The sequence below is a fragment of the Choristoneura fumiferana genome, chromosome 7, assembly GCF_025370935.1.
Source record: "Choristoneura fumiferana chromosome 7, NRCan_CFum_1, whole genome shotgun sequence".
NCBI lineage: Eukaryota > Metazoa > Arthropoda > Insecta > Lepidoptera > Tortricidae > Choristoneura > Choristoneura fumiferana.
The window spans coordinates 140,471-200,522 of record NC_133478.1 but is presented as its reverse complement, the minus strand read 5'-3'; the positions used below and the strand labels follow the sequence as shown (position 1 = coordinate 200,522).

The window sequence follows — 60,052 nt, the reverse complement described above, 5'->3', positions numbered from 1 at the left end:
TGTAGGATCGACCAATCATATTAGTGATGACGAGATGAGACGAGATGTAATATGATTGGTCGATCCCTTCACGTCTCCTCTCCGCTCCGCTCGTCTCCACCTCAGTGGAGCCGCAGCCTTACGTTGAACACCCCTGTCATTGTTTATCTAATTTTTTTGTTGTGGTTAACAAATGTTTCCTTAAATTGATCGATGCAGACAGTACCGCGTGAAGCGCGTAAATACGTAAGTCCAAAATTCTCATTAAAAACCTTTGCAGAGGCCCGACAAACATTCAGAAAATTTAATACAACAGTTAAAAAGATAACGTAACGCAACATAGCGTAACGTAACGGTAACGTTTCGTGTGATCTGCCTACCCCATTTGGGAATACAGGCGTGATGTTTGTGTGTGCGTGTTAAAAAGATATATTAGTAATTATTAAATCGCGTTTACTGATAATTTGTGACCTGCACTCATCTAGCAAGCGGCCAGACTTTGGTTCAAGGGATATTTACATTGAATACAATAATAATTATTTGTTTATACAAACACAAGCGTAGTCCGTTTCATACAACAAGTTTGTTCACGGCAAAATTTTCACATGGGATAATCCGAGTTTATACAATTCCCAATGAAATATATTTTTATTACAATAAACTACACGATCGAGTCGATCAATGAGCATTATATCTATTTCCCGCGTAAATAGTTATTCAGAAGCTCCAGATTAAAAATTCACAACAACATTCATTTTCTATTTAATAGATATAGATTAAAATATTAATTTATTTAAATAAATAATTTACTCCGGCGGAGATAATTCGAGTTATTTGTGTAACAGGAACCCTGTCGCGTTCTTAACATATTTACAACTATGTAACTGGCTTTAACAATAATTCATATCATAGGTTCAATAGATATCGACGTTTACAACTACGTCAAAGTAAATGTTGAGCAACATAAATTTTATTAGTTCACTCACTCAGCCATCCTAGCGCTTGGCTCGTGCTTCTCCGTGAGCGTTTCTTGAGCCTTACTTAGGTATAATAGAAGTGCATATTGCAATGCGGAATAGAAACCATACGGTTACATTGGCTTAAGAAAATCAACAAGTGGCTCAAAATCATGTAAACAAATAATCGTTAAAGGACAATAATAAACATAAAATATACATCATAACGATAGTACTTTGGAGGGGCTTTAAATGGATTTTTAAATCACATCACTAGATAATGCCGTTCGTAAGTAGTAAAACAGTTTTGACTTTGATATACGTGTATGATCCAGCCATATACATCTAATTGTGGCGTTATGCGACTAAGTTAGTAGAGTAGTAAAAAATAACAGCTCTAATTAGTCGTAAATTATATTTAGGCTGTAGTTTAATAGCTCTTACACATATTTTTATGGTATTTTTGAGTTGAATGATTTCAAAAATTAATCCGTCTGCATCATCATTAAATTTTGTTAAATGTACATTCAATATTACATACATTAAATGTCACTGTATGTCGAGCGAATAAACAAGAGCATTAACACATCTGTCGTAATTTATTGTTTACAATAAGAACATTATTCTGTTATTGCAATATTCAATAGTTAATCAAGTTGTACAATCAATGTTTTGTTGTTTTTGTGAAATGAAATGAAATGAAATGATTTATTTTGCTGGAATTGTGCAGATATCTACTCCCATTTCCATAAATATGACAGGTGACAGAATCAGTGGACACTGACGATTCGGTTTTTATCATCATATTTTTTTAAGATATTGAAAAACTCTTTCCTAACTCGGTTTGTCAAGCTATACCTATATTAGAGCAAATAAAAAAAATGCTTTCATTAATATTTTATTTTTAGTCTTTTTGTATTTTTTACTTCAACTCCAAATTTTGTTACTTTTACGCTCATCACGTAAAATCTATAGCGAAAATACAAACTGAAACATACATGCACAGAAAAACCAGAAAAAGAGACCAGCGCTAGGAATCGAACTCAAGTCCTCAGCAATCCGCGCTGCGTGCTATAACCCCTACACCACCGCTGGACAGGAGTACAGAAACGTATTTCTTCTTTGCACCACATATCTCAGCTTGTTTGTTTCTTATTTAGTCAGTTAAGCAGCAACACTAGCGACATCTATGCTTTTAGCCCTCATCGAGAAACTTTCAGCACTCCATTGGAATGGAACTAACCGCTCACCCGGACAAGAGATCGCTGAGAGATCGGAGAGAGCGCTGGTCTCTTTTTCTGGTTTTTCTGTGCATCTATGTTTCAGTATGTACTTTAGAAAATGCTTTCATATTCCCTAAGGTTTAAAGTAAATTAATTCATTTCAATTTTTGAGCCACTCCTATACTTCATATAGTTTAACATTAAAAAATTTAACTATCTATGCATGTTTGTTTTATAATCCAATGTCGGATGTCTACATTTTAAAAATTGGCTGTGACGCAATTTTTTGTAATATCTTCGTTTTATTAAAACATTGATGCATATACTGTTAAATTTTTAATTTTATATGAAACATAACAAACTATAGATGACACTTAACAATGGGAACAATTTAAAACATAAACAATAATTTAATATTTTTTAAACGTTGACACTAATTTATGAGCATAATAAGACGTAGTGTAGTCACTACAAACCACGTCGCGTGAGATACGATATAATACTGGAAAGTTTAGACTATGTACACCATTTGTTAATTAACACATAGCTACCTAAATTACTCGAGATCATTTTTACACATTATTGTTGATATGGTCATTGGCGAGTAATACCTACCTTATCAAATCTCGCAGTGCATTTTCGCTTGAGGACATCAAACTACAATCTAAATCTATCTTACGTATAAATATACAGGCAAATAAACGAAAAGAAAGATGGACGGAGAAAGGCAAAACATGGATCCTATCAGCTATCATTAGATACCAGCGTCAAAATGAAAAAATACTTTTGAAGACTGGTGTTATCGCAAGGATCAAATATTTCTTTATTATGCTTCATCCACCAGAAAAATATTTTAGATATTTTTACATTGGAAAAGGTTTCACCTTAAGACGACTTTAATTCAAATTAAAATAATCACAACCTTAAAAAAACTAAATCTTACTAATATTGCTATTATATAATTTGGCATGTACATAACTGTAACAATATCGTAACGATACTGAAGACTAGAGCTACAGACCGCCGCAAGCGCCCAAGCTGCGCGGTCAGCGTAAGTCACTAAAGTACTCACATATTTTGTCCATACGTTCACTTTACACGTTCATATTTATTTACAAAATGATATGCTAGAATTCTACTATAAACATACAATATAATAAATTGAGGTATCACTTAATTTCAAATCTATAATGTCTTTAGTACAAAAGTCTCTTTATATTTGGTCGTCGAGTAGGTCTCGGGAAGGGAAGGAGAACTCTTACGAAATAGTAAAATTGCTTCTAGTTTCGGATGAGCAATCGGTATCGAAACCAATATCGCGATAAGTTTCGTTGTTAATTCCATAACAATGGGTTGTTTTGACTGTATCTGGGCGGCGTCCTCGAGCGAGGCTCAACTCGAGTGTTCTCAGCTTCTCGAGCAATTAAACGCCCCGTATTTCATTAAATATACGTTTGGTTTAATTTTGATACCATTTAAAACTGCTTCTGAATTTAATTCCAAAAGTTTAAAACAACGAGAGTTGGCGTGTGTTTGATTCTATACGCGTTTGCTACATTTATTTAATGCACTCACTGCTACCAAAATGGATGATAGTCTTACCTTAGTCTGTTTTTCTGGATAAATACAATTTAGACCTATTTAAGGCAAGAGTGATTGTTCTAGTGAGCTACAGGTTTGGCCTCATCTGCACTTACTATTATCCGGTGGAAGCATAATCGCGTCAGTTAAAAAAAAACCATGGTTGAAATGGACGTTCAGACTTCAGAGAGACCTACTGGGTGAAGACGACCAAATAGTCTATGGGCTAGGTGCCGCAGTGGAGGATCTTGCGGAAGGCCTTCCTGAACTCAGGATTGAAGATGGTGTAGATGACGGGGTTGAGGAAGGAGTTGATGTAGCCGAGCCACGTGGTCAGGATGAACACGGTGACGCCCGGGCTGTAGGGAAGGCCGAGCTTGCCGCACACGGCGTCCAGCACCGAACACGTGAAGAAAGGACCCCAGCACACCAGGAACACACCTGTTGGAAGCTTCGTGTCAATCCATCGTATAGTCAAGTCATAAACAACGGATAAACTACAACACACAATTCAATTCCAATTGTCAAGGTCATTTTCTGCTTGACTCAAATTTTGATGCTTGATGGATAACGTAAACGGTCAACATTCTTGTCATATCAAATGGTCCAGTTGTTGATACGCAGATGTAGAGATTGCGCCCGAACTTTTAGCTTCATATCATGACGAAGGCAAACAACATAGCCTAAGGGGGCTTTTAGACCATACCCTGAGATTAAGAAAAAACTTAATAGAGTGCACGGGTCATTCGCGTTGATGTCTCCGAAGTCCGTACTTAGTAAACGGGCTCAAGGGACGCTGGCGCAGTTTTACTTAGATTTAAAGGGATTAATTTCAGTTTTAACTATTCCTGTTTCAAAGGGTGAGAAAAAGAAAAGCGCCAAACAGATCTCACCTAAAACAATAGCAAGCGTCTTGGTGGCTTTCCTCTCCTTCTTCGCGGAGGACTTCTCCCGCTTCTTCTTGCTGGCCTTGTTGGCCTTGTAGATGGTAAACCGAGCTGTGGCCGCGCTTGCCTTACGCTCCTTTTTGCAGTCCCCGAGCTGGCTCGTCGCGTCCTGCTCGTCTTCTGACCGCAGCGCCAGAGATGCGTTTCTAAAGACAAAGAAAATTAAATATGGCCATACACGTCTGGTGTACGTACGGTGTCACTTGAAAGAATTTATTTTTGGCTTTGCTTCATCGCCTGCACAGATGAAAATACTGCACAGATCAGTTCCCATACACGTTCCGGTTGACCAGCGCAGATAGGTATACCTGCACAGGGAGACTTCTTCGGCAAACCGTAACGTGTTTAGCCAGCTTTAGTACCCAAGGCGCGCAAGCACTCGCGATCGTAATTGCTATCTCTCTCTCCTCATTCTATACAGTTTGACGGAATGAAGTGGTAAAATCGCTTATGATTACAAGTGTATTAAACAATAATGATTATCTCTGATACTCATTAGGTAAGGTAGGCTATACAATACAAATAATACAATACAATGACTCTTTATTGTGCACTAGAAATAGTAAGCGATACAGAAAATATGTACACAGAGACACGGAGAGAAAATTACGTGGTAAGCAATCAGCAATAATACTTAAGTATTTCTCAAAATGAGTCCCTCTTCTTTACCTAATTGCAAAAATATGGAACTTCTATAGATACAAAAGTTAAGTTTTTTAGGTGAGATAATATGTGCAAACTAGGCGTTCATGAGTCGGTTGAGAGTTTTATGTTAAACATATTTATGTTAAATTAAATTAAGGCTTCCAATCGAATTTGCTGGTCTTTTCTTTTATGCCCGTAAAATGCACATTATGCGTTTTAAATATAATTCAATTTGACTATTATAATTATTTATTTATTTATTTTCTTAATTGAGGAAAAAACATCAATATAATCCCACTATAATAATAAATGCGAAAGTTTGTAAGTATGTTTGTTTGTTACCTCGATCACGTCTACACCGCTGAACCGCTTTAGATAAAATTCAGTATACAGATAGTGCGAGTCCCGGGGAAGGACACATGTATACTGTAGTTTTTATCCCGGAATATTGCACTTCCCGCGGGATAGCGATAACCAAATTCTAAGGAGACAGAGTCGCGTTTAACGGCTAGTCATACATTAAAGTTGGTATAATAGTAGTTTTTATTTGTTTATTATACAATTACTACCTACTCGTTGTAACCCCAGAAAGCACGCAGTTGTTATGTATTTCGTTTATATTGCGAAGTGAAAATTAGGAAACTAGCCCGTTACAACCGTTGGGCTGTATCGATATGAAGTCACACAATGTGTCACATCGATGTGCGGGTCGACTGAGCTCCGCGCTGCCACCTTATCGGGCTATTGAGATAGTGTTGTCGCGTAAAATGACTGGCGTTAGGGTTCATTGGCTCGAAGCAATCTCTAAGAAACTTCGCAGTCTTCGTCCCCGATATGCTTGCTATTCCTATCCAAATACAACGTAGTACAAGCTCAAAGACACCAGGATAAGCCAGTGTATTTTTACTTTCAGTAATATGAAAATTTTCTATTCCTTTAAAACGTTATGTACCAGGCGATAACGTAATTTGGTACCGTGTTCGTGACACCGCAACAACTCTTGATATTTTGCACATGAAGTTACCGTGCGACTCACTCATATTAAATATATTGACCAAGAATAACTCACGTCTTAAATCGAGTTTAGCCCGACATATTTCGGGCTAATCCGTAGCGCCCTCTTAGGAGCAACACGACTCGGCGCGGCTGTTGCAACACGCGCACTGCCGCAAACTACTACTGCAATGTCGGGCTAAACTCGATTTAAGACGTGGATTATCCGGGTCAATATATTTAATATTATTATGAACTCTTCATATGCCTAATATTCCTAAAAAAATAATAATATTCCTAAAAACCTACATTTTCGCACGGAAAGAGTTTAAAAGATTGAATAGATTTTTAAGTTCAAGCCCACATGACGAATTGCAAAAGGTTCGTGCGGCCGACTCGCCAGTTTAGTCCACGGTTTGCACGCCTACGAGATTAATAGCGGGAAAACGCTGCTACGCGCTACGAACTACCCGCTACGAGCTACTGCTGTATTATTTCGTTGCAACATTAGTGTAAAATTAGGGCTTATAGATTTAGAGCTGCGGGCTAGAAACTTGGCTCTACGAGAGATCTGATTACTTTTTGACAGTGCGAGCTACATGGTCTCGTCTTGGCAACATTTAACATGAAATGTTCTTCATCATCATCATCAGTTCAGCCGAAAGACGTCCACTGCTGGACATAGGCCTCCCCCAAGGCTCTCCACTCAGACCGGTCTTGTGCTTTCCGCATCCACCGCGATCCCGCGATCTTAACCAGGTCGTCGCTCCATCTTGTTGGAGGCCTACCGACAGCTCGTCTCCCGGTCCGCGGACGCCATTCGAGAACCTTCTGACTCCATCGGCCATCAGTCCTGCGAGCAATGTGCCCCGCCCACTGCCACTTTAGTTTCGCAATTCTTCGGGCTATGTCAGTAACCTTAGTTCTACTGCGGATATCATCATTTCTAATTCTATCCCGCAGAGAAACCCCGAGCAAATGCTCCCCGTGTGTGTGGCCCGAAATGTTCTTGTGGGATTATTATTATAGTCACCTGGAGTCAATGTCGAGCCTGGTAGTGTTCCCATTCTTCCTCCAGGCGGCGTGCGGCGCGTGCGGCGCGGGCGAGGCGGGCGGCGTGTGCGGCGCGTGCTCGTCCAGCTGAGACGTCGCGTAGCCGCTGTCGTTGTTGCCGTTGCGATCCGGCCCACAAGGACCACACTTTAGGTTCGTTTTCGGCTTTCTGTGCGAGAGGAATACGATTAAAGCCACTTGCACGATGTGCGATTTAAATTTTTCATCGTTTCTCCTGGATTGGAGCGGACAGTTCCAAACACTTTGATGGGTCTACACACAAGCATCACGCCGGTATTCCCATATGGGGTAGGCAGAGCACACGAAATGTTACCGCTTCGGAGCCACTTTTAGCAATTTTAGGTTTTAAGTTTGACAAAAACGGTACAATAGTGACAGGTTGCTAGCCTTTCGCCTACGGTATATCTTAACCTATATCCTTACCTTATATCCTTTACCTTTTGATGGGTCTAACTCTGGGTTATCCAGTTAACCTCGTTCACCACAAAAGTTACAAGTGCTACAATCCATACTTAATATTATAAATGCGAAAGTGTGTGTGTGTTTGTATGTTTGTCCGTCTTTCACGTCGAAAGGGAGCGACGGATCGACGTGATTGTTGGCATAGAGATAGTTTATGGGCCAGAGAGTGACATAGGCTACTTTTTATCCCGGAAAATGCACAGTTCCCGAGAGAACAGCGCGCGATAACCGATTTCCACGCGGGCGGAGCCGCGGGCAAAAGCTAGTTCTACATAATTGTGAACTTTTTACATACTAATTATTATGATATTGACACGTAGTTCTGATGACAATGCAATGACATGATACCATCAAGCTGATCTAATAATGAAGCTGGAATTAGGCACTGAATCTACACTACCCAAGCCGTCAACTTGCGAGATATGACCCGAACATACCTACTTTACTATTGTTTATATTAATATTATTATCAAGCCTACGTTAGTGTCCCACTGATGGACAAAAGCCTCCCCAAATCTTCCATTCCTAGTCCTTATCCAAAGTAAGGCCATTCGTCGAGAAATACCCACATCCAGTGCCCTTAGTGTAAGTTTTCGGTTACAAAATACGTCTCGATCGAGTTCGCGTTAAAATCTCAATTTGTATGCAAACATGAACAGCGCCTCTAGCGGAACGTTTGCGATGTTCGTGTTTCCATACAAATTGAGATTTTAACGCGAACGCGATCGAGACGTATTTTGTAACCGAAAACTTACACTAAGGGGTACAGGTGTCCCGCAATTTTCGTCTGGGCTTATCCCGCCGTCGCCATCCTTCCTGTGGCACCACCCTGTGGCATTTTTAACCCCCGACGCAAAAAGAGGAGCGTTATAAGTTTGACGGCTGTGTCTGTCTGTCTGTTTGTGGCACCATATATATATAGCTCTTAAACGGGTGGACCCATTTCAATGCAGTTTTTATTATTTGAAAGCAGGGTTTTTAGCGATGGTTTTTGGACATGTATATCATTAAAATCGGTTTAGCCGTTTTTGAGATATCGAGCTTTGAAGTGACAGTCGGGGTTTTCCTACCTTTTTTGTTGGTCAGGTTTTTATTCACAGCACTGCTGTGATACAATCGGGCTGACATGACCGGCCCGATCCCACTTCAACTTGACTTGGCGTGTTCTAAGTATATGTATATAAATATGAGTTGAAAGTGGTAGTTACTTGGGCGGCTGGTCGGCGACGGTCGCGAGCATGAACTCCGTAGACTTGTCGTTGGGGATGACGTGGCAGTCCTCCGCATCAGCCTCCAGCTCCACAGAGTGCTTGTCGAAACTGCAACACAAACTTTAAGTGAAATCAGCTTTATCCCACAGTTTTACAACAAAAGTAGAATTGCTTCTAGGAATATGTTTGCTAACTTTGAGGCCTACCTTTTTAATGGTTTAGGATTTCCCTTTACCTATACTCATAGGTATCCTCGTCTCGTTTAGTTTTCTATTTAAAATGTATAAAATATGTTACATGTTGTAACAGCTCAAGAAAATTTACTCTCATCGACAAAGAAGATAAAGCCATATACATAGTTTTTTTTATAAAATACATTGAAGGACTGGACATATTAATTTAACCTAATTCGAAACATAATAAAACTGAAAATTTGCTAGCGCGGACGTCTTCTAAGGAACAGCGGGGCTACAACGAAATTCGAAAATCGAAGTCGTGTCGTTCCGTCCCTCTGAAGCTTATACTATTTAATACGAGAGTGAAGGGACGGTACGATACGAACTTCGATTTTCGAATTTCGGAGTAGGCCCTCAGATTATTAGATTACTCCAGGGAAATTATGAAAGACGTAACGAAATTAAAGTGATTTCCGTCCGCCATGTAATAGATCCCATTAATTATCCAAGCCCGGTAATTGCCCGTAAAGTTTTACTTAGATCTGAGAACCCCGCCGCGTAGCCAGATCGGATTTTTTTTCTCTGTAAGTCCGAACTGTCACTATCCACCAATATCTGAAACAACAAGCGTGCATAAATATCTGATACGATTCTATTTCTAGGGTCGGTAGGTCGTGTTTGATATTTTAGCATGCTCCGCTGTGGCAGATATTAGGTATATTAATGCAGTTGACTGTATCAAGTTTTACTTCAATGGCGTTAAGCGTTGAAATTGTTACCGAACTTATAAGTACTTATTTCAAGTTACAGCTCAATTGGATAGCACGAATTTGTTTTTTTTTTTTTTATACTACTAGATGGCAAACGAGCAAGTGGGTCTCCTGATGGTAAGAGATCACCACCGCCATAAACATCTGCAACACCAGGGTATTGCAGACGCGTTGCCAACCTAGAGGCCTAAGATGGGATACCTCACGTGCCAGTAATTTCACCGGCTGTCTTACTCTCTAAGCCGAAACACAACAGTGCAAGCACTGCTGCTTCACGGCAGGATTAGCGAGCAAGATGGTGGTAGCAATCCGGGCGGACCTTGCACAAGGTCCTACTACCTGCATTTGTCGAAAATTCACATACAACAAACCTCACAAGTTAATGGAACTTGTAAAAAACAACAACATGGGATAGGTTTAGAACCTTAGGTATCCTGTCTCTTTGAAGGTGATTTAAAACTAACTACAAAATTATCGTCATTTACAGTTTTACTCAGAAGTTCGGAGAACTAGATGAAAAGAAATAGAATTCTTTTGTGTAATTCACAACTTTCTGAACAGACTATTGGTGTACCAAGTGACAACAAACTCCGAGAAAACTTTTATTCACTTTGATTGCTCGAACGTCTATAATAGGTTTTATTCGTTTAGAGACGTATTTCCAACAATATTTGATGAGGTTTTAATACTATTTGTCGATAGAAATGGAAAGGATCATTATTAACTAAAAAAATAGTTCTAACAAAATGTTTGTTTGGATTGACACGTATTATTATTGAATCAGGCGTAACTTTGCAGTAATGCTAGTGGTACATCCCGAAATTCAGTAAAAAGCTGCAAATGGTGTTAAAAGCATGAAAATCGGAAGGATTGATCTCTAGGCCATACGAATCAGAATTAAACCGTATCATATTATTTGGAGGATAATGGTATGTTTTGAAAATGATTTTTATTTTAATTTAAAACAAGTGACTGAAATATAATGATGTGATATATTTTTAGAATCGGCTTAGTAAGCCCTTTTATAAGATACCACACATGATAGATAGATTTCAGAACAAAACTATTTTCCCATACAAAAAAAGATGACGTCATAACTCCTCTCCTTTTTAGGGTTCCGTAGCCAAAATGGCAATAACGGAACCCTTATAGTTTCGCCATGTCTCTGTCTGTCTGTCCGTCCACGGCTTTGCTCAGGGACTATCAACGCTAGAACGCTGCAATTTTGCATGAATATAATGTAGACTATGCCGACAAAATAGCACAATGAAAAGTTCAAAATTAATTCTTTTTAGAGTACCTCCCATAAACGTAAAGTGGGGTGATTTTTTTTCCTCATCCAACCTTGTAGTGTTGGGTATCGTTGAATAGGTATTTTAAAATCATTAGGGGTTGCTTAAAAGATTTTCGAGTAAGTGATTTGTTTGCAAATATTTAACTTTAAAGTGATTTTTTTTCATTAAAATCGAGCGTCCCACTCTAAAATCTAAACCAGAGGTGGAAAATTTAAAAAAAAATCAGGATGGTTGTAAGTATAACAAACTTACAAGGAAAACTATAACGGTTAACTTTCTTGAGAATTATTAGTAGTTTAAGAGTAAATAGCAGCCTAAGGTATAAAATATTACCTAAAATTGGAATATTGCCTAAGTACAAAATCCTTAAAATATTACTTAATTTTTTCGTTATGTCTACGGAACCCTATTTCGGCGTGTCCAACACGCTCTTGGCTGGTTTTTTTTCGTGCTACGGATCAAATTATTTTTATGGCCAAAGATCAATCGTTCCCATTATCATGCTTTTAACACCATTTGCAGCTTTTTTTGGCGTACCGCTAGCACTACAGGGGTCCACATCAATCAACTATAAATACTACAAAGAATTACTTTGCGCACTATTCACGACCTTACGATAGAGGTATCAGTTGCATAAGCAACAAACTGTCGTTCATGCAGCTCTCTCCTTCCAAACTGGAAGAATGTTGCGGTAGTTGCGGGCAACAGGCTTTTGGCTGTAGATGACAATAATGATGATGATGATTAACTTTAAAAAACGTGTTTGTCGTGGTCGTCCTCGTCGCTGCCGCTGCTGGTGTACACAACGTGTATTACAATATGGATTCGAGTTCCAAGCTCGTTTCTAGCTACAATTACCGCAGTGGGCGGGACAATGAGGGCTATCGCGTATGAATTCGCCACTAGAGGCGCTAGTGTAGCGTGAGGTCTCCGAAATGTCAAATCTCATAGTTTTTGGGTGAGCTACGCGGGTTTATTTATAATTAGAATAACTTTGTGAATATTTTGCAATATCTGAAATTAATTATGGCAAATATGCGTTCCGGGGCAATGAATGTCTGTGTTTTGAGACAGTTTTGTCTTTCGGAAACCTATGTCCTCCCTTTTTTCCGAACAAAACGGGGACTATGCAACACTGTGGCATGCTCGATATTTTTATGGTACGGTTTTAAGGTGTACTAAATATGATTTTAATCTAAACTTTGTTTTCACGCCCGTAATAACATACTTTGAAAGCCATACTTAAAAACCTCACGGAACAGTGCGCCATCTAGTGAGACAAAAACGATAGCCCTCATTACCGAAGTGGGCGGGACAATTGCCTTGCTCCTAGAGAATGACTCACAAGGTGTTGGCGGCACCCGTCGTGATCGTCCTCGTTCCTGCCGCTGCCGGTATACTACCAAGTACATTCAATTTTCTAGCTCCATTCGCGTCAGTGGTGGAACAACTGCCTTGCTCGTTGCGCGCCACGAGAGACCTTGATAGCAGGGTAGGGTAGGGTAGGGACCTGTCGTCGTGGTCGTCCTCGTTGCTGCCGCTGCCGGTGTTGGTGGCGGCGTCGGGTGCGTCGGCGAGGCGGCGCGTCTGCGCCACGTTCTCGATGACCACGGCCTGGCTGCCCTCCGGCATCGGAGGCTTCTTTGCCGCGCGCTGCTTCCGTGCCCTTATCCTTAAAGCCTGAGACAGACACATACCAAGCGAACCGTTAAAATTTTAGTGATACACTTTATTAGAAAAAAGTTAGCAATTTGTACTATTAGCACGTTAAGGAGATGAGTCATGATCATGAAGCAATTGCCCTAACTGTCACAGCTCTCAACTTTTAGTGGATTTGTACCCAATAAAATCATACTTTTAATACCTAATAATTTCCTCTTACATTACAACGTGATGTTAAAATACGATTCACAACTAAACTTAACACTGCGCACTATTAATCATCCCTGTCTATATACGTCCCACTGCTGGGCACAGGCCTCCTCTCAGAACAAGAGGGCTTGGGCCATAGTTCCCACGCGGGCCCAGTGCGGATTGGGAACTTCGCACGCACCATTGAATAGCTTCGCAGGTTGTGCAGGTTTCCTCACGTTGTTTTCCTTCACCGCAAATCTCGTGGTAAATTTCAAATGTTATTCCGCACATGAATTTCGAAAAACTCAGAGGTGCGAGCCGGGATTCGAACCCACGACCCTCTGCTTGAGAGGCGATAGCTCAAACCACTAGGCCACCACGGCTTCACTGCGCACTATTAAGCTTCATAAATAAATAAAAACCCATTTCAGATTTAAATGGAAAGATAACTACGAAAGCGGCTTAAGCTGCGCGAATAATCCGCGTCTGCATTGGAGCCCGAACTTTAAACGCTTGAACATTTTTAAAATTAAATTTATCAAAGTAATAATAAGTTTAAAGTCAAAGTTATTAAACCCTTTCATTCTTAGAGGAGTCCTGTGCCCAGCACATAGAAATATAGGCTAGGATGATGATGATGATTATGAGTCAAAGTTACTGTCAAAATATCTTTATTCAATTAAGGCTATACAGGGTGGCACATTTGATCTGACTGTATGAGAAAGTCTGAAACTATAAGATGTCATCGATTTTAATAACAAGAAATACTGCATTCATACGTTTAAAAAAAACATTTACTCAGTTCCGGGATCGATGCCGGTCGTCTTGAAAAATAAAACATAGATTATTGCATTTGATATCGGTAGTGTGTAGGCCATAAGCAATCAATGTTACTACGAAACATGGTATCTAGAAGAAATAAAATGCGTATTTCATATTCTTAAATAATGTATGTTTTATTTTTCAAAAACGTCCGAGTTCGATTCCGAGCTGAAATGCAGTTTTTTCTTGCTACTAAAATCGATGACGTGGTTCCTAAGACAGAAGAAACGGAAGTTAGGATGTGTTATAGTTTCAGACTTTCCCACACTGACCGATCTAAATGAGCCACCCTGTAACTAGTTATAGCACTTATTATGTATATGAATTGGTTAAAAAACCTCTTTTGAAAGAACTTGGCAAAGAAACTCAATGAAAGGTATTTTTTTTTGCCGTAAAGCTACTACTACTAGAAACTTAACCAGCCCTAATCCTTCAAATCCAACACCATCCAAACAAATCCAAATCAACATGCGAGAAGGGTTGATTATAACATTACGACATCATCAATTAAAGGAGATGCATCGAATACGAAACGTGGAGAGTTGTGTGCTTGTGTAACATACACTGCGTGTCTTTATCCACTCCTAAAGACAAGGATCGATACTAAGTGGATATATTCACTAATAAATAAATAAAATAAATAAATAAATAAAAATAACGGGACAATTAACACCAATTAACCTATTCCCGAAGTAAGCTTGGCAAAGCTGTGTTCTGGGTACTAAGCAACGGATAAATATAATTATTTAGATAGATACATACTTAATACATATTAAACACCAAGACCGAGAACAAACATTCGTATTTTTCATACAAATATCTGCCCGACACGGGAATCGACCCGGACTCAAGCTTCGTAGTCAGGTTCTCTAACCACTAGGCCATCTGGTCGTCAAAACTAATGAAACGGAACTACTAATTTTGGCACTTAAATTCCAAGCACGGTTCCGATGCTGTAACATATAAAATTTTCCCGGCTGGGAAATTAAGGTCGTGGCTCTTTTGCCTGTGTGAATGAGCCTCACAAAATTTATAAAACAGTGGCTTGGGATTTATCTACTAATGAGAATGCTAACAGTAAAAGAAAGTACTTGAGTTTAAAACTCTAATGACACAAATTAGAATGCCTGCAAATCCACACAGTTTATACTTATAACCTTAAATTATCAAAAATATAAATCAGCTTTTCACCCGCGTGGATTTCAGTTATCGCGCGCTTCCCTCGGTAACTATGCATTTTTTTCAGGATAAAAAGTAGCCTATCTCACTCTCTGGCCCATAAACTATCTCTATGCCAAAAACCACGTCGATCCGTGGCTCCGTTTCGACGTGAAAGACGGACAAACATACACACAAACACACACACTTTCGCATTTATAATATTAGTATAGTATAGTATGGATACGGTCGGTGTTAAAAAGGTTAAGATAAAATTGTAATCAGTGCGACTCCTCGACCAAAAAAGTATTTTCTTTTTAAATGTCATTAATCATCAAAGTCATCCTGACGTCTCTCGATCCACCCGCAGTATCAGTGGGAACTGAACACAGATCACTCATGACAGCTGTCATCTCTTGATGTTTCGATTAAGCAATAACAAATGAAGTTAGATTTAAAAGAACGTGATTGAACGATATTTACAAGATCGTTAGCGATTCAAAAAACATCAATCAGATAAGAATTACGTCAAGAGGCAATGCACGTCCTTCTTTGTTGGGACGTTATGACAGTTTTAACAAGTTGCGTATTATTTAGATAATTTAACACGGGCCGTTTTCCAGTAAGTTTCATTATGGGTGAAGCTAGACGAGCGTAATTTTTGAATTGTGAATCACCTATTTTCGGCCGTGTGATTTTGGTTTCATTTATAAGTCCTATTTGTGTACAACTCATTGTAGAAAACTGGACTTTTGCAAGACCGAATTTGTTACGTATATTGTAACCGAATGCAGCAGAAATTTACGGGAGCGAAAATACGCGACTCACAACTCAAAAAGTTACGCTTCATTCACCCTTTAGACTGCGTTACCACCAGATATGTGCGAGTATGTGTAGCGAGTTTTTCATAATATAAATAAATAAATATATCACGGGACAATTCACACCAATTGACTTAGTCCCAAAGTAAGCTTAGCAAAGCTTGTGTTATGGGTACTAAGCAACGGATAAATATAATTATATAGATAGATACATACTTAAATACATATTAAACACCCAAGACCCGAGAACAAACATTCGTATTTTTCATACAAATATTTGCCCCGACACGGGAATCAATAAAACTCATTTATCATTCTCACACAGCACATCTCTAGTGGAAACACTTCAGCGGAGCGAGGCGAGGTAAATGAAGCGTCTCTGTTGGTTCATGAAAAACACATTCCTCCAAATACATCCGCGCACATCTCTGGTGGAAACAGAGCCTTAAGGGGTGAAAATCGCGAAAACGCCGCTTGTTCTAGACGTCCGTTATTTTCACTGGACAGCGGGCCGTTTTCTTGGTGTTGTATGGTTAAGTAAATCGCCGGACAAGTGCCCGGTGCATGTACCATCAGCCAATTACGTGGTCTAGCACCCTAAAGTTGATAATCGTTTGCATGTCATAAAACAATAATGCCAATAGACGTGGCTGTCAACTTGAAAGTTCGACTTCAATGACATATTCATTTGATAAGAACTTGTTTAAAATTGAGTGACCACTTGTTTGGCTGATGGTACCATCATCTAATTATGTGGTCTACCACCCTAAAGCTGATAATCGTTTGCATGTTATAAAAGAATAATGCCAACAGACGTGTTTGTCAACTTGAAAGTTCGACTTTAGCGACATATTCATTGATAGGATCGACCTTAGCGACATATTCATTTGATAGGAACTTTTTAAAAATTGATAGACCATTTATTTGGGTGATAACACATTCATTGTAAGCCACACAACCCCCCAGGTCCGGCAAAATAAAACGGCCTATTGTCCGGTGACAACAACGGACGTCTACAAGCGGCCTAAAACAGTGACGTCAGTGACTTACCTTAAAACAGTGACGTCAGTGACTTACCTTAAAAATACTATAATACAGGAACATCATCATAATGCAGGGTATGTAGAAGGAGCCCAGCGAGGAGTAGATGACGTAGTTCTGGCTATTGAACAGGCACTCGTCGTAGTTCCGTTGCGGTGAGTCGTTGAGGCCGAGCACCACCGGCGCGCCGATGGCCGCGGACACCAGCCACACCAGCACTATGGTCAGCCACACGCGACGGTTGTTTTTGTGCTTGGCGTACTTTATTGGTTGCGTTACTGCTATGTACCTGGGGGCAGGAATGTACAGCCAAATAAGTGGTCTATCAATTTTTAACAAGTTCCTATCAATAAAATAATAAATATCACGGGACAACTCACACAATTGACCTAGTCCAAGTAAGCTTAGCAAAGCTTGTATTATGGGTACAAGCAACGGATAAATATAATTATATAGATAGATACATACTTAAATACATATTAAACACCCAAGATCCGAGAACAAACATTCGTATTTCATACAATAATCTGCCCCGACACGGGAATCGAACCCAGGACCTCAAGCTCGTAGTCAGGTTCTCTAACACTAGGCCATCTGGTCGTCAAAATATGTCGCTAAAGTAGAACTTTCAAGTTGACAGACACGTCTAGGCATTATTGTTTTATGACGTGCAAACGATTATCAACTTTAGGGGGTAGACCACATATTGGCTGAAGGTACGTTGCAGAGCATTCTCAAAAATGTAGGGCTACTACGGAATTCTAAAATTGAAGTTCGTATCATACCGCGAAATGCCGTCCCTCTCACTCTGGTATTAAATAATATAAGCGTCAGCGTTTGTAATACAGGGCCAGGATTGTTAGGCAATTTTCGGAAATTGACGAGGAGCAAAGAATTTCCATTCCGTAAGAGTCTTTGCGCACGGCGATTTATTACCCTGTGTATAAAAATAGCACAACATATATTTCAAACTACTACATTTCTATTTATACCATTATACCAGATGTCCAAAATAAGATATTCCACCACAAAAATTCTTCCTTGAGTTAATCTTCGATTTGTAACAATGTAGTTTAATGAGAATCTGGTAATCTAGAAATGTGGTAAATAGGTAATGTAGTGTGTGTGGTATTTTGGAAACGTTGTGTTTAAGCACTCTCTCTTTCCATAGAGCAGTCAATTAGCACGTCGATAAACGTGTCGCACCAGCGTGTAAAAAAAGTGACGTACAGAGGCCGTAAGTTTTGTTCTGACTCAGCCAACGTGAAACACGAGCGAAAGCGTCAGTGTTTCAGTCTGCACGTCGTTCCTCCTCTACAGTGCCCTTAGTGTAAGTTTTCGGTTACAAAATACTACGTCTCGATCGCGTTCGCGTCAAAATCTCAATTTATACGGAAACACGAACAGCGCCTCTAGTGGAACGTTTGCGATGTTCGTGTTTCCATACAAATTGATATTTTAGCGCGAACGCGATTGAGACGTATTTTGTAACCGAAAACTTACACTAAGGGCACAGGTCGCATTTTCACAACCGACCGTCGTGAAAATTTGTGAGCAGGTTTACATGATAATATGGATTTTTGGATTCTGTTTTTGGTTTTATTTCCATGTTTTTATTTTGGAGTTGAACTGAACGTGTTATAATATTTATCAGATTTTAATGCCGCTGCCGCTGCCGCTGGAAGCCGTGGTGGCCTAGTGGTTTGACCTATCGCCTCTCAAGCAGAGATCGTGGGTTCGAACCCCGGCTCGCACCTCTGAGTTTTTCGAAATTCATGTGCGGCATTACATTTGAAATTTACCACGAGCTTTGCGGTGAAGGAAAACATCGTGAGGAAACCTGCACAAACCTGCGAAGCGATTCAATGGTGCGTGCGAAGTTCCCAATCCGCACTGGGCCCGCGTGGCAACTATGGTCCAAGCCCTCTTGTTCTGAGAGGAGACCTGTGCCAAGCAGTGGGACGTGTAGCTGGGATGATGAATGCCGCTTAACTTAACCTCAAATGAAAAGTGAAAATAAGGGCGTCCTCAGCATGGTGCTGCGAAAAATCCAACGCTGGTTTTCAGTGTTACCTTTTTACTGACAACTTTTACTATAAACTAGATCTGCCGTAGAGTGTTTAAACAACGCGTCCCTCAACTAAATCAGTTGATTATCCTACTTATATATATCCTACTGTCCTACTTATATTATAAATGCGAAAGTTTGTGACTGAGTGAGTGAGTGAGTATGTTTGTTACTCCTTCACACTGAAACGGCTGGTTAGATTTGGATGAAATTTGGTACGCAGATAGTTGGACATCTGGAATAAAAATATAGTCTATTTTAATTCACAACATTTCAATTTTAAATAATTACTAAAGTACCGACAACCATTTAGAGCTTTATGTTTAAGTATTCCATTCCATATTTTTTATTTTTTTTTATTACTTATTTAACGAAATATTCACAAAAATCTTCAAAAAATCCAAAGTGAGGCATTGTCATAGTATTTACCTTTGCCCATCTAATTATTATGAATAAAAATGCCAAATGTCAAAAAGGTGTCAATGTCAAAAAATATCGGTGTCATTCAAATATCAGTAGGGCTACTACGAAACTCGGAACTCGAAGTTCGTGTCGTGCGGTCCCTCTCGCTCTCGTATTAAATAGTGTAAGTGTTAGAGGGACGACCACACGACACGAACTTCGAGTTTCGTAGTAGCCTTGCAGTGTTGTGTTGTTAGCCGAGGTGTGGCCGAGGTTGTTCGTTTTGTATTGAAAAAGCATTGTTATATTTAATAAATTGATTTGCCATGAAAGTTTCGGACGGTTATGCCATGGCAGACAGCCGCAACCTTCCCAAGGTGGACTATATGATGTTGTTGCAATACATGCGTGAAAACGACTCCTTTAACGTTGCCGAGATCCGGGGAGCTAAGGTTTTATTGTCATCAAGGGATGCTTACGTCGAAACTTCTGTAGGCTATGTGGAAGTGAAACGAGAGAATGCTGTGTGCTTTATCAAGGGCAGAGTAACTCCTGAGCACCGAGTTCGTACTAAAATGTACTCAGTTGTCGCAAGCATTAACGAGGCAGAAGAAACAATATTGGATGTGAAATGTGAAGATTGTGCTGCAAGTCAGGGTGGATGCAAACATTCAATTTGTTTTATCATGTGGCTTATTAAGCGGACTGAAGAGCCTTCAGTCACATCTGTGCGCTGCTATTGGATCCAGCCAAAACTCTCGGCGGCAGTGACTCAAGATAAATGTATTTTAGCCAAAGAAATGGGAAAACGTTTGCCAGCAACAACCAATCTTCCTAATTCTCTTAAAAAAGCTGCATTTTTACAAGAATGTCGGAAAAGAAATATGCAAGATTCTTTGTTTTCTGACTATAACAATACAGTAATAACATTGGATAGTTTCAGAGTTTCAAGCTTTTACTGGATTACTATACAACTAGTTCATCCCAAGATGAGTTAACAGATTACACAAAATTGAAAATCTTTGTCGAAAATAAATTAACTAAAGAGGTAATTGATGAAATTGAAAACCAAACACGCAGCCAAGCTCACAGTCAGCTGTGGCATATTTTAAGGCAGGGGCGAGTTACTGCATCAAAGATTTATGAATGCACAAAGTGCAGCACTGATGGAGCATTAGTTAAATCCATTCTTGGAGGTTATAAGATTCCTGAAACAAAGGCTATCAAAAGAGGAAAACGTTTGAAAAAGAAGTGGTGAATGAAATAATGAAAAAAATGAATATTGAAATAATTCAATGTGGATTTAAATTAAATCACACCTTTTGTAGGGGCATCACCAGATGGATTATGTGTAGAACATGGCTTCACCGTAGAAATCAAATGCCCTAGTAGTAATAAAACTATGGAAAGCTATGTTAAAGATAGTGTGATATCGGCTAAATGTAATGCCCAAATACAGCTGCAAATGTTGGCGATGAACATGAAAAAAGCTTTATTATGTATAGCTGATCCAGACTTCGAAAGAAATAAATCCTACCATGAACACTGGGTGTACTATGACAGATTGTTTGCAGAAAAGTTAGTGAAAGAAGGTGAAATGTTTTGGGAGAAATTTATTTTAGGAAAATGTTAGATATTGTACATTATGATAAATAAAAGTCAATGAATCGTATTGTGTCTCTTTTATTAGTTATACCATTTATAGTAACACACAGTTATCAAAATTATACAAATATAACATACAGTTTTCTTGAATATTGTACACTTTGATAAATAAAAACCAAAATTAATAATTATTCACTGTGATTTTGGCCTAAATTGGCCTTCCAATGCCTAATACTTCCTTATGACAGGCGACTGTAAATTTATAAGTCCACAAGCAACTACCACTGCATCATCTAGTATGTTTAATAATTTATTATTTACAACAGCATGTGGCTTCAACATTTTAATAAGTCTTACCCTCCTGATAACCCTTTCTATATGTATGCGTAAACTAGCTAAAATTTTACTATCAATCACCTCTGCTTTTGTCATTTTTGTGCCTTTGAGTACACTAGGCGGGCGCAGAACTTTTACAGATTTCTTAACTAAATGTGATTCTAAATGCTTGAAACCCCTGTCTGCTAGTATAGTAGCATTAGCTGGTATTATCTCTAAATATCCACTTTGTTCAACTAAATACATGTCACTAATACGTCCTCCATAACCTTCGGACACGAAATTTATAAAAACCATCTGGGGTAGCACTTATCAAATACTTTATGGTATTACAATTCTTGTATTGGGACCATGTAAGGGCCTGGTCTACAGGTTTTTTAGGCTTTTCTATTTCTATCTCGAAGCAATCTATTATTGCCTGAACATTTGCATACTCTTTGCTTGTAGTAAAAGCAGTAGGAAGGTTCCTCTTAATGTTCAGGGCTGTTGGCCAATATATTACTTGTCTAAAAAATAAACTCAGTGCTTTCAAAGATTTGTTAAATATTCTCCACAATGTAGTTAATGAAATTTCAAAAAGGTCTTTATTTTGGCGAATGTTTCATTATTTTTTAACTTATAAATGTTATTAATAATATGTAAAGAAGGTATCTTTAATTCTTTTGCAATATATTGAATAATCCAATAATATTGTTTAGGAACACCAATATATGAAAATGGTTTTTTTTCTATTAAACTTAACATAAAAGACCTGCCAGCTAAACTTTTTGTATTGGTAAGTTACTAGAACTTTCATTTTCAGAAAATTCTGTTGTACTTCCAACTGTCGATGGATCATGTCCCTCTGATGACTCTTCTTCAAATGAATGTAAAGTTTCCTTTTCTGAAAATCCTTGCACCAACCAAGCGATTGACCATAGTGGGTTTTACTTGGATAGATTTATGAGAACAGCCAGGAATGCACAGCACACCTTTTTCTTGCACATTTGGTACAGGATCTACATTAACTGTTGATGTGGATGTTGATGGCAGAAGACGTGGGTCTTTATTTATGTTCATTAAATAATTTGGGACTTGGGGATTCAGTCGGGGTCTATTGGTTTTTTGGTCCATCCAATCTTGGTAGTTTAGTAATGCTTCTTCCAGCTAGAATAAAATGAGAACAATTCATTAGTAATCGTCAAAAAAACAGGCAAATCAAGGAAAACAAAGAGATGCACCGGGTACCCGACTAGGATCCGGTACCCGGCAGTTTCGGCACTTTTTCAGGATCCGGCCAGATACCGGATAATGATGCCGGATATCATGTAATAATAAAAAAAAAGAAACCAACTGTTTTCATAGAAAAATGGTTATTGCGCTTTTATTTAAATCAACTAATAATTTTAACAGATTTTAGTATAAGATCAAGTTGTTTCATCATCCCAGCCTATATACGTCCACTGCAGGGCACAGAACTCCCCTCAGAATGAGAGGCTTGGGCCATAGTTCCCACGCGGGCCCAGTGCGGATTGGGAACTTCACACACACCATTGAATTGCTTCGCAGGTTTGTGCAGGTTTCCTCACGATGTTTTCCTTCACCGCAAAGCTCGTGGTAAATTTCAAATGTAACTCCGCACATGAATTTCGAAAAACTCAGAGGTGCGAGCCGGGGTTTGAACCCACAACCCTCTGCTTGAGAGGCGATGGGTCAAACCACTAGGCCACGACTTTCTCATTTATTAATCATTATTATAGTAACTAGTCATTGAGATATTTAAGTACTAATTTTTAATGTTGTGAATCAATAATCAAACTTTAAATTCGACAGATTGTGATGTAAAAAACAAATCACACTGAGAGTGTCACTCTCTGCCTCACCCCACACAGCTTCGCCCTTCCGAGCGGTGGATATGGAAGGTATTTTAATGCCGGGTAATTTTGCCGGTTACCCGGCAGATTCGGCAAAAATTATGCCGGTACCCGTTACTCATTACCCCAGCAAACCAGGATCCGGCCCATCTCTAGAAAACAATCTTGTTCTACGATTAAAATACATAGGTTATATTGTTGGGTGAAGCAGCGCGAAGAAGAATAAAATTAATGCTCAATCACATTGGAGTTGTTTTATTTCGACTAAAAGTACATATATTGTTTAATTGCAGAATTGCAGATCACAGAGAGTAGCGGTGTCAGTTAGACGTTGACAGTTCCAATAAGGCGGCAATAGTGCTGTGTCTCTTTCTAGTGATGTACATTCATAACACTCCTCCTCACAACGCTATTGTACGAGTCCAGTTTGCATCTCAGGTTGGATAATCGAGGTCCTGGTAATGCTTTTGTTAAAATGTCGGCTTCCATGTCTTCCGTGCACAGGTACATGACTTTCAAAACTCCTTCTTTGATGCAATCTCTTATGTAGTGTATCTTCAGATCTATGTGCTTTGATTTTGAAGACACTATGGGGTTTTGGCTTAATTTCAAAGCGGCTTGGTTGTCATTCCAAACTGTTATCTGTCCCAAATGGACTCCTAGATCTTTGAATAATGATTTTAGGTGAACAGCTTCCTTAGCGGCTTCGGTGAGGGCCACATATTCAGCCTCGGCAGTTGATAGGGCAACGCTTCTTTGCTTCTTGGAGGCCCAGCTGATAGCTGCTCCTGCATATTTGAAACTGTAGCCTGAACAGGATTTTCGGTCCATTTTACACGCGCCCCAATCGGCGTCGGCCATACCTTGTAGTGGTTCTTGTGTTTAGTAAATGTTAGGCCAATATCCATTGTGCCCTTTAAGTAACGTACAACTCGTTTCGCCGACTTGTAATGCTCTTCCCGAAGCTGTCGTTGAATCTCGACAAGTAATTCACGGCATACGTTATGTCAGGCCTTGTAGCTACCGACAAGTACATCAAGGTCCCAATTAAGTTTCTATAAGGTAAACTCTCATCTTTTTCTTTGGTTTCTGGTTCTAGATTTAAATTCACTTCCATTGGTGTGGTAGTAGGGTTACACTCTTCCATCTTAAATTTCTTTAATATTTCTTGGATGAAATTCTTCTGTGTTAATTTTATTTCCTTTTCTTTGTATGTTATGTCTATTCCGATGAGGCGTTTTGGTCTTCCTAAGTCTTTAATTTCAAATTTTTCATTTAATATATTTTTGATTTCGCCAAGTTTTCTAGGACAGGAATATGCAATTAACAGTCGTCTACATATATGGCGATTATTATTTTTACTCCTCCTTTCGCCAATATGTAAACACACGGATCTGCCCGTGATGCTTCAAATCCTAATTTCTTTAGTTCTGTGTCCAATTTTGTGTACCACTGCCTTCCGGCTTGTTTTAATCCGTAGAGTGCCTTTTTTAAGTGACATACTTTTTCTCCTTCAATGCCTTTTATATCTTCTAGCATTGTCTTTGCTTTATTGTATAAGGTGAAATCATCTTCATCACATGCCTCTACCATAATTTCAGCCACATATCGCTCTATGCATTCTGGGAGTTTCATGAAAATTTCTCTTCCAATTCTCCGTTTAGGTATGCAGTTGTGACATCCATTTGGTTTAGCTCTAAATCTTCTTCAATTGCTATTCCTATTACGGATCTGATAGAACTCAATTTTGTAACAGGTGCAAAGGTTCATTGAAATCAATACCTGGACGTTGTCCAAATCCCCGTGCCACAAGTCTGGCTTTCTTTGTTTCTCCCTTTTCAGAATTTAGTTTCTTTTTCAGTACCATTTTTGTTATCAATAATCTTCATGCCTTTTTCTTTCCTTACGATTTTCCAGGTTTCGTTTTTGACTTGTGCCTTTATTTCTGCTTTTATGGCTTCATGCCATTCTTCATTATTTTGACATTTAGTCTCTGCTTCACATAGGAAAGTAATCTCATCTATATCCACGTTATTTGATGGTTCATGGTATTCATCAGATGAAGAGTCTTGATTAAGTAAATAATCCTTCTGCCAAGCAGGAGTTTTTCGTTCTCTACGAGGCCTTGTATTTTCATTTTCAGAGTTGGTGCTTTCTGTGATTTCAGGTTCTTCACTGGCAATTGTTTCGCTTTCGAGATCTTCGGATTCTTCTACAGGCGCTTCTACTGCAGGATTGTGAATTGATTTTGGTGTGAATTCAACTTCTACTACAGGTAAGTTTTCTTTCTTCTTCTTTTTGTTTTTCCTTTTTGATAATTTCTGGATTTTTAATAAAATTATTTTCTTTTTCAGGTTGCCGCTGTTCCTGTTCGTCGAAGAGTTTGTCATAGGTTTCTTCTTTATGGTCACCTTCACTGGTATAGTACATCTTGTTGATGAATTTCACGTCTCTGCTAATTATTACACTTTCTCTTTCAGGTAAATAAATGCGAAATCCTTTTGCATTTTGTGCATAGCCCATGAACACTCCTTCTGTTGATTTTGGTGTAAATTTTCCTTTTCTATGTTTGTTCAGAACAAATGCCTTACCCCCGAATACATGTAAGTGTCGTCCGGAAGGTGTACGTCCCGTCCATCTTTCATAGGGTGTACAACCTTTCAAAGCTTTTGCCGGACTTCGGTTAATTAAATAATTAGCTGTGTACACCGCCTCTGCCCAAAGTTTTTGAGGTATGTTTCCATCGATCATTAAGCATCGAGCTCTGTCGAGTAATGATCTATTTTTTCGTTCACTCTGGCCATTTTGTTGCGGTGTGTACGGTGCTGTGAGCCTTCTTTTAATACCATTTTGTTTCAAATACTCATCAAAATCTCGATTGCAGTATTCGGTTCCATTATCGGACTGCAGACTTTTTATTTCTTTATTATGGAACTTCTCTACCTTGGTTTTATATTCCTTAAATTTCTCATACACTTCGTTTTTGTGTGAGATGAAGTAGATGCAGCAATATTTCGTGTAGTCATCCAGGAATGTCACAAAATATTTTGCTCCTGCCAGTGTTTCAGTATTATGGGTCCGCATACATCACTGTGAATAATCTCTAATGGCTGTGTAGACTGTGGTCCATCCACAGACGAGAACGGTAATCGGGTCATTTTACCTTTAATGCACACTTCACATTCAGGTAAGTTTCCTCCCTTTAATTCTAGACCTTTAATTAAGTTTTTATTTGCAGCTAACCTTAAGTCATTTTCATTTAGATGACGAGTTTTCGATGCCACATTTCAAGATTATTTTCACTTCGGTCATATTTGCTTTTTCCCCTTTGTGTAGTACAGGCCATTTTCTTTCACAGCGGTTAAGGTAATTTCACCCTTTTTGTCCTTGATGTAGGCTTTTTCTTTTGTAAATAACACACTGTTTCCTTTTCTGTAATTTTTGCCACAGACAGTAAGTTTGTTGCTAAGGTAGGAACATAAAGTGTATCATGGAGGTTATATGTTTCATTATTGATGTTCAGAGACACTTTTCCTATGCCTTCTATTTTTGCTGTGTGACTTTCAGATGCTAACCTCAAAGATCCGGCTTCAGATTGAATGTTTTCAAAATTATCCTCTTGTGCGCACATATGGGATGTACAGCCACTGTCCAAACACCACACATCTGAAGAAGTGATAGATAAACATGTAGGTGTGATGCTGAAGTTCTTTTCCTCCTTTTTCTTGAAATGTTGATTTTTATGTCTATTACTCCAACATTCTTCATTTGTGTGTCCTTTTTTCTTACATTTTTGGCAGTATTTTCCTTTTTTTTGGTATAAAATGCACCTTCACCCTTTTCTCGTTGTGTGTCCTTGCTTTTTCTAGCCTCACTTTCTTCTATTATTTTGATTTTTAGCTCCTCCGGCTTTGGAGTGTGTCTCTCGACTCAACAGCTATGCGAAAGTTTTCATATGAAGCAGGTAAGCTATACAACATCATAATACTTAGAAGATCAGGATGTAGGTCTATATTCATATCGGCTAACTTGTCCACAATGTCCATAAAATTGTTTAAATGTTCACGAACATCACCACTGTCTTGCTTTTTTAATATCAGTTGCTTTAACAATGTTGCTTTTCTAGCTGGGCCTGTGCTCTGGTATGTACTTTTTAGTTTGTTCCAAAGTTCATATGATGTTTTACATCCTTTTACTTGCTTCAGCTCTGAAGGCGAGATAAGCAATAGTAACTCTGAACGTGCCAACAAATCGTTCTGTTGGAATTGTTTCTTTGCTGCTTCGTTGCCGGGTGTTGAAGTAGGGTCGGTTATATCTCCGTTTGCGTATCCCCACAGGCCATTTTTGATAAGCAGTGCTTGCGCTTGGAGGCACCACGTATCGTAATTTTCTTTCGTGAGGGCATCGATGCGATGGTATGAGGTCGACATTCTTCTTACTCCGACGTGTACGCGCGAACCACGCTCTGCTACCAATTGTTGGGTGAAGCAGCGCGAAGAAGAATAAAATTAATGCTCAATCACATTGGAGTTGTTTTATTTCGACTAATAAGTACATATATTGTTACAAAATCTTAATTGCAGAATTGCAGATCACAGAGAGTAGCGCTGTCAGATAGACGTTGACAGTTCCAATAAGGCGGCAATAGTGCTGTGTCTTTTTTGTAGTGATGTACATTCATAACATATATTGTAGATAAGTAGATACTTACTTACATTCAAATGATCTTCGCAAATGTAAAGACTACCAGTTTTTGGTACGTTTGTTTTATTTACAGCAGCACACCATTGTACTCTCGAAGACCTCGGCACGTGGAAAAAATGTTTTTTACGATTCTTTATAACTGTATTTTTGCAGGTGGGAACGAAGCAAGTAACGAGGGATCTAACTTACGAACTCGTTTATTCATTTTTATTGTCAATTATTTCCAATTCAGTCCAGAAAAATGCGAAAAATTAAAATACAATAAAAACCAACATCAAATCACAGCCACAAACCATTACTCAAACCAAACCAAACAAACGTCAATCAAAATTCAAAAACAACGTCAAAATGACAACCCGTAGCTTGTTTTTTTTTTCATGGCCTAGGCAATGACAATGTGTAGATTCAGCCTTACAAGCGTTTTGAATTTTTCGAGATTTCAAAATTATTTTGACTAACTTGGAATACGAATTTCACGAAAAGAAAAAAATATGGGTCTCCTAGTTTTCAAACTACTATTTATTGAGCATAAAAAACACCAGGCAAAAAAATGAAATGTTGTCAATTCCGATATTCCCACGGATAGGGATAAATATTGAAACAATAACCGCTAAGCTTAGAGTCATGAAATTTTACATGCTTGTTTTAATGGAACGTCAATGAAAACCACGATTTCACTTTCGGGAATTCCCACGGGAATTTTAAAAAGGCTCTAATGATTTACGTGTACGAAGCCGCGGTTAAACAATTACCAACAACAATTACATTTTATGTGTGTATGCCGCCTGTATTTTAAATTTGCATTCTTGTGCGTAAATGCGGTGGTAGGGCGCGTCATTCATTTCAGATTAGACCAGCTCTAACAGCATTAATGCCTGAGAACAACAGCATATATTTAGAGCAGTATCTATCCGACCCAAAACGTGCTTTTTTGCCTAAACCCAAACCAATGGTAACAATTTTATACACGTGTTAAAATCGTTGAATACGGTTAGTATCATTTCGTCTAAAAAACAGCTGGTCTACGTAGCAAATTAGCAATTGGTCTAAGTAGCAAGTGCTCCAAGAAGCAGGTGCTACCACCATCTTGCTCGCTAATCCTGCCGTGAAGCAGCAGTGCTCGCACTGTTGTGTTTCGGCGCGGAGAGTAAGACAGCCGGTGAAATTACTGGCACTTGAGGTATTCCATCTTAGGCCTCTAGGTTGGCAACGCATCTGCAATACCCTGGTGTTTCAGTTGTCTATGGGCGGTGGTGATCTCTTACCATCAGGAGACCCACTTGCTCGTTTGCCATCCAGTCGAATAAAAAATAAAAAAAATAAAAACAAGCTGCTTTTTTACCTATATCGGTGGATCCTTCTCTTTTGACATATGCACAATGAAACATTTGTAATTCGTGTAGGTACACTATTTCATTTTTTTGCAAACATTTAACCAACGTCCCTTCACTGAGCTGCAACCAGCCAAGTAGGGCATGCTCCACCAATGCTAGCATTTCTGAGTATACAACAAAGCAAGCTGGACGCGATCCGAAATTACAATGTTGCAACTTTTGACCAAGCCGAAAAATTCGGCAGTTTTTGGCCGAAATATGATGAAACTACAACTTCGGTAGGACACTAATTTAGGGACTCAAAGGAAAATAAAAAAATCGTTCACGTAACTTTTGGAATAAAGCTTAAAAACACGTACTGATCACTTACCTATCAACAGAGATGGCGACGAGGTTGAAGATGCTGGAAGTGGAAGACGTGACGTCCATCGCGATGTAGACGTCGCAGACAAACGCCGGCAGCCCCCACGACCCGTTCACCTGCGGACAACCACACCTCATTAGCATGATAAGAACGCCATGCTGGTCTCATGAGATACGAGATCATTTTAAATCAAAGAGCGGCCATATTATGGCGTATAACCTTGTCACGTAGCTCATTTCTATTTACTCGAAAAACACTTTATTTTTGAAACAGTTTCTTTTTCAATATCGAAAACCTAACCAACAAAAAGTTCGAAAACCCCCGACTTTGTCACTTCAAAGTTCAATATCTCAAAACGGCTGAATCGATTTTGTCTAAGAACCATCGCTAGAAAACCAGATTTCAACTAAAAAATCGCGTTCAAATCGGTCCACCCGTTTAAGGTACGGTGACATAGACAGACACACAGACAGACAGACAAACACACATAGCGGTCAAACTTATAACACCTCTCTTTTTGCGTCGAGGGTTAAAAAGAGATCTAGTGTGGTAAACCTTGCAGGGATTGTGTTAGGCTACACACATGGGTTGCAGAGGCTTTAATGCATTTCAGCAAGTATATGAAAACCACAAGGGTATTTTCGTTTTATTTTCAAGAACGACTCTTTATCTGTAAAGTACACTTAAACTACATAGTTAGCTTAATGTCATTCGAAACTTCAAACAAAATATCAGTTTTCCCTTTTTTTCTCATTTAAAGATACAAAAACGAAAATAAACCGACGAGTCCCGACTGACAATAACATTCTGGTTCTATGACGCCACCACGACTAAAACTTGACAAAAGTACATAAAAAAGTGAAATAAAACACAAGCAATACCAAACTAATTCTTTATTATGGTTCATAGTCATTTTGTGTTGGATACAAATGCAATGCACTTTCAATAAAAAGCAGTCCAGAGCTATCTTCATCTAGTTTTGTCACAACCTGTTCTTCCAGCTGATCGTAATCAAGAGTCATTCCATGCCACCTGAAAATAAAACTTTTTTCAAAATTCAAAATTCAAATGATTTATTCAGTAAATAGGCCGCAATGGGCACTTTTACACGTCATTTTTTTAAACTACCAGCGCTTTCGGAAAGACCATCAATTGCCAAGAAGAATGCGCCGCAAGAAACTTGGCATAAAGTCATTTTTTCATAAAAATATAATTACAAATAAAATACTTAAAAACTATATTATACAATTAAAGAAAAAAAATATAAAAAATAATAATAAAAGAAATACAGGGATGTATGGGGTCCCTTAGTTACATTACTAAACACTAACTATATCTAAACTATATCTACGTTCAGTGGAAGTGTAGAATGCTTCCACCGTCATAAATTTTAAAATAATAATAACAATAATTTAATTCTGAAATATACATTTCAGGTCAAGTAACCATTAAGCTTTTGGATTTCGAAGGCAAGTTCACGTCTGCCGCCCCCAAAGTTAGCTCACACGCACCACTCCTTCAGAAAAGTAACTTTTCCTCCCTTACGAGAGGGAGCAAAGTGCAATATTTCTGATCAAGACTTTTCTGAGTGTTTTATAGCAATTGCAATTGTTTGGAGTTGACAATTGTAAAACCACGCCATTTTATATGCTGGTTGCTCTTTAATTATATTTAGATTTTTTTTTTCAAGTTTCTTAATGCGCGGTGTAAAGCCGGTTTTTTTTTATTCTACTGGATGCCAAACGATCAAGTAAGTCTCCTGATGGTAAGAGATTACCACCGCCCATAGACACCTGCAACGCCAGGGGGATTGCAGATGCGTTGACCTAGAGGCCAAAGATGGGATACCTCAAGTGCCAGTAATTTCACCGGCTGTCTTACTCTCCACACCAAAACACAATAGTGCAAGTACTGCTGCTTCCCAGCAGGATTAGCGAGCAAGATGGTGGTAGCAATCCGGGCGGACCTTGCACAAGGTTCTACAACCTGCAAGTCCCTCATTACGCTCAGGATCCACTTAAAATCTTTGGCTACATTCTGGATTCAATAATACCGCCTTCGCCGTAATAAATCGTTTTTCTCCCTTGTGACACAAATACCTATTTTAGATAAAAAAAACATTGTGACATTGGTTACTTATCATACTATATACAACAAGGTCCTCTCTAAGAGCCTCATAAAGCGCTGTCACCGAGCATATTCCAAAGCGCGATCGCACCGCATCATACTTCGTCAAGGGAACGGCGATGGAACGCCGTCTAATATCGGTCGGGATGAGCGGTGCAGATAGACTCATCAATATTCCCGCGAGAACTAAATTACGTCGGGGGTTCAGCAACGCCATTTTGGGAGTATGAAAAAAACCTGTTTGTCAACCTTGTTACAGACATGTTAGGGGGAGCATGAAGCTGTGAGGTGATGGAAAATCTGATAGAATAACAAGTAACCTAGAATAAGAAGCACATAATAAAAAAATATAATAAAAATCGTTTATTCGCTTAAAACATTAGACATCAATTATACAGCAATGAAATATCTGGCGGTCCTCAAACAAAGCTGAGGCTGTATCTAGAGAACCTAAATGGCATGGCTTAAGTATCTAGGAACCTGGATCCAAATGAGCACATGATCACTGTTGTATACCGCGCTATCTCCAAGGTCTGAGCTATGATGATTGCCGAGAGATTAAAGAATATGTAAGAAAATCGGTAAGGAGGTAGATTTTTTTTTCAGAGTACCTGTAGCATAATATGTTTTTGTATGATTCTATCTCTGTTGGTTCTCCAATAAAGTAAAAAAATATATATTAGGTATGTAATTTTCCCACTAAAGGAAAGCTTAAAGTTCCATCTTACAGACTGTCTTAGACCAAAAAGTAGTTTCAGGAAAATTACATACTTTATAATATAAAATATATATCTTGCTCGCTAATCCTGCCGTGAAGCAGCAGTGCTTGCACTGTTGTGTTTCGGCGTGGCGAGTAAGACAGCCGGCAAACAAAAACAATAAACTAATCTAACAAAACCAATTCCACGTAAATACACCTCTGTCTATTGCAAAAGCCTCAAATTCGGCGCTCTTTACCGAACAGCCCCTAAAACACGCAAGTACGAGCATAAGGTTATTGAGTCGTCGCCTGATCCGCGGCAGGATATTGGTTCGCTATCAGATCGCCCCCAGAGCTCGTGTTGGGCCGAGCCGAGCTTGCGGTTTCGGTTTCAGACAGTATAGATTAGATTAGATTAGATTTATTTATTACCTTTTGAAAAAATACATTATAAACACATGTCAGTTAATTACAAGAAATTCACAAAAGGATCGTCAAATGTATACAAAAAAATAAATCTTATTACAATAAATTGTCAGCGAGAATAAAAAATAAAAAATAAATTTAAAATGTCTAATTAGGATTCAATTCATAATAATAATTAAAACCAAAACAAGAATATACTTAAATCTAAGTAAAATTTATGTAATAGAAACAATCAATCAAACGAACAATAAAATAATTAAAATGTCAAAAAACAATAAAATTAAATTAAATAATAAAATAAAATTAATTAAATAATTTAATATAATAAAAAGAATAGCTTTATTTTATAGCTTACATCTAGTTCCTATCTGCTAATTAGTGTACTATACATTTTATTTATTTGTAAGTTATGCATTAGTAAATATGTCGTTTTTTTAATTTATTTATTAATATTTTTTTTTTATATTAGTGAATTTAGATGTAATGAGCGATTTTGCGATAAAAAAGGTTTCAGCGAGTATCGACGTTAAAGTGGAACTCTAGTTTCGGTATAAAATATTGCGAAACTAGAATCAAAACTAAAACTGGCTTCGTGGTCTATCGCTTGGGATTCGGGAAAAATCTGTCATGCTACGTCGATGTTCTACTTTAAATAGAAAAGATACCATTTTTCTTGATTCCATACGCGCAAACCCTTTTAATGTCACACACTGTTCATTTGTTCGCCGGGTCTGTGGCCGTCCTAAGTATCGGTTTCGGTTTCAAGTTCTGGTCGCACACTACCCGTGCCTATGCCGTACGGTACGGTACGGTGACGGCGCGCATTACGTCAGTTTACACCGGGCTTTGTTTAGTTAGATAAGGCCGCCAAAGGCTGCGGTTTGGCCGAGATCGGGAAAGATGGTAATTTAATGAAATGATTCGATACGGACATTATTATAATAACGTTTAAAAAAAAAAGCTGAAAAAAGAACTTGCTTACATAAGCTATACTTGTAACTATGTATACAACAGAATCTTTGAACTTGATCTACATCCATTTCTTAGTGTCGTATTGACACGATACTTAGCAATTCTGCGTAGTAGTTCTGATGACACTATAAATACGGTAACGACTATAACTGGTTTTATTACTCGTAGTGAAATAATCATGTTCAAAAGGTTAATAGTGTCGCTATCTACGAAAGTTATTTCAAAGAAACACATAGAAACCAGTAAGTAGTATCACGGTAACGTTACCTGCAGCTGCAAAAGGTAATAGCTACGAACTGGTATCTTTTATGGTACTGCACTAAACTGTTAATGAACGGTGAAACGATGACTCATTGGCGAATCAGCTGAAAAGAAAACTCATGCAATACCATTTCTAACAACGCTAAAGCTAAACTAATTAATTCAAGCCAATCTGGAGCCATGTGTCCGGAAGCAAATCGCCAGAACAAAACCGACAAAAATCGCGGTCTGAATAAATTGCTAGTTATTCCAAGCAAGAAGGATACTAAGGTGTACGGAGATACAGATCAGTTTCGGGCGATTGTTCTCGAGTTTTGAGACTAAAGGAAACATCCGGTATCGACGGGAACTTCCGCCGCCATTACGCGTGGCCATTGTTCGAAGATTGTTCGCCATCTTTTTGTGCGTTTTGCTTTTATTAGTTTGTTCTAAAGTTTTTTTTTTCTTCGGAAATGCCTGCGTTCAGCTTTTAATACAGGATGTGAAAGAGTGATACTTGTCGGAAACGATATTTTATAAGTTGTATATATTATAAGTTCTAGAATCAATTTAGAACATAGAAACATAATACGGAGCATAACGTGTATTATATAGTGTATACGTAGGACGCCCTCCGGCCAGGTGGAGTGACGATCAGCGAATGGCTACAGGTAGAAGCTGGATGCGTCTAGCCGAAGACAGGATGCAATGGCGCTCTATAGTAATAGTTTATGATAGTGAACAGCCAATGGGATGGGATGGAGCAATGGCCGTACGTGGCCCATTTTGTACAAGAGGTTTAAAAACAAAACTAACTAATTAAGTTAAACTATAGCCGTCGCTTTATGTTTTTGAAATAATCATGTATGTTAGGAAGAACATATGTGATTTTCCCACTAACGTCGATAAGCCAAAGGCTACTAGAAACACAGGGAAGCTTAAAGTTCCATCTTACAGACTGGCTAAAACCAAAAAGTCTTTTCTGGGAAATTGCATACGTTTTTATAATAAAATTCCAAAAAATATTATAAATGAAACGGATACAAAATTCAGATCTATTGTCAAGAAGACATTAATATCAAAGGCGTATTATAAAGTTAATGATTATATCATGGACAGGGATATTTGGAAATAATTCCGATCCGCATTAGCGATCCCTTGAAATAGCGAACCTACTGTGTTAAAAATAAAGTTGTGTTAAATACTTGTGATGTATACATATCATTTAATAATATTGTAAATCTGTTTAAAAAAAAAATATATACCTCGTTGAGTTTCTTGCCGGATTCTTCTCAGCAGAGGTTTTTCCGAACCGGTGGTAGATTTTTTTTGACATTCATAAGTGCTTGTTATAGCCTAAATTGAATAAAGATATTTTGACTTTGACTTTGACTTTGACTTTGATAGCCATGGTATGCACTCTAACGGAACCCTATTTTCCTAAATGAAATACCTATTTAATCGTAAGATCACGAGTAATCGTGCGTTATTTTTTCGCTTCCTCGTGCATCTCCAGTGGATACACAGCTTAAAGTCTTATATAAAAAAACAGTCTTCAAACTATGAAAATAACAATTTCATTAAACCGAGGAACTGTATTGAAGTTGTTGGGTACTTTGTTGCGGCGAGCTAATATTCAAATAGTCTTTATTGTGGTTCGGCCAATTTGAAAGTTCCCTGCGTAAGACGGAAACTTCTGGTAAACACCGATTACAGCAGTTCTGACCGGGACATTTAAACCGGCTTGCTTCGGACCGGATTTAAGCTTTTGTTTTGTTTTCAAACGGTTGTTTGTGAATTCAGGAAGCTTAGCGCTGCATGCCGGCTGATACTGGATTGTGGATTTTGTTTTAGAAGCAGGTTTTGTTAAGTAAGGTATTATAATTTGGAGCGTTATTGAAGGTCTCGCAATTTTTGTAATAAGATTTAGAGTTTGTGCTTAACTTGGAACGTGGCTGTTTTGCTTGGAATCTTAGACTCTTTTATGGGGGAAATAGAAATCTCACGTCCTTACATTAAAATAAAATGAACAAACTTGCTTTACTTCTCTGTGAAGTAAATTGTGGTCAAGTCATGCAAAATAGCCGCGCTTGCGTGGAATATTTGTAGACGTCTACTTATACCTAGTAATAGGTACTCAGGACAAGTGTCCGAGGTACGAGTATCAGCGGATGTTGGCACTCTGACGATCGGTCGAAGATTGAGCTCTCAAAATGGTTGGCTGTATTTATACAAGTCAACGCATGTAAAAAGAGCTCTGGGTGGCTAGTGGAGGGGACACGTTTGCGCATCTGTCAACTAAAAAGCCAATGGCGTGACGGCCGCGCGCGCGCTCCTACCTTCCTCATTGGCTCCTACGCCCCCGCCCACGTCCCCCACTGCTCCGCCGCCAATTTGGTCCGTATTTCGCTCACTGCGCAGGTATATCGCCAGGAGCTCTTTTTACGTGCGTTGATTTGTACCTTAATTGCACTTACTACACACAGTACGAATTGACAACGTCACAGACACTATTGAATTGCTTCTAGGGTTTGTGCAGCATGACGTATTCACCATAAAGCTCGTAACTTTCAAATGTAGTTAATTTTGAAAAACTATGAGGTGCGAGCTTGGGATCGAACCTACGATCCTCTGCTTAAGAGACCATAAGTCAAACCACTTGACTACCACGGCGTTTTTCTTGACGGCCTTGTCCACTTGCAGATGTAAAATTGATGATCCGTTTTTGCAAAAGGTAAGTTGAAAGGGCATGCGAAAAATGACATAAAGTTATCTTGACCTACTAATCTATCTGGCTGTGTGTTACGCGTACTGTGTATAGGTAGAGACAGCAAAAGCCACGTGTAGGGGCGGCCATCCATCAAGCGACGGCCGACAGCGTGCCTTGCTTTTCAATCAACAGCAGACCTTTCCCGGCTTGCCCGAACAAGGCTGCCCCACAACTCAACTCATGGAATTAGTATAAAACTCGTACTCACCAGTTTCCATAAACTGATCAGTTTCCGCAAAAGTAAATTTAAAACAACAATCCCAACTTCGTCACTTTCCCGAATTCATCACTCACATAGCTTCCCTCTAGTGGATTTTTTCAGCACAGAAACGGAATCCTGTTTGCTGTCTGTCTGTCTGTCACGGGACCGGGGCTGTATCTGAAGAACCGTAATAGATATACAACTGAAATGTATGCATAATGTGTATTGCCATTGCATCATCTCATCAAGTGTAAATAATCGTGAACCAATAAAATTACTGTTTCTGAAACTTTGCCAGTAAAAATCTGGAATGATTTAAATCCACTGAGTTCCATTCAGACTACATTGCACCATCCTAGATTAATACAATTATTTTATTAGCTAACATTCCTCGCACGGGACTTCTACAGAGCGATCTCTTGCAGGCAGCCTTTGAAAATAGAAAGAAACAGATTAAAGCAGACTTTGGTGACTTTGTGTGAGGCACCGCTTCTGCAGTGTTAGGTAAGCTCTCCCTGTGGCTTATGATGCCGCGGCAGCTGGCTGAGGCCCTTCGTATTATCAGCGTCTCTGAGGCACTTTACAACGCGAGGTCTCAGTGATTTAGGGCCCGTCTCGTTGTCGAGTAATACGAGTTTAGAAAACAGATAAGTGCCGTTTCTTCAAGTTGGAAAGCTATTACTAGTTGGAAGTTTGAGGAATATCAATAGGTTTTGTGTATGGGTGTAATGGATGCAGCAACTTTCTTTAGATACGAGTATGTTTGTTTAAGGTAATCCTTAATGAGCTCCCGATATTGTTCACGGGTAGCCCGAACAATTTATGGTTATCTCATTTCCTGCATGTATATGTCGACAGCCGATCGCAAAATCCGCCAGATCCCGAAATTCCTCGGCATATCATGAAATGGCGCCATTTCATGATATGCCTAAAAGATGGTCAGGCATATCACGATGTGCCTGAGAAACAATACGGCAGATCGATTAGAGCAACGCATTCGTCGATATTCCTATAGCTCTATACCGAGCACATCGTAATTGCCGAAAAAAAAGAACAAATTTAGGTACGACGAGCGAAGCGAGGTGTGGTTATTATTCATTGTGACCACAACGCACCAGGCGAGCGAGCGAAGCAAGCGTACCGCCGCAGCGGCCGGTGAAGTGCCAGAACCGATATGACGGCGTTTCATGAAAAAATAGGTGATTATAAGAGCGATCCGATAGGAATTAATTGTGAAATACCGCAGGGATCCATTTTAGGACCATTTCTGTTTTTAATCTATGTAAACAACGTTAGTAATATCGGTTTATCAGCACAAATCACTTTATACGCAGACGATACCTGTTTATTTTATTTTGGGCGTAGTCTTTTAGATCTGAAAATTTAACACCTGGTGTTAAAGCAATTTCTTAACGATAAATACAAATAAAACATCTTATATTATGATATTTGCAGCTAAAAACAAAAAATAGGACAGCATCTCACCTTAGTGATTAATACCTAATAAAAGCATACACCGATCTTGTCAAGAAAAATACCTCGGATTGTTGTTGCACGACAAACTCAACTGGAAAAGTCATATCCAGAAAGTAGTCTAAGATATTTTATTTGACTGAAGCAGTTAAAAACTGAGTAGGCTGCATACTTTACAAAGCGCTTCTAATGTTATATAACTCACTAGCAAAATCTCACTTAGATTATCCGATTGAAGTATGGAGCTGTGCTGCCAAAACAAATCTTAAATGTCTGCAAACATCTCAAAACAAACTAATAAAGACCTTATTCAAATATAGTCGCTTAACAAGAACACGATCACTATATATGAAAAACCAAGTTATTCAATGTAAAACAAATTTATACGTTTTCAACTTGCATGCTCATCTAAAAAATATTGAAGAAGGAAATAATTCACAATTAACATTTACGAAAAGAACATTTAAGCATAATTTGAAAAACACAAACAAAATAAAAGTATTTAGGCATAGAACTGGCTACGGTAAACGGAATATTTTATCCGAGGGAGCACAAATTATGTACAATTACCTGCCAAAAGATATAAAAGAATGTGAATCCTTAAGTTTGTTTAAAGCTAAGTTAAAAAAATACATCTATGATTATATTATATTAAGATCATGGTGGAGTTTATTATAGTTTTAAGAATATTTTTGTATCTCATATAAGTGAATTGTATGTTCATGGGAATAAATGTCTTTAAACCGATGCCTAGGAATTTTATGATCTGCCTAAGCTGGCCAAATCATGAAATTGCGGCGTTTCATGATATGCCTAGGCATTTCATGATTTGCCTAAACGTCACTAGGCAAATCGTTAAACGTTGAGTTTTGAACGATATGGCGGATGTCCCTTAGACAATTAATGAAATGGCGCCATTTCACGATATGCCTAGGAATTTCGTGATTTGGCGGATTTTACGATCGGTCGCCGACATATACATCCCAATTGCAATGCCGGGCACAGGATGAAGGAAAACATTTTGAAGAAAATCGCATACACCTGTGAAGAAACGCATTCAATGATAAGCCAAGGTACGTTAGTACTATTATATATTCTGTGGCCAAGGTCAGCCCAAGGTTCAACGATAAACTTATTTTACTTACATTTTTGATGTACCTATTTTGTGTCTCCTGAGACCCTGGTCCAATTTAGCATTTTAAAACGCGATCGAGACGTATTTTCTAACCGAAAACTTACACTAAGGGTACTGAGACCCTGGTCCAATTTAGCATTTTAAGCTACTTAGCGAAACTTCCTGAACCCCTTGTCTTTGTCCAAAATTTCAAATTAAATTTGTCACATTCTTCGATCGGTACAATAGGGGTATGACGCCGGCCGGGCGCAGCCTGACGGACGGGCTTTAATTAAACTTGCAGTTCGCTGTCTTGCTCTTTTTAGAGCAACGAAACGTCTGTTTAAAACAAGAAACAGTTGTTTTCAACTGGGATGCCTAACAGCTGGAATCTGCGTTGAAGTGACAGTTTAACTTGTAGTTTGTTTTCGGGAACAGTTTTCTGCGACTTATCACCCCTATTAGAAAACTTCCTAAGGTTTTCTGCGATTTAAATACACCCTGTTCTATCAAAAAACATGCCCAATAGTTTTAACTTTTTATTTTTTTATTACGAGTATAAGTAAGTATGGCGTCCGTGGACCGGGAGACGAGCTGTCGGTAGGCCTCCAACAAGATGGAGCGACGACTTGGTTAAGATCGCGGGATCGCGGTGGATGCGGAAAGCACAAGACCGGTCTGAGTGGAGAGCCTTGGGGGAGGCCTATGTCCAGCAGTGGACGTCTTTCGGCTGACATGATGATGATGATGATGATAAGTAAGTACTTGCTTTTTATGTTGCTTGTCAAGAACTATTTTAAATATCTACGAGTATAACCTTTACCCGCGACTCTGTCCGCGTCGAATTCGTTTATCGCTATCCCACCGGAACTATGCAATTTAGACGTAGACATAGACATAACTTTATTTCGACATCAAACTTAAAATAATTCACAATTTACAGAAAAGAATAACATTTGATGATGTCGAAAAGGAACTTGACTAAGCATTAATTCCCGAGATAAAAACTATCCTATGTCCTTCTCCGGGACTCAAACTATCTATGTACCAAATTTAATCTAAATCGATTGAGTAACAAACATCCATACCTCCAAATATCTTCACAAACTTTCACATATTTTATAATATTAGTAAGATAGGATAGGAAGGATATACCTACAAGTACATGGGTATCTTATCTTGTCTATTTATATCTCTTTGAAGTTAATTTACCTGTTAGTATAAGGAGCCTTCGTTCGACAAGAATTTTTTAAACTCAATAGACACAAAATAAAACTTTGATAACGAGATCTCTTTCTTTCATCCGTTCATACTCTTCAGTCGGACTCTACCACGCTTTTTAAATTTGCATTACTTATAATACAAATACGTAACAATAGCGTAATAATACGAGTACGGTGTGCCTTCATAAGTTTCCACAAACTGGTTCTTGCATGTTTCAAACAAGAATGCTTGTGAAATTTCTCAGATTCTTGCATGCAGCTCAGATTGAAATTTCGCCGCACATTCTGACTTCACGAATATTTAGTAAGTTTGTGAATCCCTAATGAGGATATTGAATATCTGATCGGAGGGAGTGCTGAACATGGCTTTTAGAGCAGAATTAATGGACCTAGATGTCTTTGTGTCGGTCGATGACAGGGTTCTCGTTGGGACAGGGTCATGCAAATGACTTAGGTCTGAACTATGTAGACGACTTGCTAATTTTCGTAGTCTAAGTCCACGGGTACCCGACTAGTTTTGGTTCTCATGGTACTTAGGATTCTGTACATCAAAAGGACGAAGCGGAGACCTTACAGCACCGTTTTCAGGGTTCCGTAGCTAAAATGGCAAAAACGGAACCCTTATAGTTTCGCCATGTCTGTCTGTCTGTCCGTCCGCGGCTTTGCTCAGGGCCTATCAATGCTAGAAAGCTTTAATTTTGCACGAATATGTATGTAAACTATGCCGACAAAATAATACAAAAAAAAATAAAAAAAAGATTTTTTTTAGAGTACCTCCCATAGAAAGTGGGGGTGATTTTTTTTTCTTATCCAACTTTGTAGTGTGGGATAAGTTGGATAGGTATTTTAAAATTATTACGGGTTTCCCAAAACGATTTTTCGATTTAGTGATTTGTTTGCAAAATATTCAACTTTAAAGTGCATATTTTCATTAAAATCGGGCGTCCGTGGAAAATTTTAGAAAAATTCAGGATGGTAGTAAGTATATAAAACTTACAAGAAAAACTATAACGGTTAAGTTTTCTGGAGAATTATGAGTAGTTTAAGATTAAGAGTAAATAGCACCCTAAGGTATAAAATATACCTAAACTTGGAATACTGGACAAAATACGAAATCCTTAGAAAAATATTACTTAGTTTTTTTTGTAATGGCTACGAAAGCTTATTTCGGACGTGTCCGACACGCTCTTGGCCAGTTTTTTTTTCTTTTGATGTACGGAACCCTAAAACAATATCTTAACTGACAGACAGATACGAAAAAATGATGATGTGAATCTTATAAGAGGTATCTTTTTAACCCCCGACGCAAAAAGAGGGGTGTACAAGTTTGACGGCAATTTCTGTGGCAATGTATCTCTCATACGGATCTAGATCGATTTCGACGCGTTTTTTTAACGTGCAAGCGAGTTTCTTTGTGGTCATTCTTAGTTCATCCATCCCAGCCTATATAAGTCCCACTGCTGGGCACAGGCCTCCTCTCAGAACGAGAAGGCTTGGGCCGTAGTTCCCACGCGGGCCCAGTGCGGATTGGGAACTTCACTCGCACCATTGAATTGCTTCGCAGGGTTGTGCAGGTTTCCTCACGATGTTTTTCTTTACCCCAAAGCTCGTGGTAAATTTCAAATTTAATTCCGCTCATGAATTTCGAAAAACTAAAAGGTGCGAGCCGGGGTTTGAACCCACGATCCTCTGCTTGAGAGGCGATAGGTCAAACCACTAGGCCACCACGGCTTCTCATGGTCATTTTTAGTATTTTCTAAGTATTTAAATTGATTCAGCCGTTTTTGAGACATTGTATTGTACTTTGAAATAACAATGTCAGGGGTTTTCTATGTTGGTTAGGTTAGGTTACTAACTTTTTTTTTAACTAGGTATTAGAATAGAGAACTCAAAAAAGAAGCTACACATTGACTGTTATATAAATATGTCAAGCGTACGTCTCAATGTCTGCCAGAGAACATCATGGACGATCCTTCAAGTAAGCCCTTAAACGAAAGAACTTATCCATTTTTTCACGTGACTTCATCCGACAATATCCCGTCCCGAGTCCCGACACGACAGGTGCTCCCGAGACAAGTGTCAGATTATGTTCACGGGCGATGGAGGCACGTGCGACCTCCCCGACAGGCGAGCTTACACTTTTCTCAAAGGGCTTGCGCATCCGTAATTCAACTTATGTTATGAGCGTTCATGGGCGGTGGTTGTATAGTCACTATCAGATATTTCGGAGTAGCCAAGGTGATCAAAAATATCGGAGCATGAACTCTAATGCCTTGACAATAAAGTGCATGTTCCGATATTTTTGAACACCTCGCGCTGCTCAGAAATATCTAATGGCGACTGTACATTTTTTAGCTTACATTACGACCTACTTCCGACTGCGTAATTTACACACAAACATCACGCCTGTATTCCCAAATGGGGTCGGCAGAGCACACGGAACGTTACCGGGTCGGCAGAGCACACGAAACGTGACCGGTTCGGAGCCACTTTTAGCAATTTTAGGTTTGAAGTTTAACCTAAACCCTTAGTCGCCTCTTACGACATCCACGGAAGAAATGGAGAGGTGTAATTCTAACCCGACACCACACGGGCGTAATTTACAATTATTTTATACTGCAGAACAATGTAAATCAGACAGCTGTGCATAACTAACTCGCGTGCGACACACATCAAAGGAAGGAACTTCATCTTAATATCTCCGTTCTTTCTACGCACTCCAACATTATCAAGGAAGCGTGAGAGCTAACTGGCTCCTACAGATTGCTTCCTATCAGGTGACCCCCCTTCCTATCACATAATGATGAGGTGTAGGATTAATACGCAGGAATACTCTTCTCGTGAAGACCGGGTAGCCAACTGGTTAGAGAACCTGACTATGAAGCTTCAGGTCCTGAGTTCGATTCCTGGTCGGGCAGATATTTTTATGAATAACACGAATGTTTGTAATCGGGTCTTGGAAGTATAATATGTATTTAAGGAGAGCGCCAAAGTTCGCATACTCTTCGCTAATCATACGGTAATTTTTGTCCGAATCAGCGAACCTTAAATTTTTCTGAAATTTTGAAAACTAAAGGTTAGGTTAGGTTTGTTTTATAACAATTAAGAACAATTATTGGATTCAGACGGACAGTCGATCCGGGTGGAGAAAGGCTGGAGAGGCGTATGCCCAACGGTGGGCGAAAACGCGCTGAAGAAGAAGAAGAAGAAGAAGATTGGATTCAGAGAAAAAAGAGTTATGACAAACGATCATTCTGACAATCATTACATTCGGACTTTCAATAATGCTTGCAATAGTGGAAAACATTTTTTTTTGATAAAAGAGGAAAAGAAAAAAAACAGCGTAGAACTCCGTTATTTAAGTACCATAGTAATGTGACGAGAGCAGCGCATGTAAGTATTTACTAAGTAAGATGTTAGACCCTGTACCAAAAAAAAAATTGTCTATTGATAACGTGATTAAACTATCGCTCGGTGTTTGCAAGGTTGGAGGTTTCTTGGAAAATATATAGTCCCTGTAGACATAGGTACCATCAGCCAAATATGTGGTCTACCACCCCAAAGTTGATAATAGTTTGCATGTCATAAAACAATAATGCCAATAGCCGTGTCTGTCAACTTGAAAGTTCGGTTTTAGCGACATAATCATTTGATAGGAACTTGTTTAAAAATTGACAGACCACTTATTTGGCTGATGGTACAAACTAAACCGATTCTGAGAAACTTAAGTATCAATTTAACTTCCAAGTTTCGATTTAGAGTAGTTGAACGTCTTCATAATTTCTATGTAAAATTTGTAGCTCTTAAATATAAGATAGAGCAAGTGGTCTCAAATTGTCCGGGGCCGGCGGGCCATTCCGGTCACGTCCCGCCGCGCGTGATGGTATTATTTCAAACTCAAAGGGTAGAAAGCAGAGGCTGTATTAAAACCGGCCAAGCATGTGCAACACGCGCGACGAAGGTTCCGCAGAAGAATAAATTGCTGGTGAGTCAAAGATATACTTCTTATGTGTTATCGTTGGTGACACATTAGAAGTATCTTCGGGTGAAGCCAAACGAGCGTATTTTTTGAAAGAAAGAAAGAAAGAAAATACATTTATTTAACGCCATTAAAACATCACAAAGCCATCAAAGCCGTGGTGGTCGAGTGGTTTGACCTATGGCCTGTCAAGCAGAGGATCGTGGGTTCAAACCCCGGCTCGCACCTCTGAGTTTTCGAAATTCATGCGAAATTACATTCGAAATTTACCACGAGCTTTACGGTGAAGAAAAACATCGTGAGGAAACCTGCACAAACCTGCGAAGCAATTCAATGGTGTGTGTGAAGTTCTCAATCAGCACTGGGCTCGCGTGGGAACTACGGCCCTACCCTACGGCCGGGAACTAGGGCTAGCCTCTTATTCTGAGAGGAGGTCTGTGCCCAGCAGTGGGACGTATATAGGCTGGGATGATGATGATCAAAACATCACAATTAACTTGGCATCAGAGTTGAGAGTGAGTTGTAAGTCGCGTATTGTCGGTCGCGTTTCTGCCGCATTCGGTTTTATGCAAACGTCCAGTTTGTGGCACACGGCGACTCAAAATGATTCCATCCATACATTGGAAGATTCTCGAATGGCGTCCGCGGATCGGGAGACGAGCTGTCGGTAGGCCTCCAACAAGGTGGAGCGACGACCTGGTTAAGATCGCAGGATCGCGGTGGATACGGAAAGCACAGGACCGGTCTGAGTGGAGAGCCTTGGGGGAGGCCTATGCCCAGCAGTGGACGTCTTTCGGCTGATATGATGATGATGATGATTGGAACCGAAATTACGCGACTGAAATGCGACTCACAACTCAAAAATTACGCTCGTTTGCCTTCACCCTTTGTTGGAAAGTTGTGGAGGTACTTTTGCGTGCAGTTATTTGACGATATCGCCGAAGCTATAATATCTGCCTTTTATTATCGTGACATCCACGCGATAGTGTATGTTTATCGTATTATAAATGCGGAAGTGTGTTTATTGTCTGTTTGTTACTTCTTCATCCTTAAATCACTGCACCAAACTTAAGGAAATTTGTCATGAAGATAGTTTAAGAACTTATGATAGGATAGTGCGTGCAAAACTATGTAAATCACAGACAGGAGATGCAGTTTCTGTGTTTTTCGGAGCCTATAGCTTCAAATAATAATAAACACTTTATTCTAGAAAATTCCTTTAAATGACTTAATAATTTCAAAGCCTGTTTAATTATTTTATGATGATAATTTTAAATCTGTCTTTTTTTTTCAATCTCAGTTGCACTTGTTTTTTTTTTTTATTTGACTGGATGGCAAACGAGCAGGTGGATGTCCTGATCTTAAGAGATTACCACCGCCCATAAACATCTGCAACACCAGGGGTATTGCAGATACGTTGCCAACCTAGAAGCCTAAGATGGGAAAACTCAAGTGCCAGTCAGGTGTTGTACAACACCTACCTTCAAAATTTCATTCAAGCCCTTTTCCAAGTAATTTTTTTTTAGCATACGGACAGACAGATAGACAGGACAGAACAAAACTAAGGGTTCCGTTTCCGCCAATAATAACGGAACCTTAAAACAAGCAGAGGATGTATTAAAAAGGATGGCGCTTGTAATGGCTGCCGCACCGCGCCGTGCTTCTCCGCGATCGGGGGCTTCCGCGGGAAGACCCCCGCCACGGTAACTGGTGCACTTTAAAAAGCTTTCTTGCCATGGATTAAGGTTCATTTCAGCTGGGGAGAAGGTAGGGATATTGTTGTAAACAATACGCTTTGAAACTAACCGATGCTGAATACGAAAACCGCTTAAGTGATATAGTGTTTGCGGGTGACCTGGAAGGCTTTTTATTTTTGGATCGTGACCGAGGCGCTCGAGTGCGAAGTTTCGCTTTGCAGTCAGAGAGCTGTTGACATTTTAAGGTCATTCCGTTGTTGGCGACCGCGGGGCGCGACCACAATCGGTCGCGCGATCTACTAAGCAGCGGGTCGCGCGACCGGTACTATAATACGAAAATATGAACTTGTCGCGCGAAGTAACCACTTGCATCCATATAGTGATTCTTAGCAAATCATACTAAGCGGTCGCGTGTGGTGGTCGCAGATTATAATATCATGTTTATCACAATTCTTTTCTCTGAATCCACTGATTCTGAATCCAGTAATTGTTCAGAATTATTATGAAACAAATCTAACCTAACCAACAGAGTTTTTCAAGATGAACACGCATCCAAAAAAAAAATACATACTAAATACGACTTTTATAGGTGAAAAAATGTTCTGAAAGTAAATTGTATTTTTGGTATCTTTAAACTTTATGACTGAAGTGTAAGGACATAAGCAGCTAGATGGTTTAGTTGGGTGCCAGTACCAATGATTAAAACAGATGTTTTATATATCATACACATATAAAAAAAATCTAAAACTTGTATTTGAGTCACGTTCAGATTTCAACAAAGCCAGGCCACTTTTATACGGCATACCTACTTCAGGTCTATACCTACGGTCAGGTAATCGAGAATGTTATATAACTAAAGGATCGGTTTAGTTCGCTGCCCTTCCGCCAAGGTTATTTAGAAAATAATATCTTAAAGAAAATATCTTAAAAATATTTACTTTGCCTGAAACACCTGTCCAAAAGTGTCTACATGCTCTTGGTGTATTTTTCCTGCTTCTTTAAATACCTACGCTAGTTCGGGATAATCTATTTCGTTAAAGGTTCAGAACTTTTATAGTTTGAGCCCCAGTTTGGAGGAGCATTTTATTGAAGTGAGATTTGTATTGTTCTTTCGGAGCTTCACTATCAAAAGTTCGGAATGTCACGGCCGGAATCAAATGCCTTTTACAGGTTTGTTTCCCACGAAAATAGTAGATGGAGTAGAAAGATTTGGTACATCGCACTTAACGTTCAAAGTTCATACTTTATTATTTAGGTAAGGTAACGGCGCCTATTACCGGGGGTATCGAAATCGACGGCCATCACCGCGGCAATTTAAAATACGCATTTTATAATCAAACCATAGATTTCTTAAAAAATATATTTTACAAGATAAAAGCTTATTTAGTCGACTCACTATTTATTAGCGCTAGTGTATGTGCATGAATTAAAGATCTTGCAATTCATGATTCTCCGAAATGGCACCGACGGAAGAGGATTTGCCATACTAACGCGTGACACCACATACAAGCAGACTCGAATCTTATTTAGTGTTTTACAAAATATTTATGGCAATTGAACTAATGTTATGGTTTTTAAATGGCTTTTTATAGTTTTTTGTACGAGTTCTGAATACTTTTTGTATATTTTTGGCCCGGAAATACGATTAAAATGGAAAATAAAATACAGCGGCGATAGGCGCCATTTTTAACTGTTGGTTGTAATACCGTGGTATATCACGGTAATAGTTAAAGTGGTATTTTTGGTTCTTCAAGCTTTATTTTTGGTATAAATTATCGTTTATATAATTTGTTACAGTTATTCCAATCTTGATCTATTCACGCTTTTAAAAAACTATTTCCGTGGTATGAAAAGTATTAACAAACTCTTATTTTTTAGCAAAAACTTCAATACTGAATTGGTAGTTTCTATAGAAACCGTTATTTTGCCAAGTTGTTTAAATATTGCGATGAAATTTTATATTTACTTACCAGTTATGTAATTTTGGTTATATGCCAAGGATGTAATAAGTATATTTGATTTGTAATTCAAACACAACTCTATCCTATAGTTTTTATAGGTCGGAATTAGATTTTACAATACTCCAAATTAAGCCAATTAACGATGGTATGATCGCATAACCCTCGGTAATAGAATGTTTGGGCATCTATTACCGACCCATTCAATTGTCTTTGGGTCGGTAATAGGTTCTTAAAGAAGTCCCTATTACCGAGTGACATTTTATTTTTCTGTTAAAATAATTCACATTTAGGGTACCGTAAATGCAGATTTTTTTGATAAAGTTGTGACTTTTACTCAGCATGCATACATCAAACTATAACTGGTGGCATAAGCATAATAAAATACAATGGGCTGGATACACTATTCGAATCAACTTTAGTTTTTTATTTAAATTTTCTCAAAAAATATTTGGTGTACAATACATTATACAGAACCAAAGCCATTACTTTTTTTAATCCCTCGGTATTAAGTTCCAAAACATGTGTCGCGTTCCTTTTACGATGGTAGAAAATTGCCGTTTTTTTATACCCTCGGTAATAGAAGCTCAATTCGCGGTAATGGAATCACAGCCTGTCCATTACCACGGTAATAGAAGATTTGGGTATTTTGATTTCAATAATTATTTTATGAAATACTAATAACTAAAACGAGCCCAAAAAGTTAAGACACTGAAAGTTCAATAAACGCTCTTAAATAAAAAATATTCTCGTTTGTTAAGGAGCTTTGATACCCTTAATTTTTGGGACTCATTTGAAAACTTCCTTAAGTACCACGTAATAGGCGCCGTTACCTACTAAACATCACAGCATTTTAAAACCAAGTTGCCTATTTTAATACTTAAGGAACTACATGTGTACTTCACCGATTTACGAGTCACTTTGCAAAGATCCATAGCAATGAAATAAAAATATTTATCGTGAGACTAGGTACAACCTTAAAACGACCGGATAGCCTAGGACGTAGGTGGTAAGAGAAGCAGACCAAACCTTAGGTCCCGGATTCGACCCCAGATCGCGGCAGATATCAAGTATAAAAAGTACTAAGTCTTGGATAGTTAAATGTATATTATGTGTGTATGTATGTATATATCTGGCTATTTGAATTGTTTATCCTAGTACTCATAACAAAACCTTTTTTTAATCCCCGAAGCAAAAAGAGGGGTGTTATAAGTTTGACCGCTATGTGTGTCTGTCTGTTTGTCTATGGCACCGTAGCTCTTAAACGAGTGTACCGATTTGAATACGTTTTTTTATTTTAAAGCAGGTTACCTAGCGATTTTTCTTAGACATGTTTTATCAAAATCGGTTGAGCCGTTTTTTTTCCTTTGGGACTAGTGGGTGAGTTGAGTGGTGGGAATTAGTGTGAATTATACCATAATTTATTTTAAGACATTTTTTATTATTATTAAAATTAAAATTAGTGCAAATTACAAAACTGCGATGTCCTATTTCATGACAAGAGTGACACAACATAGTAGTTACTAGGAGCATTGATACAAACTTATTTTTGTTGAATCGAAATTCTGACAAACATCTTTAGTGATTCGAATAACCAATGACAGTTTAAAACATAAAATATCCCTACTAATGCTGTTTGATTTCGCCCGCTCTCGAGCTTTACCCGGCGATGGTAATGAGAGGTTGTGACCGGGAATGACTTACCTCGCCACGTAACGCTGTATCAGAACCCCGTTAATAGACGGATCCCCGGGTAATGAAGTTAGCTGGCCTAACGATAGCCCGCGCATTATTAACGAGGGCCAGCGGAACTGAATACGTAACTAACGGCACTTGGTCGGACTTGGTTTGTTTACACGAGGCTGGTAATGAGGAAGATTAGACGTTAATAAGGCCAATTTAAAAGGGTGATGTGTCTGAATAATACAATGTACGAGTATTAATTAAATAACTGAATACCCGAAAGTCTTTCAGAAGATATATCTGAATCAAGACACACACACTACACTATTTTTACAGCAGATTGTGTTTTTTATAATCGCTCGGTCTAAAAGTAATAATTAGTCGTAACTTAACTAGGTTGAGATTGGTTTTTTGGAATCTTTTTGTATTTTTTATTTCAATTCCAAATTTTTACTTTTACGGTCATCCCGTAAAACCTAAATTGAAAATACAAACTGAAATATAGATGCACAGAAAAACCAGAAAAAATAAGACCATCACTGGAATCGAACCCATGGTCACCATCAGTGGTGTAGCGGTATAGCACGCGGTATGGAATACGAGGATCTGGGTTCGATTTCCCAGTGATGGTCTTATTTTTCTGGTTTTTCTGTGCATCTATATTTCAGTTGTATTTTCAATTTAACTAGGTTGCTTATTATTTAGATTATTTATGATAATTCATACTGACCATTTTCTGTGACTTTTGATTCTATCATGAAACAACACAAATTTGAATTTCCGAGCAGAGTTAGAATAAACTTGATTATACGAATACTTTGCCATGACAGAATAGTTTATGGTATTAGTAAATATATATTACTAATACCACAACTATTCTGGCATTTCTAAATGTAAAGATTTGTTCACAAAGAAGCGGTCACTTAATTTGATTATTTTGTACTGAAATAGTAGTTTTAATTAAAACACATAATTGGACCCATGTTGATATAACATTATTTACTCGTATTATCGTCAGGAATACGCTGTTAAAATATTTCGGGTTATTAAAACCCACGGTGCATATTATGTATAAAACTAACTTCAAAAAAGACAGTTGGTGAGTATACCAATGTTTTGAATTACTTGAAGTCAATAAGTAGTTTAATCTAAGGCCTCTCATGACAAGTCGATTGTAGACCTAGAGCTGTGGTGAGCGAAGTTTCTATTCAATGCTAGGTCAACTCGATTACCGCCTAGCGGCTAAATGATAAGATGAGCAATTTCATAGCAAAAATGTGCAGTTTTTTGAGGTCAGAAAAATATTATTAAGAGGACTGTACACCGGGTGGCCCAATTGGATAGGTCAGTACGGGTAGGGTTAACTCTATATAACACTAAAAGTTATTAAGTATATTAATCGTATGTAAGTTTACATACCGAGTGTGGCCAAACTGAACCACATTAGTTCAGCGACTTTGAAAAACAATGGAGTCTTTAGATTCCCATTTTCATACAAATTAAATACTGCTATCAATGTACGCCATCCAAGAACACAACTGACGTCGCCTGTCACGCTACAAACATCAAGCATTTTGCTTTACATTGCGTCTTCGAATAAACTTTAAAGTGTAATAAAAAAATAAAAAAACTTATTATTTAAAAAAGTCGCTGAACTATAAATGTTGTTTAGTTTGAGTTGTATGTTCTATGTTTTAATTTTTTGCTCGTATTACAGGCCACACCCGGTATACGAAGTAATTTAATGATTAAGTATTTGACACAAATTAAAATAAGCTCAAGCTCTTCCTTATATGCGGCATGTGATCAGTGTGGGACTTATATATTCCAGGTGGAGATAATTCTAAAATACCCAATTAACGGCTGGTATAGTTGTTTATTTTTTGTTCGAAACATAAACTAATTAACCCTTACAAACTAGCTTGAAAGCCAATCAACTATTTAAACAAACCCAACTAAAGACTGCAATCAATTCCTAAAGGCGTTAGTTGCTTCCCGTTATAGGTAGGTCACACGAATAATTTAAAAGGTCATGAAAACGTTGAAAAATTAAAGATAGGGGTATATGTCTATTGTCTGATAGATGTTGACCATGCATTCACGATGCATGCAAATTCGGTGAAATATCGGGAGATAATTAAACGTACTTACTCAGTATCTACAGCCCGTAACAAGTACTGCAAGTATTAATGCACATGTCATCATCATCATCATCATCAGCCTACAGCAGTCCACTGCTGGACATAGGCCTCTTCCATGGCGCGCCACAACACTCTGTCTTCAGCCCTTCGCATCCATCCGCCGCCAGCGACCCTCTTAAAGTCGTCCGTCCACCGTGCCTCAGGACGCCCTACGCTACGTTTTCCCGTCCGTGGTCCCCATTCGAGGACTCGTCTACTCCTCCTGCGACAGACGTGGCCAGCCCAAACGCCACTTCAGCAACGTCGGTGACTTTCGTTCTTTGTCGGATAATGTGGTTTCGGATTTTATCCTTCAAAGAAACCCCTAGCATTGCTCCCTCCATAGCCCGCTGAGCGACCTTGAATTTGTGGATTAGCCCCGCAGTCAAGGTCCACGTTTCGGCTCCGTAGGTTAAAACTGGTAGGACGCACTGGTTGAAGACATTCGTTTTTAGGCACTGAGGGATATCGACGACAAGATATGCCTAAGTTTTCCGAAAGCAGCCCAGCTCAACTGTATTCGCCTATTTAGCCTCTACTCGAAGCTGTTTCTACCGAATGCACATGTGTTTTTATTAAAATGTAGCACATACTGTAGGTACAGTCAAGGCAAAGATATCGAAAAGTGCAAAATATGTATACGCGACTCTATGACTTAACATAAGCCGTGTATTTGCAACTTTTTGCTGTCGATATCTACGTACGTTAAAACAAAAAAAACGTTGACTCAAATGTTTTAATCTCGACATATAACTATAATATTAAATTCAAATAAAAGACTGTTTATATCTAAGCAATAAGATGAGACAAATATAGCTTCAAGTGGAAATTTTCGGCAAAAATTATCGATGTTCAAAGGCATGACTACAAAATAAAAAATCCGATAAGAAACCACACCAGTGCTCAAACTAACCCAATCATCTGCTTCTCTGAATCGCCGCCAAATTCTTTCCCCTACGTCCCTTACACGTCGTGTATCGTTACGTAACCGCGGCGTGAAGCTCTCATTCCCCGTAAACAGATTTGATTGGCGTCATTACCGCGCGTCATCGCGCAATCAATCGTCATTTCTCGCGGCAGCCGGCGACACGAGAGGACTCATCGGGGTAACACAGCTCTACAAGTGTTTTAAAGTGTTTAAAGTACAATTCAATAGAATCTGTCAATTTTCTACATATTTAAGACACCCTATCGTGGGCACACTTGATTATATATGTCCCTGTTGTTGCAATTATGATCTAAAAGGAATCAAAAAAGAATAATAGTCACATCACAAAGCCTTAGGCAGCCCGGTGTTTATATTAGTAGGCTGGAAGTGTCTACACGATTGTCAGATTCTATTGAATTTGAGTTTAGGAATAAATATCTCAGGGCTCTTTTTCAGCTACGTGACATTGTCAGGTATTATGTGGAGTGACAATATAATTATTTGTATCGTAATTTAATGTTGTGAAAAAAGAATTTTAAGCATTTTACTTATCTATCATTGTAATACAAACTAGACTAGGTATTTCAATACAACATGTAAATGTTTAGATAAAGTTTTTTTTTTTTTTGGAATCCTTTTGTATTTTTTATTTCAATTCCATTTTTTTTTTTTTAATTTTACGGTCATCCCGTAAAACCCATATCGAAAATACAAACTGAAATATAGATGCATAGAAAAACCAGAAAAATAAGACAAGCGCTGGGAATCGAACCCAGGTCCTCGGCATTCCGTGCCACGTGCACCACCACACCACCGCTGGACAGTGATACAGACACGAATTTCTCCTATGCACCACATTCAGCTTGTTTGTTTTCTTATTTAGTCACTTAAGCAGCGACACTAGCGACATCTATGCTGTAGCCCTCATCGAGAAACTTTCAGCACCCCATTGGCACTAACCTAATGTTTAGATAGTTTAAAGGAGGTTTTACATTATTTAAGACACCAACTGACGTTGTTTTGTTTACATTTACGAGTAGTTAAATACCTATCCAAAACAAGTATAGGTTCCTGTTGCGTTATACCACACTCGCGAGATGGCTCCACCGTATTCTAAAACGCGGCACAGATTATGTCTCCAGACAGAGCGACACAATAACGGCAGCCGAATCGGTACAAAAACTTTTAATCATTTCCTTCCACAGCCATAACAATAAAATAAACTTCTGCCGACTTTTCAAGAACCTTAATACGGTTGGGATTTAACTTTCTATTGAAAAATCTGTCCCCTTCAAAAGTTGCGATGAGTTAAGAAGTTCATTATTATAATAATAGTATCTGAATAATTTCTGTTCGTCAGCACAATAGCTTAAATCTAATTGCTGTCGTGGAGTTTGGAGTTATTGATGGTTGAAGTTAAATTAATAACGATTTAAGTAATAATAAAATCGAGGTCAAAGTGAAATTATCTTAGCCAATAAAAAGCATTCATGAATGTGAAAAAAATCTAAAACCAGTTTTAAACAACCTCTGTTGAGACTGTGGTTGAGAGGAACCCGTCAAGAAACTCAACGACGTATATTTTTTGGGTTCCGTACCTCCAAATAAAAAGACAGAACCCTTATTGGATCACTTTGATGTCCGTCCGTCCGTCGGTTTGTCAAAGCCCTTTATCTCAGGAAACGCGTGGAGATATCGAGTTGAAATTAAAACCATAAGCTACTCAAGTCTACGGTCCCTTGAAACTGTGATATCAATTACTAAATTACCGTTAAAGTAAGGTTTCACGTTTGATCAACTAAATTCACTGTCCCTCAATATTCCGCAATGTAACGAAACTCGCATGCAAGTTCTTGCATCGTCTAAATGGGGCTACACTGCTCCAATTTGCATTGCTGGAACGTCAACGCTGATTAAATGGTCATTTGGCGGCAACCGCAGCGATCGTCGCCGTCACGGCCGGCGCGGTCGGCTCGGACAGGCTGCGGTCGCGGCGATGGTTTATGGGGGGTGGGGGGGGGGGGTGCAGGCACGTGAACACGAATGATTATCGTATAGTTGTAGCTAAAGTGATGAGCACAGATATAGATTACACTAGATAACGCAAACACCTCAATCTGTGTGAAAACCAACCGTGTCCCTTTTTTATATCTACTGGGACGTCTCAAGAGCGAATTAGCGATGTGAAATCGCCGATGTTCGCTCAAAATCGATTCAAATGCGCCGCCCGTCCCCGCCGTGGGGCTCGAGTCAGTCACTAGTTATGATTAGTCAGTTAGTTTAGTCGGGGTTCCGACATGCGAAGTTAGATGCATTTGCGTAATCTAGTGTAGATAATATCATTTATTATACACCGCTTCATGCATTACTTTGCAGCTTGTAATTGCGACTTACTTATTTGTGATCGCCACTAATTACTGAGTTAGAAAAATTGGTTTCTGATCACCGATTAAAAAATAACTTGTATAATAGATACAGTCGACGTCATAAATAAGTGATCACTTTTGTACCTTTTCGCTTTCAGTCCGTACACGATTTCGTATGGCTTTTCAAATGACGTTAAATTGACAAAGTACAAAAGTGATCACTTATTTATGAGGTTGACTGTACATCAATCGTAACTCTGGTCCGTTTCGGTCAGCATTAGAAATCCTCAATCACTTCATTTAAATTGTCACCTACATTTCGAAGAAAGGTAATAAATACAAAATTTGGAAGAAACATTTATTCAGAATATCACAAAAGTTATAACAAAAACCGAAGAGAAAAAAAAAGAACAAATTATCATGAAAATTTACTGTCAAAACGTTCTATGGCAGTTGATAGTGAAGCGGTAACTCCAATTTTAGGAGGATTGGCATATAAGTAAGTTTCACCCGCCCTCTCCTCACCCAACCCACAAGTCGTCCACATACACGTGAACTCCATAATTTTGAGCAACCCGTCAAGACTACGCATGAAATGTGAACGTAATCCGCAGAAAAAACGCTCACAAAATCCACTCTGAATAAAATTGCAATCGCATCGTCAGATCACGCGTCATTACTCCGCTGCCTTGTTCCAGGGAGATTTTTCGAGAATCCACGGGCGATGTCGCGCGATATCGCGATCGGCTGATCGGGATCGGGGCAGTTTGTCGCGCCGCAGGTACGATGAGATATCCATAGAGAACATATCGCTCGGGAACTGCAGATAAAATTCTCCATCTGCATCGCATTACGGAATAAAACGGTTTTGGTTTCATTCGTGTATTTCAGATCACAATCGTTTCGGAACAAACACGTTAAATAAACGAAAAAGCGCTTTGGGATTCCTCGCATAGCTTTGTTGTTGTTTCTTTTGTTATTGACTTAAAATTTCAATAAGTTTTAGATTAAACAAAAATATCCTGCATTTATTTACAACGAATTCTTTAGAATAATAAATAATCTTAATAAACTAAGGTAATAAGACTAAAATAAACCAAAGATTTACAACTCGGCTACATAATGAATTTATCAAAAATGTTCATAGAATTATGTTTCAGTTTGAGAGATAGATAGTTGAGATCATTTGGGTTAACGTGAACTGAATAGACTCTAGGAATCAATCAGTATGAAGTTTGTTCTGCAGTAGTACTGATGTAATTTCGAGGGCATAAAGACTGTTAGTAGGTCTCTTCAGCACGCTAAAAGCCCAGCTACTAGTTTATATCAAATATACTAGGAGTAGTAGTAGTGTATTCGGCAAGCGCGCTAATAAATGAGAAACTGTAGTTGAGAAATTCGAAAAGTGCAGTAGCTAGCAACTCAAGAGCTAGTTGAGCGATTTAGCAAGCGCGCTTGCAAATCTGCAGCTGTGGTTGAAAGATTTGGCTAGTGCGCTTGTTAGTGAATCAGAAGCCGTGACTAAGTATTCCTCAAAAGTCCTGACGAGCGATTCGGCCAGCGCTGTAGCAATTTAGGCTACGTACGCGCACAGCGGCTAATCGCGCGGTTTCGCACGCCGTTTCTTTCTCAAGCGATACTTTAAAGAGGGACGGCGCGGGAGGGCATCGTTCGTACGTTATCTAGAGCTGTGCTCGAAGAAATCGGGTATCACTTTAGGATGAACTCAGAGTAGTAGCTAAGCGGCTAGGCTAGCTTAATTGGTGACTCAGAAACAGTGGCCAAGCGACTCGACCAGCTTAATTGGTGACTCAAAACAGTGGCTTAGCCAGCTTCATTGGTGAGTCAGAAGCTGTGGCTGGTGACGTCATGTCTGGCGAGGCGCGCGGGCAGCGGCGCGCTACGCAGCGGGGGCCGCCCGCGCAGCCGCGGCTCAAACTTGTGCCGCTTGTGGCTGAGCGGGCTCGGCGACCGCGACGCTGGCAGACGCTTACGCTTTGCCGACGAGTTGCTCGACGACTCGATGGACTTGTGCGGGGTTTCTGCGGAAAGATTTAGCGAACAATGGTATCAAATTTGTCGTACATTTTTCTATGAAATAAGTATATCCTAAGTAGCTGAATAAAAGCTTTCTTCTTTCAGAAATATACCTACAGGAATACACCAAGACAATGTGAAATTTTTGTGAAAGATTTTAAATATCTAGAAAAATGTGTTCTCTTAATGTTTAGACTGAACAGATTTTTCATTCAAATCAGCCGATTTTTCAAGAAATGTCAACATTCCTCCAACCTAAATTTGTCCTGAATGAGAATTCTATCCTTTTAGAATAAGAAGGCTTGGACCACGCGAGCCCTTTGCGGAGTGGAAATTTCACTCACACACAAATTGCTATAAACTTAATCATACATTAACATGTCCCAGTTTACGGCATGCGCGCATAAATTCGACAAAAGTTGCACCATTTAGCTTACATCATCTGCATGCTGCATACTGCTAATTACCACTACTTCCAAGCCCCTCGTCTGGGTACATTTCTCCAGATGCATTAAACGTCAGAGAGTTTACGCAGATCTCTCTAAATCCATTAGAGGACGGCGTTATGCGAACCGAGCCATGATGTTGATGAATGCTGCCCGCGGACGCGACTCATCATTTACAGCCGACAGCTTTTATTACACTTTGAGAGCTCACCGATGAGGTTTTCTGATATTTTATATTAAAGCAAACTGTTATCTTGCAATTGTACTCTCGACTCTAAGCAAACTATTTTCTGATTTTCAGTTACTTAATAAAACTTGTATTATTCATAAACAGTTTTAAAACACTACGAGTAACTCAGGTGAGCTTTTAATGGTAAGATTCTCCTCACATGGTAACATGCAGGTCCTGGAGCGCGGCCACTCATGAATTTTAAGGCTTTGGCGCGTCGCCAGCGCATTACCGCCTTTATTGACTGCCGTTTTTACTTTTATTCCCGTCCCCGCATACTGACAAGCTTTAAAATTTTAAATTGAATATTTTTAAAATATTGGTCCCGTTTTACATGACAATTGGCGCAGCGAGAACGTGTTGGAAATGGAGGCTTACTCAACCGCGCTCAGACATGTTGATGTAGACATGCCTTTAAGTTAGCCTTTGTTTTTGTTTGCTTCATCGTGACGGGGAAGCGCCTTTGAATCCGTTGTTGTTACATCTCTAAAAATTCAGTCGACTCTAGTATAGACGTGTTGAAGTTATGTTGAAGTTGTGTCTTTTTCATCAAAATAAATTGGTCTCCTATTCGCATACTATAATTATCTAGATGCACTTTAAACTGCTTGATTTAGACCTAGACTTAGGGTACTAGGCAACGGATAAACAGTTTCTATAGATAAATACATAAACATCCAAGACCCAAGAACAAACATTCGTATAATTAATACAAATATCTGCCCCGGCCGGGAATCGAACCCGGGACCTCAAGCTTCGTAGTCAGGTTCTCTAACCACTTGGCCATCTGGTCGTCAAATTGTCCTAGTTAAGTTGAGAACAAGCCAAGCATTTTTAAATACCTAAGACCTAATAAAACATTTTTTCCTACGTATCACAGTCCAATCTCCATTATTCAACGACGCATTCATTTCAATCCCTGGGCCGTACCGACAAGTTTTTCCCCGTTATTTAAACAACCCCGTATTCTCCAAAAAAGCCTGATGGATTATTAACCGATACGCAAACAAGAAACTGTTAATGTAGCAGAGTTGTTGTGGAGTTCGTCGCAGGAACGTTTAGATTTGATTAGTTGGTGAATAGTTCACACTAGTCTTAAAGTTTGCAAAACAACTAGCTATTTTCAAAACAGTGCTTCTAGGAAAATTGAGTTTTCAAATCTGATCACCTTGTTGAATATAGTTTGTGTTCTTCTTTTGCAAAATTCAGTATTTATTGAGATTTATTACTGATGAAAATTATAAATGTGAATGTGAGTGTATTTGTTTGTTTCACGCTTAAAGTACTCAACCTATTGTTATAAAATTTAGCAATTAGCAATTTTATTGTTATGCTGCGAAATGAATAACATCGATAATGTATCTCATTAACTTTTTTTGAAGAAAATTGGTTTCGTAATAAAATAAATCTAGCTAAGATCAATTTAGAGCTTCAATATAACTTAAGTTTTTGCTTTATATTTTTAAGGAGCATTTCTACCTAGATCACCTCGAACATCCATTTAAATCTCAAATTGATCTTCTTTTGTCCTATCAACCTTATCACGCATATTTTCTTAATGGAAAACTTGTCTCTGTATAACAGTATCACATATATATTGATAGTTTACTTAATTCGCTCCTAGATCT

General features: G+C 38.8%; 2 protein-coding genes across 2 annotated transcripts in view; both read right to left on the bottom strand.

Annotated features, from left to right (window-relative positions):
• Positions 1 to 2,334: 2,334 nt before the first annotated feature.
• Positions 2,335 to 29,793, bottom strand: LOC141429459 (dopamine D2-like receptor). The gene is made up of 7 exons (XM_074089767.1): positions 29,681 to 29,793; positions 17,045 to 17,297; positions 12,823 to 12,992; positions 9,069 to 9,179; positions 7,358 to 7,546; positions 4,633 to 4,832; positions 2,335 to 4,180 (listed from the first exon to the last, which is right to left on the bottom strand). The coding sequence occupies exons 1-7, from the start codon at positions 29,737 to 29,739 to the stop codon at positions 3,966 to 3,968; spliced, it is 1,197 nt and encodes a 398-aa protein (XP_073945868.1). The 5' UTR covers positions 29,740 to 29,793; the 3' UTR covers positions 2,335 to 3,965.
• A 27,709-nt stretch (positions 29,794 to 57,502) lies between these two features.
• Positions 57,503 to 60,052, bottom strand: part of fs(1)Ya (female sterile (1) Young arrest) — a 37,153-nt gene continuing 34,603 nt past the window's right edge. The window contains exon 8 of the mRNA XM_074089625.1: positions 57,503 to 57,754. Within this exon, the coding sequence (XP_073945726.1) occupies positions 57,558 to 57,754 (197 nt within the window). The 3' untranslated portion in view covers positions 57,503 to 57,557. The remainder of the gene's footprint in view (positions 57,755 to 60,052) is intronic.

Coding starts and splice junctions, on each gene's coding strand:
- LOC141429459 (XM_074089767.1), bottom strand. CDS start 29,739: ATGGACGTCACGTCTTCCACTTCCAGCATCTTCAACCTCGTCGCCATC. Junction 17,298..29,680: donor GTCGCCATCTCTGTTGATAG/GTAAGTGATCAG, acceptor TCCTGCCCCCAG/GTACATAGCAGTAACGCAAC. Junction 9,180..12,822: donor GAGGACGACCACGACGACAG/GTCCCTACCCTA, acceptor TTTGTGTTGCAG/TTTCGACAAGCACTCTGTGG.